Consider the following 60,948-nt stretch of genomic DNA (forward strand, 5'->3'; position numbering starts at 1 on the left):
GTCAAGCACGGCTGCGCGCCCGTCATGTCCGCGTTTGGCTTTCCGTGGCCGTCGATGTTGGACTGCGAGCGTTTCCCTCTCGACAACGACCTGTGCATACCACCTGCTGGCATCGAGAACGTCGTGCCTGTCACCAAAGAGGGTAAGGGTCCGTTAAAGTGACGCAAAGTTAACCAAAATCTTGTGCGTAAAAGTCAAAAGTTACGTATATTTTTTCCATATATCTGTTACTTCAAAAACATGCATGTATGTGCAGCCTGCTATTCGATTAGAAAACATGAATTATGGCAGATTGTGTCATGTGCACCTCTTCTAATTTCTGTTTTAGTGCCCAGAGTGTGCGATGCGTGCAAAGAAACAGACGAAAATGACAACGAAATTGTTGACAACCTGTGCAAGAATGACTTTGGTAAGTCCCTCCACCTGATTTATTAGCTGCCAAGGTGAAGCAGAGGTGTCATTCAGCAATATGAAGGGAGGTTACGTGTAATTGAAGGCACCACGAGAAGAAGTTTTATTGTTTAATGTGCTTTATTTACTAGAAACTCTACAAAATAATGTGTTTTTATCTCCTCCAGTGCGCGCATTTTTGCTCCAAACGCTTTTACGCATCTCAGGTGGTTTTCATGGATGCTGCAGCAGTGGTGCTCTCCATCTAACATTCTCTCTGTGTCTCTCACGAAGCGCTGAAAATCAAAGTGAAGGAGATCTCCTACATCAACGGCGACACCAAGATCGTGCCGGAGACCAAGAGCAAGACCATCTACATGATGAACGGCGTGACGGAGCGCGACCTGCGGAAGACGGTGCTGTGGCTGCGGGACGGACTGCAGTGCATCTGCGAGGAGATGAACGACATCAACGCCGCCTACCTGGTGATGGGCCAGAAGATGGACGGACACCTGGTGATCACCTCCCTGAAGCGCTGGCAGAAGGGGCAGCGCGAGTTTAAGAGGATTTCACGCAGCATCCGCAAGATGCAGTGTTAAGAAGGAGAGAAAAAGAAACATTTCATGTCAGTGTTGGGGAGCGAGTTTAGCTGAGCCTCTTCTTCAACTTTCACAAGTGAACTAAAGGCCTCAGAATACACAAATTTATGTTTAGGTTAATGAATAAATGTCCCAAATCTTTGAAATCTACAGATAATATGAGGAACACATAAAACCAAACCTAATTTGACTTTGTGGTGTTTTTATTCTCACATACTGGACAATAACTGGCTAAACCCTCCTTTTGTGTGCAGTTCACCCATTGACCTCCATTCATTTTGCACCCAAGCGCCCCCTTGTGGCCAGTTTTGTGCAGAGAGGTCTCTGCTGTCACCTCTTCAGTTGCAGTTAATTGCACTCAGCTGGTGTCCCATGTGTAGAGAAATAACAAATTACATGGTCAGAGTGAAAACTAGCAGAGTCTCTGAATGCAGGATTAAAAACGACTTACTCTAATAATAACAGGCAGATGTAGCCGACTGTTAAATCCTGCAGAAAGGGCGACGCTGTCAGATTTACTTTTCATTTTTCTTTTGTCTTCTGGGGGTTAATTCAATATTCAAACCTCCCATTGAAAAGCAGTTTAAATTACAAGAGTCAAATCAGTAAAAAGCACTCTGGTCGGATAGTTTGGGGAGGTTTAGGTGCAAATAATGAAATATTTACCTTTCATCTCACAGAGAGTTGGTTCTGTTATACTTCTACAGACATGAAAACTGAGTAAAGCTGTGATCCCCTGTGTGTGCCTAGTGTGAATTTCCAATTATATTTTGTGCTTTTGTATTCCCACCGTTTTCTCGAGCAAACACGAGAGATAGCTGGCTATATTCTCTCCCTGCTGGTAAACTTTTGTACGCGAGCCCACTGCATAATTTTCTACCATCATATGATTTTAAAAAAGTAATATTTTTCTACTCCCAGACTTTCATTTGTCATTCAAGCTTTTTGTTTTGATTTGCATCCTCATTCTGAATGGGTTTTTAGGTACAAACGGCGGTAATCATGTGGTTGTGTGTAAGTTTGCAATGTAAAGTTGTTTTTTTTGGGGGGGGGGGGGGGTTGGAAGCATTACAATGTAAATATCAAATACTGTCATTTATTCTTGTATAAAGTTTTCAGCAATTAAATGCTGCCAACTACATGTTTGAAGAGTCAGTCCTTTGGAGTGTGACCAATGAACTTCACAATAAGGGGAATTTTTGCAGAAAACTGTAAACTGGAGAATGAACTCTGTAAAGATTGTATTATTGGTTAAACATCTCCATCTAGTGGAGCTCAGTAGTAAAATGTCATCATTAACTGGATGCACATGAGACATTTTGTGTTGTGCTGTAATATTTGGAATGAAAAAGATAGCAAAAGCTACCAAAATTACAAAGCACTATAAAAGCAATACACACATGTGGTGAACAGATAAATAGGCATGTTGCTACTAAGAAAATTAAGAGAATAGAAAAAACAATTAAACGGATCTGTTTCTACCATTTATGTAAATGCATTGTTGCAAGATAATGATAATAATAAAAACGTACTGATTTAGATAACCCTTTAAAGTTGCAAACATTACTTTCATGTGTTGCCATAGTATTGCTGGCATCAACTTAATATTGTGTGTAATTAAAACTTGAATTTCTGTGATTTTAAACTAAGTTCAAGCTGAGATAACTTAAATTGGCTTGATGACTTATTTTTTTCTTCATTTTAAGTTCCATATTTTAACAGGCCTGGACAATTTCAGACAGTTGAGGCTGGTAAATAAAAAACAATAATATAATAACTATAGTTGAGATGCTAAATTGCATAACTCATTATAGTTTATTGGATGGACGTAATGTCAGTAGAAGTTGTCGTAACTCAAACAAAATCAGTGAAAACTGTTGCATTATTTTTACTGTTGTTGCTGCTGTTGTTGCAAGACATTTGGTGTTGTGTTGTAATATTTGGAATGAAAAAGACACCAAAATACACATTTATTTCTTTACTCATAAATGTTGTAAGAGTTTATCTCTTACTTTTGAAGCTTCAAATTAAACCTTCCTTAAAAGCTCAAAATTCCTAATTATTATATGTACAGTGCATACATACACTACCGTTCAAAAGTTTGGGGTCATCCAGACAATTTCATGTTTTCCATGAAAACTCACACTTTTGTTCATGTGCTAACATAATTGCACAAGGGTTTTCTAATCATCAGTTAGCCTTTCAACACCATTAGCTAACACAATGTAGCATTAGAACACAGGAGTGATGGTTGCTGGAAATGTTCCTCTGTAACCCTATGGAGATATTCCATTAAAAATCAGCCGTTTCCAGCTAGAATAGTCATTTACCACATTAACAATGTCTAGACTGTATTTATGATTCATTTCATCTTATCTTCATTGAAAAAAATGCATTTTTTTCTTAAAAAAAAAAAAGAACATTTCTAAGTGGACACAAACTTTTGAACGGCAGTGTGTATTTATTTTCATAATATCAAAAGACACTTTAAAGCCCAACACTATAACAGATGTTTAAAACAACAAACTTATTAATCATTTTTTATTATTTATATTTTTTAATATTATTTTTAATATTCTTCATAATTATTTCTTAGTCTTTGATTAACTGATTAATTTCTCAGTTTAAAGTGTTGTTTCATTCATAATGACAAGAGAAATGCAGAAAAGACATTAAAGAATTACTGTCATTTTACAGATTTTTCCTGCTCTATTAAATTACAGACAATATCTAGTATATTTCAGAAAAAAATCCCGGAATTTTTCAAAAATCTAAACCAGATATTTTTTTCTTTTACAATGTGTGACCATAAAATTACACTTTTACTGAATTCAAATTAGCAAAAAAAGCATTATTTTACAGATATTTGCTATTATTGGAAAAACTTATTGGAAAACTGTAATATATATATATATATATATATTATATATATATATATATATATATATATATATATATATAGCTATAGCTATTATTATTATTATTATTATTATCATTACTATCATTATTATCATTATTGTTCTTTCAGCATTATAGCTCACACTTTAAGCCCATCTATGACTAACGTTTTCATGGATAAACAGCTCTGACAGTCATTTCTCCCCTTCATACAGGTAATTTTTCTACCTGGAAACCAGATTAAGATTTTCTGCTGCTTGTTAGAGAATGTCAGACTTTCTGGGTTTGTCACACTGGCTTCTGAGAGCTCCCAGTCACATGAAATAAGGTGTGAATTAAAGTGAAACCAGACCAGAGTGGGTGTGAACGGATCAGACAAAGGCTTTGTCTAAACTATTTACACTACCTGTTCAGAATGTCCTTTATGGAAGTGATATTGATCCTCCTGTGTAACACTCACACACTTCTATTCCCACATGGTTTCTACACTTCCTACCTTGATTCATGCCTCTCTGACAGATGTCATGTGACTGCCAGGTGACCTACATGACTCACCTCCTCAGCCCTCATGTGTCATGGTGAGATTAACCCAGAAACACCTGGGACTCCCCACCGGCCAGTAGAGCCACTCGCTTCAGCTCTTGAAAGGCTTTAATTCTCCTCCTACAGTCTAGACAACAGTTTCATTTTAACCAGCCAGTCGTCAGAAGTGTCCTTTAACTGCAGTCCGGCGTAAAAACCGAAGGGACTTAGATGATTTTATTAATCCCCGGAGGGAAATTAAATTGTTACAGCAGCATGGATATTCAATAATGGGAGAAGCAATAAGACAACATAGAATATTAGGGTATAAAACAAGATAGAATAAAATAAAACAATATTAAATTAAATTACATAGGATTACATTTAATTTAATTTTAAATTAATTATTTTTAATTATTTAATTTTTAAATTAAATTCATTCAACTTAAATAAGACAAAATTAAAGTAAAATTTAATTAAATGGGATTCAATTTTATTTAATGTAATTTTAAATTAATTGTTTATTATTGAATTATTAACAAGACTTACATTTTATTAAATTACATTACATTAAAATAAATTTAGTTAATAGTAATATAGTAAAAATCAACAGAATATACAAGGTTTTTTTTCAAGAGTATACATAAATGAAGAGCCTTGTGTCAAGCAGCAGTAACAAGTTATATGTGTGAATTATTCTTCTTTGTGCATAAAGAAAACAGCTTTTGAGCTACTTTCTGCTACTTTGTTGTTCTACTGTACTATATTTCAGAAGTAAATATTACACTGCATATTATAGCTCTCTGGCTAGGATTCAAGGTTCTTTATTGTCATACATTAGAATATGTGTGCTTGTAAGCAATAGAAATAAAAAAAGAAAATTAAGGGAAATTACAAAGCACTATAAAAACAACATACACAAGTGTTTACCAGTGGTGAACAGATAAATAGGCATGTTGCTTACTAAGAAAATCAAGAGAACAGATTCTAAAAAACAATCAAACGGATCTGTTTCTACCACTTATGTAAATGAATTTTTGCATGATAATAACAAGAAAAGCATTCAGAGAGCGCAGTACTCCGCCAAGGCTGCTCAGTCGTATAATTTCCGATGGATAAGTCCCGTTAAGTCCGCAGCATTGGTCGATTTGTAGTAGGATCGCAATCATGTGATCGTCAGTAGACAGCTGACACAGCATTCACTTGTTGTCATAGTTACAGTGACGCCGTGCCACTATCTCGCAATGATACAGAAATCTTTAACAAATCCGTGGATCCAGACTATAAGCCTCACCATTGCCAAAATCTAATCATTTGGTCCTTGTGTCATTTCTGACCTTCCCTGAAAATTTCATCCAAATCCGTTAGTCCATTTTTGAGTAATGTTGCTAACAGACAGACAGACAGACAAACCAACATCGATCGTCACATAACTCCACCGCATTCCTCGGTGGCGTAAAAAACTTACTGATTTAGATAAACCTTTAAAGCTGCAAACAATAATTTCATGTGTTGCCATAACATTGTTGGCATCAACTTAATGTTGAATTTCTGTGATTTTAAACAAAATTCAAGTTGAGATAGTTTAATTAAATTGGCTTGAAGGCTTGTTTTCTTCACTTTAAGTCCTATATTTTAACAATTTCAGACAGCTGGTAATTAAAAATACCGTTAATTATAGTGGAGAAGCTAAATTGCATAACTCATTATAGTTTATTGGTTGAACATAAGGTGTCGTAACTCAGAACAAATCAATAATTGCATTACTTTTATTATTGTTGTTGCTGTTGTTGTTGAGCCCAAACATTATTTTTAAAGTGTAACTCCTAAACAAATGACTGTTAAAAAAATTATGCAATATTTCTGAAACGTAAAGCTCTAATAAATGTCAAGAAGACTGAAGCATTCTTCATACTGAGCACTAACAAATGTTCTGAAAGCAGAACTCCTTGTACTTTATTTTTAAACTGGGATATTACTATTTGTCACTGTACTGTACATGTTACGTTGCATTTTTCTTTTCATTTTTTTCAAGTTTCACAGTCCTAAATTCCACTTTTATTTTTGGCAGATTCCTCATTCTACTTTTAAAAAGTTTGCAGAGAACAGAAAAGCCACACAGTCAGTCAGTGAACGCAACTCAGGCAGCAAGAATTCATTTACATCACAGAAATAATGACACGAGCCTTCACCTTTACGATGCGTTCAAACACTGTGGGAAAACTGAACACCCAACACAGTGACTGGCGTGCATGGGGAATTTGTGATGACACTGACTGACGTGACGTTCAAGGGGAGGAATGTGTGGAAACCCTGTAAATTACCGCTGGGGAATTAATACTTTTGTTGTGTTTTTAATTGATAATGTCTGTTACTTCTTGCAATATATTATCTGGTCATTTCTGATATGTTTGGGATGGGGAAAAAACATATTTGTGAAGTTGTAAGATTTTTTTTTTAAAAACACCTAGGCTATGTGGAATATTATTATTATTATTATTATTATTATTATTATTATTATTATTATTATTATTATTATTATTATTATTATTATTATTATTATTATTATTATTATTAATATTATTATTATTATTATTATTATTATTATTATTATTATTATTATTATTATTATTATTATTATTATTATTATTATTATTATTAATAGTAATAATAATAATAATAAGCTACACGAGTGCTTCCTATTTTGATTGGTGTTTTTTTTATTTTTGTTTTTTTACTTAACTCCAAAACAGCCCTGCCCAAGAATCCATATGTGCCTAGACCAGGGGTGTCAAACATGCGGCCCGTGGGCCAAAAGTGGACCACCAGACGGTCCAGTCCAACCTGTGTGATAACTTTGTAAAGTGTAAAAATTACAGAGAAGACATTAACTGCAAACTGTAAAATTGTAAAACTGTAAATTTAAAATAATTTATGGACCTTGACAAGTTGTTTTGATCATAAAGTAAAATACTAGACTATTCGTTCTTTTGCCGTTTTGTGCCTCGTCTTCGTAATATTTTGTCTTGTTTTTTTGTCTTTTTTATGTCTGATTTTTGTCATTTGTCTCATGTTTTTGTCATTTTGTCTCTTGTTTTTGTCGTTTTGTGCTTCCTTTTTGTCTTGCTTGCGTTTTTATTATTATTATTTTTGTGTTTCGCTTTATGTCTTTTTTTGTCTCACTTGTGTTGTTTGTCCATTTTTTTGTTGCTGTGTGTATTTTTGTAATATTTTGTCTTGTTTTGGTTGGATTTAGTCTTTTTTTGTCTGACTTTTGTCATTTTGATCATAAAGTTAAATACTACATCGTTCAGTTCCACATAACTGTGACTGAATATTTTGTACCTTTGTAGATACAGTGATCTATAAGTTATAATGTATAAATGATAAACTGAGGCATAATATTGTTGAAATTACGTTTATTTTTCTTAAGTAATTTCAGATTGTTCATGATGTTTTGAAAAAAGAAAATTCCTTAAATGTGAACATTTTCAGAATGTACTTTCTTGCACTAAAACAAAGGGAAAATTTCGTTATTTATAGGTTATTATGCTCCGATTTTAGTGGTCCGACCCACTTGAGATCAAATTGGGCTGCATGTGACCGCTGAACTAAAATGAACCCTTGGCTTAGACTATCTTTTTGTGCACAAATGGGGAAAAAATCTTGCGTGTTTAACCTTTAGATGCATAAGTGGGTCAAAAATGGCCTGGTGAGGTCGTTTTCTTGCAATGTCTTTGTAATGAAAACTTTTTATCATTTCATTTTCCAGCTGTTCCTCAAAAAACTTACCACCTTTTCATGTGTAAATTCAAAGTGGAGTTTGAAACGATTTTCTACCTTCCATCAGCAGTAGAGAAGTGGTTTCAGCACTTTAACAAGAACCAGTGGTTAAAGCACCTATTGAGATATGCTGTGTTGCAATCAAACCCCTTAAGGTGGAATTTGTCGCTTATAATGTTTGTATTACTACCCCAAGCTCTTTATCATTGATAATATCATACAAGAGGTGATGCACAAACTTGGAGGGACAGGGAGCAGCAACAGTTGGAGGAAAAGAGTGGAAAAATGTCAACAAAATAGATGCTGACATTCTTCTGTTGCTGCTCTGTGTAATATTCTTTTTTTGTTATCCAAATGTTCAAAATCTGCTGTAATGTGAAAAATATACATATTTCAAACATTGTTGTGTGGACAAAAATATAAAACAAACAATAATATAAGTTATTATTCTTAACCAAAATGACATAAAAACACACTGATTGTTATACGGATCATTTTGACCCACTTCAGGAAGAGTGCAGGGCCCAATCATCTACAGTTTCAACGGGAATGCATTTTGTCTTTGGAGAGCTCCATTTTACGAGCGCCCTGAACGCATCAGCAGCAGTAGTGTTGCCTTTTCGCCCTGGCAGCTGATCAAAACTTTAAGGCTGCACTCTTAGGCTCGTGTGTTTTCTTCGTTAATCAATTACCAGTTTGCGCCAACAGCCTATAAAGCGCCTTTTTTTTCTATCAATGGGGCTCCACTGGGAACCTTTGAAAAGCAGGCAGGGCTCCGTTTTGACGAAGCTCAAAAAAGTCCGCGGGGAAGTTCCCTAGGAAATCCCCCAAGACGGTTCGGGGATATTACTCTGCACACTGATGCGCCAGAGCTCCGACTCAATTCACCTCCTCGGTGCGCTTCTGAAGACGCGCGGTCCGAAGCAGAGGCGTCAAATGCTGGATTATTAAAAGACTGATCCGTGTGTCGAAGCTCACCAAGAAGCCCTGAGATGGATAACGTCAGTCTGAGCCCGGATGGCGACGCGCTCAAGGACAAAATGCGCAGCTACAGCGTGCTGAATACTCTGTACCATGAGGCCCGGCAGGAGAACGAGCTGCTCACCAAGCAGCTGTGCGTAAAGGACAACATCATCGCGGATTTGACGTCCAGGCTGGGGAGACACGAGAGGATCCTCATGACGATGGGGGAGAAGGAGTCAGTGGTGATCGGTCCGTCCAGCTCGCTAGTGGAGAGTCTGCTCAAAGAGATCCGCAAACTCAAGCAGAAGAGGAACGACATGGAGTTCAAGGCAGCCAGACAAGCAGAGGTAAAAAGGAATAAATAAAAATCATAATAAAGGTTTTTTTTAAAAAGTGAGATGTTTCCTGATTTTGTTGACCAGAACTAACAAAAAAGTCCATATTTTGATTATTAACAATTCAACGTCACCCTTGTTGACTCTAAGCTTCATTATAGACTGTATTGACTTTATTTATTGAAAACACACTTGATCGAAAGAAAAGCAAACATTAACAACTTTAATGGGGTTATTTGAAGTTATTTTTAAAAATGATTAACAATTTTGTATCACCTTGCTTGACTCTAGGTTCATTATAGGCTGTATTAGCTTCACACGCTTTACTGAAAGCACACCTGATCTAAAGAAAAGCAAATATTATCAGCTTTAATTGGATTATTTAAAGTAAAAAAAGTGCATATTTTAATTATTAACTATTTAATGTCACCATGCTTGACTCTAAGCCGTATTATAGGCTGTATTAACTTTAAATTATTTATTGAAAACATATCTGATTGAAAGAAAAGCAAATATCAGCTTTAATGGGGTTATTTATGTAAAAAATAAAAGTCCATATTTTAATTATTAACAATCTAATGTCACCCTTCTTGACTCTAAGGTTCATTATAGACTGTATTAGCTTTACATTCTTGACTGAAAATAAACCTGATCTAAAGAAAAATAAATATAAGGAGAATAAATGGGATTATTTATTGTTAAAAAAATGCATGTTTTAATTATTAACTCTTTAATGTCACCCTGCATGACTCTAAGCCTTATTATAGGCAATATTGGCATTAAATTATTTACTAAAAGCACACCTGATCTAAAGAAAAATAAATATTATGTGGTTAAATGGGATAATTTATTGTAAAAAATAAAAAAAGAGTCCATATTTTGATTATTAACAATTTAATGTCACCCTGCATGACTCTAATCCTTATTGTATTAACTTCAAAGACACATCTGATCTAAAGGAAAGCTAATATTATCAGCTTTAAATGGGATTATTTGCAGCACATTTCATATCTAAAATGCACCAACTCTCCATCTCTTCCTGCAGGAGATCCAGAGGCTGAACGTGCAGCTCGGAGAGAAGGAGCTGGAGCTGGAGAGCATCAGGTGTCAGCCGGACCACGAGAAGGACCTGGAGATCCAGAGGCTGCGGTCGGCGCTGGAGGAGAGGGAGCGGACCGAGACCACTAGGGCCGTCCTCTGCACGTCGCTGGCCGAGGAGGCCGACCAGCTCCGCGGCCAGCTGGGGGCGACGGTGAAGGTGTGTCAGGAGCTGCTGGCCAGGATGGAGAAAGGGAAGAGGGAGGCAGGAGGAGGAGACGTAGAGGAGGCGGCCCAGCAGCACAAAGCCAAGGAGGTGTGTTTGCTTTTACATTGTCCTCACAGCTCCACAGGTTGTGTCCACATCGCTGCTGAAGTGCCGTGTTGGTACAAGTTGTCGTAACTTCTCTTTCGCAATGTTCCTTAGACGTCAGAGTCCTCAGACGTGAGCACTGCTAAGGCCCAAATCCGTCAGCTTCAAGAGGAGAACCAGCAGCTGAAGCAGCGTGTTGCATATGTGAGTTACACTCAGTGTCAGTATTGGAGTTTTTGGCAAATATAAACGTTTCTAAAAGTGCCTAAATGAAACTGAATAGTGTGATGAGGAACATGTGTAGAGATCTAACTTTCTTTTTTTTTTTTATAACGTTCCCCAGACGTCAGAGTCCTCAGATGTGAGCGCCGCTAAGGCCCAAATCCATCAGCTGCTGGAGGAGAATCAGCAGCTAAAGCAGCGTGTTGCATATGTGAGTCTCAATACAAGTATAAATTTAAATAAATGAAGATGAATAGTGTGATGAGGAACATGTTTAAAGATCTAACTTTCTGTTTTGATCGTGCCCTTTAGGTGCAGGGTCTGAACTCTCAGTGGCAGAAGTACGACTCCAGCAGGGAGGAATACATCCGAGGCTTATGCCAGAGGTTGAAGGAGAGCTCTGGGCAGGGCCTGGTGCCTGTGATGGGCTCCGTCAGCAGCACGTTGCTTCATCAAGAGATTTCCAGGCTTAACGGCTTACTGCAGGAGAAAATGAGCGAGTGTTCAAGGTTGGGTCGAGACGTGGAGGAGATCCGGAGACGAGACCAAGAGCGAATCCAGACGCTGGAGCAGCAGGTCGGTGCTTTCTCTGCACTGTGCTTCACACGGGTATTACTTAACTGTGTACGGCTACATGAGGAATAACGTTTCTTTCTTTTCCTTCTTCAGGTTCTAATCTACACCGATGACTTTAAGTCAGAGCGAGCTGACAGAGAGCGAGCTCAGGGGCAGATTGAAGACCTGAAGAAGCAGGTGTCTCAGTTAAAACAGCAGCTACACAAACAGGTGAGACAGCAGCACCTCACTGAGTTCCATCCCATTTATATCCATATATGTAGAAGCAGAGTGCTCTAACCCACACAAAATCCATCGAATCCACGACCCAAATGTAAGCATTACAGGGGCGCGTGGAATGTTTGAAATAGATATATGTGTGTGTGTGTGTGTGTGTGTGTGTGTGTGTGTGTGTGTGTGTGTGTGTGTGTGTGTGTGTGTGTGTGCGTGTGTGGCTTGTGCAGTGTTGACAGTTTATGCACCTCACCCCGACTAGTCAAGGCAGATGGCTGCCTTGCCTGAGCCTGGTCCTGTCAGAGTTTTTTTTTTCTTTTTCCTCCCTCCCATCTCAGAGTTTTTTTGGGTCCCTTCCCACCATCCCTCATAGTTGCTGGGTTTTCTGTTCTCTGTTTATAATTTGTAAGGTTCAGACATTATGAATTCTAAATATATTTGTAAAGTACAGACCTTACAAATTATAAACAGATAACAGAAACCCCCACAATCTAAAGGCATCTTGGGATTGTGGGGTTTTCTGTTCTCTGTTTATAATTCCAAAGGTCTGTACTTTACAACTGTGTTTACAAAAAAAAAAAAAAAAAAACTGAAATGGGTTCCCAACAGAACCAGGCTCAGGGAAGGCAGCCATCTGCCTTGACTGGTTGGGTTGAGGTACATAAACTGTCAACGCAGCACAAGCCACACACACACACACACACACACACACACACACACACACACACACACACACACACACACACACACACACACACACACACACACACACACACACATATATGTATATATATATATATATATATATATATATATATATATATATATATATGTATGTATGTATGTATGTATGTATGTATGTATGTATGTATATATATATATATATATATATATATATATAGAGAGAGAGAGAGAGAGAGATATTTATAGGGTTTGGAAATAGAGTGGTCTAACCCACTTCCTGTAGTTTTTGTGTTTTCAAGAATGGTCTAATATTCCAAGCACCACTGTAACACTACATTTGGGTTGCAGGTTAGACCACTGTAGACCATAAAATACTACAGAAATTCTATAAAACTCAGTTCAGATTTTCTGTAGGTTAGACCACTATGAGATGACATTTGTTGTGAATCTGCACTATATAAATACAGTTCAGCTAAATTGAACTGAACTGTCTACAGGGAGCCAGCAGAGACAGCAGAGACGTGGTTCCCATGTGTCGAGTCCACATCGGACACAGGATCACCTCAAGGCGAAATAAGGACACTTCAGAGCCTCTGTTGAGGACATCTGCTGAGAAGCAGCAGCCTGCAGCAGCTGCAGCGCCAGACTCTGCCTGGAACGAATGCACAGGTCTGTCGGAGCTTCAGTGCCCTCAGTGCCTCGCCAGGTTCAACGACACGGACGCTGCAGAGTACCTGAACCACTGCGAGGAGTGTGCTCAGCTATAAGCGGAACAACACTCATTTGGAAATAACAGTTATCTCATACTGACAGTAACTGAACACTGAAGACCGGCGCTACACTGCAGAAAATCACCCGTGGAGATTCCAATTCGCTTGACTACAACTGAAATAACTGACTTAAGTTGTTGCTTTACATAGTGAAGCAAAACTGTACGACCCAAACTTCCCCTCTGGCAAGAGAAATTAGCTCATCAAGTCTTTTAAGTCTGCATAGTCTAAAAAAAAAAAAAAAAAAGAATCCAGTGTCAGGTTCTGAGAGTTCTCCTGTAGCATTGCAGGAGGTTATTGTAGTGAGAACGAGGATGTTGATGCAATATATCAAATATCATATACCTCAGTGTGTCAAATTACAAACCTGTTGCACTTTCTTGACATTTTTGCCAAAAACTAATCGTAGGATCATACGATTGAGAGATTCATAATGCATAAGCTTCTTATTTTGGACATCTAGTCGATAATGTGGTGCTATTGTTTGTTTATAATTGAACTTCCTGTTCTGTAAAGTATATATTCTTAATAACAGATTTAAAATTATCTAACTATATTGATATTTATTCTCTCTGTATATCTACCTGGAAAAGGCAAATCATTTTAGTGCAATTTTTTGTTGCCTTTTTCTCACCAAAGCCATAAAATATACATCTGTTTTTTTGGTGAACCTTTGGGATCAAAAATGTTGAATACATTACAACTAGAGGAAAATGATAGATTCACTTTTTGAAATGGTGCCTGTAAAGATTGCATCCCAACTGACAATATGCTTATTTTTTGGAGATGTGCCATTTTTCTGGAGGTGCCATTATTTTTGTAATAAAAGTCTGCTTACCCACACGTTATCCTATGGTGATTTATACCCCCTGAAATGTGCTTCATTATTGCGTGGTATATTTTAATTCTTGAGACAGTCTGCAGCCTCGAGCTGGAACCACAGATCATAGTCTAACCACGAAAATGTTGGCGCTACTTAATCTGTGTGCATGTCTTCTCGGTGTGTCACGTGTGTGTTTGTGCGTGGTGGAAAACCCCTTCCCAGTGTTGCCTGAATGGGCACGCTGTACTGTGACAGCCAGATTCCCAGCTGTTGTGTAGCCGAAGCAAACACTGCAGGGGCGCTGAGAGGACCAGCGAAGACGACAGCTTGAGTTACGTCCAAACTCTCTGAAACATCGAGCAGTCGGCCGCCGTGAAGCATCGTTATGAAACAAACGGGCCCACAGTGCTGTTTGGTGAATCAGTTGTCATGGGTTTGGTGTACTAAGCACAGGAAGCTGGACATCCCCTGTTTGAAAAGGAAGTAGGCAGTTGCAGTGCATAGAAAAGATGTAGCCCAACAACTGTGGAATTTTTGTGTGAGTGAACACATACCTACATTGTTTTTTTTTTGTTGTTGTTTTTTTGATCAGACAAGGGCGCATTTAAAGCAAAAATAGAACTTTCAGAAGAAAACAACGGAAACTAAATCTACACTACACCACAACCCTAGTCTGGTGTGACCAGTAGTTCATTTTGGCAAATTCTGGAACAACTGCACATACTGCTGTGCAGCTATAACAGCTGACTATGACTATTTATGAGTTGTACATGCTCATTGGGAATCTTTAGATTTGGTGGGTTTTCCATGTATAATAATAAAATGAGATGAGCCTTTATTTATCCCACAGTGGAGAAATTTGCAGAGTTATAGCAGCAAAGACAGTGCAAACAATTAGGGAATGAAGTACCAAAATAAAAAGAAACCAAAATATACTAGTTGTTAAAATAACATTATTGCACATGTCAGTGGTATTGCATAGATTCTTTCATGAACTGACATAAGTATTAATATTCTACATATTTGACGCGAATATAAAAATACCTATGTAGCATATATTCTAGTATAAGTAGCATATGTTGTAGTACATGTATACCTATGTAGCATTTGGTCTAGTACATGTATACCTGTGTAGCATATGTTGTAGTATACCTGTGTAGCATATGTTGTAGTATATGTATATCTATGTACCACATGTTCTAGTATATATGTATAACTATGTAGCATTTGTTCAAGTATATGTATACCTACTTTTTTTCATGTTCGGTCTGCTGGAACCTGCGCTCAAAAAAACTTTTAGTCTAATGTTGTAGGTCTAAAAGCCTAAACTTTAACTTTTAAATGAGTATGGTAAAATGGAATACTATTTAATAATGTAATGTTGTTTAATATTTAAATTTCTCAGGTAAATATTGTAGGGACCATATTATTTAAACTCAGGTAAATTGGTAATGTTAATTTCTTATTTGCCTACTGGAAAGTCTGTTTTAAAAGTGTTGTCACTTGACTTTTGCTACATATAGGTGACCAGATAATGGCTGCTAGCCTTGCTTCAATAATAAAATAATTGTTTTCTCTGCTATCTTTCCCTCTCCCCTTCACCCTCACCCCAACCAGTAGATGCAGATGTCTGCCCTCCCTGAGCCTGGTTCTGCTGGACTTTTTTCCTGTTTTAAAGACGAGTTTTTTTCTTTCCACTGTTGCCAAAGAGCTGTTCAACAGAAATCTTTTTGAATTTATTGGATTTCCCTCTGTAATATATTTTTGTAAGGTTTTTACCTTTACTATGTGAAGTGCTTGTAGATGACTCATGTTTTGAAGTGGCACTAAATTGCTTTAAATATTTCTATGAAGGCACCATGAGCAGCCTATTAGCTTAGCTTACGTAGCCTGGCTCCTGAGGGCAAACAGGTCCATAGTACATAAAACAAACAGTCTAAATGAATGTTTTTATGGATTACCGACAGAGATGTAACTTATTATGGGCTTTAAAGGTGCTGATGTGATGATTTTGTAATCGGTGGGCACGGCCAGGCTTGCTGGTTTTAATTAGCTTACCAACTGCTAGCACTACATAGGTGGTATTCAGTTTCTTTCTGTCCTGCTGCAGTTAATTTAATCATTCTTTAAAAGGTATAATAATCCTTTTAGTATTTTTTTTGTTGTTTTTTTTCTTTTACCAATGCCAGAATTAGGCTTGTTATGCTTTATTTTTTTAAAAAGCCTAAGGTAGTATGTGATAAAAAAAAATAAAAAAAAACAAAACCAAAAAAACCTGTGAACACAATGAGGGTGAAAGTTTATACATCACCCAAGTCCCCAAGCGTTCAAATGACACCCGGCAGCATCACATGTTAACTTACTCATCAGCTAACTGGGGAAGATATCTGTGGTTGAATCAGTCCCCAGCACATTTATTTCATTTACATAACACACTGGCCTGGCTCCGGCTTATGTGCCCACAGAATGATTGGTTCAATCTTTGGCTTTAAAGGGCAAGTTCAGCATCTTGTCTATGAGCCAACCGCATGCAGACTGGTAGAACTACATATAGGCCCTAAAAAGGCCACGAGCTGCATGCTGGGGATTCTCCCCCCGCCAGCACACACCTACGCTTTACAACAGGGGCTATAAGTGACTGAAGTTCCACACACACAGAAATACTCTCAACCCACCGATCTGAGAGTGGAAAAAAATAAAAGATCACAAGTCCCCACCTGACTGCATGGGAACTTTTCTAAGAAACAAAGTGTTAATGAGATTGGTTACAGTGGTAGATCAGTTCCTGTTGGTTTCAAAGCACCAGGATGTAGTGAGATAGCTGTCGTATACTTTAACAGACAGGGAAAACTTCAGCCCGACACTTATCCAGGCAAATACAGAATGGATAGATACGACCTTTAATCTTCTGTGTATCCTAAAAGAATGGGAATTTCCCGCCATCATGAGGGAATTCCCAAAAAAGCAGACAAGTTTATTTGAAATGGAGTGTTATAGACTTGGGCAGATCATTTTAATTTCATGTTTATTTGTTCAGGTAATAATGCTGACTGCTGTTTTTAGGCTTCTCGGTGAGGAAGTCCAAGGTTTCGGCCTTCAAAAACAGCACTGTGGCAGACTGAAGCCGGTAAGGACGGGGTTGGGGGATTCCCTCCTTGGAATTGTATGTGATCCTGAAGCGCTCCAGGCAGGTAACAATGAAAAGAACAGAAGAACAGCATTCTGATTACAAACTACAAGGCAACTTCTAATAAACCTATTGAGCCCTGTCATTGTCAGACTGCTGTGACTGCACCATTTTGTTGTGCTGTTCCCACGTCTTTACAACAAAAGTCCAATTAAGGAGACATTTTCAAAGGACACAGGATGACTATTACAGAATTATAAATCTAATATTAACAGAAGGAATGCTCAAGTGGCTTATATCTTTGCACATATCACAAAACACAAACCGTCGCTATTTTCATAGGTCGTGATGTCTTATTTAGATCACGGCCTACGTTTGCGTTTCAGACATTTTTCTGGGTGTTTTTCACTCGACGACGTTTGTGTACTTTTGTGGGGCATTTGCCTAAATGTGGTAGATCCAATCTTGCGTCACCGGTGACTGAGAGCGAGCACGCACTACAAACAGCCAGACAGTCATTCATAGCGGTGATAATTAATGAGTCACATCTGGCAGCTCTCACAAAGCAAAACCTTTTGTCTTTTCTTGTACGAGGTGCTCTCATTCATCGTTCATAGTAAAATCCCTCTGTTTTAAGAGACAGTAACTCTTGGGGGAAATATAGCGGAAGCAGTCACACCGATGATCACAGCGGTAGCTCACTTCCTCTTCCACATTGTCCACTTGGCTATAAATATAATCTATGACTATTTCATACATTTACACCCAACATTTCCATATTTTACTAAATCAAGAGCTGTTTCATTGTAGTTTCCTGTTGAGGTAAGATTGAGACTGTGTAATTATTCTGCATGTTGAAATGCCGCACATCACTGTACTGTTTCACTAACAAAAGTGAACTGCGACTGTAAACTTGAGATCAGTTCCTTAAGTTTGCGTCAAACTGGTTAGAGTTACACATTAAGTAAGAAGATCTAATTTTGCACCACTTGACTCAGTGGCTCACATAAAGTTCAGAAAAGTGTCAGTATGCCTAATTATTTAAATAATAACTGGTAGAAAAATACAAGCTTTAATCAGTGTTGAACATTTTGTCCTGCCAGCAGTGTTCACTGAAAGATATGTATTCACTCATCTACATCTAGATAAGCCAAAGCGTGACCTCATTTCACGCTCGCTTTACCCTGAGGGAATGTACTTGATTTCATAACTGCCTCAAATTCATTTTCAGCACAGTTCTATGATTAACGCATGTGAAATAGATCTGCATGTAAATGCTGAAGTATAGCTGCCTTTAGTTCAACATGCTTCACAACTGAAAATGAACCTCGGGATCAACTTGACTCAGTTACAAAGTCCAGTCTAGATTGATTATGACTGTTGATTTGTGGATTTCCCAAAAGGAACTCGTATGTTAGGGTGTGACTCACCCTGCAACCTTGCATATGGCTGCAGAAGAATGGGTAAAATTCCTGCTAAAGTGCATACAGTGCACCGGTTCTTACATGGAAATGGTCATGCTAAGGTTTCTGCTGAAAATTAGTTAAGCGTTTTAAGAAATACACTTATTTTGCATACTTGCTGAGTAAGCTACCTGTTGCGAAGACTGATATCACTTTTAAACACTCAGGATTAAAGGCCATTATTATTGAAAATCCATTTTTCTTGTGTTTTCTGTGTTAAAAACTTGAAGTTGTAAGTTTATGTAGATGCTTTCTACTGCCATTCTTCTAACTGCCCTTTAATTTGCTGGAAAACTAGAGTTTTATCAGGTTTATATGTAGAAAATCAACAACAAATAGTCGCCAGGCTAAAACTTTGTATAATTCTTCCCATTCTTCCAAGTAAGAGCAGCTACTTCTCAGTCCACCAGGCTTTTTAGTCTCCAAAGCTGTTTCTGCACTAAAATGCGTTACGTGCAAAAAAAAACACCAAATATTCTTTTCCAAGAGTGAACACAATAGTTTCATGCACTCCCAACATCTGAGGCACTTTAATACCAACGAATTTACTTTTCTTTTTGATGGCAGTATCCCCAAAACAATAGGAAAATTGTTAGTGTTAGCATGTTGTATGGCTAATGTGGCTAAAGTTACCTTTGATCGCATGCTCACAGGTCAGAATTTAGTGGAAACTATAACACTGAGGGACATTCAAAGATGGTGGAAACCAATTTGAAACCAGTGAACAAGGACTGTGTGAATTACTGTGTTTTGTCGCCTGCTGTGCTCCAGTTGAACTTAAACTCAGCCAGTGTCAGCCCTTTACAAGTTTCCTTCTCTCTTTGCTCACATATACTGTATTAATAAAGCCAAATTGCCAACAAAAAAAAGCTGTTCTTCACATCATCATACACGACTTAAAAACAGCTGTGCAGTGAATTTGTCAATATCATCATGTAAAATTATCACTCAAACAGAAAGTTAGAAGCAATAGAAAGTGCCATCAACAGTTTGCTCCGCACTGTAAATCCCAGACGCAGAGAGTCTTCTTCCTGAAGGAGGTGTGTACAGCAACCATTTAGCTACATTTAAAGCTACAGACACTGAAACTGACTGCTTAGGCTAAAACCGGGGATTATAGTCATGGTGGAAGGAACCATCTTCGCAGCATTTTTTGCGGAAATATTGAAAAACACAATCTAAGGACATGTGATACTTTCATTAATTAGCTGAAAAAGGGCACAGTACAGGACCATTAACAGTTAGTTTAGCACAAAATCCGAAGACATGAGGGAAATAGCTATTTCATCACTCATGTAGCAATAAAATGTACCTACCAACACCTCAAAATATGCCTTATAACATGTTGTATTATTTAACCTGTACAAAAAAGTGTATAAAACAGAGTTTAGCGACTGTTTTATGCAGTTGCCAGGCATAGTGAAGACAGTTCCATTAAATTACTGTGCCTGATAGACAAATAGTCCACATTATTGGGCAAATTTAAGGAAAAATTAAGTAGAATAAGTTAAATTGTGGACTTTTCTTAAATTCCAGTGCTAAAATCAATTTCACTCTTATATGTGTATCGTAATCATAATGGCACGTAGCAGCCAGTAAGCTAGCTACACAGCTAATGGTTACAAAATCTTCCTCTTAGCACAACTCGCCCACTTACATTTCCTGTGCTTAATTCAACAGAAAACCAATGTGTAATCAAGGGTGCTTACATGCATGTCAAACTTGTACTAATTTTAACATCTAGCAGGCAAATTTTCTTATCGGTTTATTATCTCTAAGCTAATTGCCTGCTCATTATAGCCTTGGATTTAGTTGACAAATATGAGTAAAGTATACATTTTCTCAACTATCTTTTTGCCAGAATGTGAATAAGCATATCTCACATCAATGTTAAACAATTTCTTGAAAATGTAAGTGTAGTATTAAGCGTGTGTGTCCTTTGACAATTTCTACTGCATGTAGAAATAAGAAATAAGATTTGACACAAGACACATAATCCTGCCATACTACTGTATTCCATCTTTCAAAAAAGAAAGACAAGATTTAATATTACTTAACAATATGTTAAAAGTAGCCAGTTTGGCTTCAGTGTTAATACAATATACACTCTATAACAGACTGATAGTGTGAGTATTGTTCTTTTTCAATTTCATTCTGAAAGTATTCTGATACAAGCTGGCTACAGGTCAAAAATAAAGAAAACAAAAACTGTAACTGGTACACTTTTACTCAACAGTTTGTTAAACAGAACTTAAAAACCAAAAAAGAACATTGTCAAGTATTACGCCTTCCTCCTCTCTGTGAAACAGGGGGGTGGTGGTGATGGTGGTGGGGAGGGGGAAGAGTGGAAATCAGCTAACCAAGCCCATTCCCCTGTCAATCCTGTGGATGAGATGCCGTGCTAGGAACAGGAAACGATGGGATAGTAAGCCACAATATCTCAAATACAGCTTTTAATTCATTACATTTCTCTTTTTTTGTAGTTTCCATTGTCTCTTTTTTTGGGAGGAAACCATCCAGACATAGCAAGCATCTTTTGACTACAGGAAAGCCAATGTAAGAAAATTATTTCAGACCATGGCTTTTTCAGTCAACGCCCAACTCAGACTAAAAGCACACAAGCACGCAAGGAAAACTAATCAGATGTCAAGTAGCTTTTTGTGATTCTTTTTGTGTCATTTCATTTCATTTTGTTTTAGTTCTGCAGGTGGATCAGTCCAGATGGATCTGTGTTGGAACCACACAGTGACAAGAATAAAGCAAGGCAGCGTGGGTGTGATTTGGGCACAGCAGGAGAGAAGTTCTGGGAGGACAACAGTTGGGTGGAGGTAAATGGACAAGGGTGGAGGGTCTGGGGTGAGTTTGTATAGCTGATAAGGTACTGATTGTGTCCTGACAGTCACTCACTAACACCCTCAATGTGCAGCAAACGTGGCTTTCTTCAAACTAAAGTTTGACCAGTTGATGGAAAGCCGCTGACGGGTCTGCCGGGCAGAGTCCAGGCAAAATCTGAAAATGAAAAAAAAAAAAACCATACACAGATGTATTCTCCATGTGTTTTCTAGTGGGTAAAGTATCCTATAGGCTTAATAAACACCCAGAGTGATTTTATTTCCTCCTAAAAACATTTCCAGGCAACTCCTCAGAATATTTTTCACAAGTTAACATACACAATTGCTTTCAGCAGTGCAAATTTCTTTCCTTACATTGCTAGCCAGCTATGAATTTGGAAATAGTACTTGTATATGAGTGATTTTGTACCTTTACTCATGGTAAAACCCTACACAAACTACATCAACTGCTTGATCCAGAGAGAAATATTTGAGAAATCTGAATTTGGAAGGTACCTTTTGAAATACTCCACCTCCCTCTCCGTCTCGTCCATTTCAGTGCTATCGAGGTCGATGTCTTTGGGCAAGAATACATCATCTAATACAAAACAGAAAACATCTCATTTCAAATATACTTTCTTTGTAGGAGGCCTATGAAGGTCATGTACTGGATACCATTTCTCGACTAAGCTGCCGCAGTAAGCCTGAGCATGCATTAGGGTATTTTAAAATTTTGTTTAGAGCATATAAGCACAAGTGCATTAAACAAGTCCCCCTGATTCCTGCTCATGGTAGTCGATGTAAATGAGATCAGCAATCTGCGGAGTGCACACATTCACTAACCACGCTGAGGTTATACCACAGAATACCCAGGAGACAACGAGGAAATAGATGTTGGCCAGTCAAGCTGCCTCTGAGTAAGCTATTTAGGACACTGTTCGTATGTCCCTCACCTATTATGATGTCTGGGGAGCCAAACCAGCTACTTCAGCAGTATAAATGGCCATTGAAACCAAGATAAAAATACTGGACATGGACTGTTATATCGTTAACACACAAATAAATCTTCAAAGTATGAGTGTGAACCATAATGATACCAACCTATTGAGCTGTTCTTGTCCCCCTTCTTCTTCTTGCTCTTCTTGGTCTTGCCTTTAGGTTGTGGGGACTCTGCACTGGGAGGTTTGCCGTTCTGCTGGGTCAGCTCAGACTGGGAGGCTGGAGGGGGAGAAGGGGAAGGGTTCGACACCGGGGGACCTTTCCTGTCCTCCTTTATTTGGGTAAGAGGTTGCTGTTGCTGTTCCTGCCTTTTTCCACTAGCACTTCTGTTGGCGCTCCTTTCTTCCCTCTGTTGTTCAGTGGTCGGGAGAGAAGCTAGAGCCTCGGCCGGCCTGACTCGCATCGCTTTGGTGTCTGTTGAAGTGGTCAGGGTCAGGGCGGTACCGTTAGCTACCTTTGTAGGCACATCAGAGCTCTTGGGTGACTCAAAGGCTCTCTTTACTGCAGCCTCACAAGTGGCCATCTTTGTAGACTGCTTGGCCTTAACTTTACCGTTGATGTCGAAGGGAGATGTAGAGGTGCCATTATGGAGCGGGGCAGGAGAGTGGGGGATGTTGGTGTCAGTAGAAAACCCCTTTTCAGTGGTGCGTTTTGGGCTGTGCTGTAAGTTGGGCTGGTGTACAGGGTCGAATCTGGGTTCCTTCTGGTCGGGGAGGCGGATGAGGGTTTGAAGCAGCTGCGACTTTCCGTTGTGGAGATTATCTAGGACGTTCTGAGCTGTCTGTTTGAGGGGTTGTGGGTTGTTTTGAGGGGGGGCTGTGTTTTCCTTCGCCTTCTCTTTCTTTTTCTTCTTGGCTGCACGATGTTGCTGCAGCTCCTGCAGCCGAAGCAGCTCCTTTTGAAGTGCTGCCTCTTCCTCTTCCTGCCGCTGCCGACGCTGCTGCTCCTCCAACAACTGCTGCTCCTCCCTTTCGCGGGCCTCCGCTTCCAGGCGTGCCTTCTCCTCCATCTGAAGCACACAGAGACACACTTTCAGCGTAATGACAACTGCAATCTTAGCTATCGACAAAAAGATCCCTGTTGTATGCACAAGAAGAGTTACCGTATTTCCAAGAAGTTTTGAGAAGTAAGATAACGTAAGCTTTATCGTCCCCAAAGGGAAATTTGCCTCGATCTGTAATGCAAAATTTTACAGCCGTACAACTACAGAAATATAACAGAAGTACACAACTAGGCACAGGAGAGCCGTATATGTTCAACCATGGCGAGAATGAGCTGTTGTTTATTGAGCAGCATGGTAGAAGTGGGAAAAAATGACAGTTTCAAACAGCTGCTTTCGCTGGAATCAGTATCAGGATGATTTATAGCCAAGTAGGTTTTCATATACAAGGAATTTGACTTGGTGTTAAAGTGCATAATGACAAAACAGTAACATCCATCCATCCATCCATCATCTATAAACCGCTTACTCCTCATTAAGACTGCAGGGGGGTTGGAGCCTATCCCAGCTGACTTAGGGCACAGGTCACCAGTCTATCACAGGGGTTACATACACATATATACTTGAATTTCCCTCAGGATTAATAAAGTATCTATCTACCTATCTACATATCTACCTATCTATCTATCTATCTACAACAGCACTTCTATACAATATCATGTTGAAATATATGAAGTTTAATAGTTTTATTGTGCAGCTGTCTGTTATCAATAATCAGCTACATTGACCAGTAAAATAAGTACATTGCGCACATTTAACAGTTTTCTACCAGCATTCCTGACTTACATAATTTTCAGTCACAGCTTTTTACCATCATAAATTTTTATGTTCCTCATTGCTCTCCATTAAAACAACCTGTTCGCGATCGGTTCATTTTGTGCGGAAAACGAGTCAAACGATGCATTAAACGCTCCTGTTTGTGTCACGAATTTGCAGCAGAAAGTCTGAGTTAACAAAGAAAGTTGAAAAACATTGTACCTGTTAACTCTGACTGAGGTTTTAGTTTTTGTCGACTCACACAAAGAAAGTCTGACTATGTTAAACTGGCTTCGTAGTTCAGTCCTCAGATCTGCTAAACACCGTAAACACTACAAAGCTGCGCCGGTGTAAATACAAGCATTCTGTCAAATTTAAAATCCCCTTATAATTTTTTGATTATAGGTCCGGGTCCGTATAGCTTGAAGTCTGGGTCCAGACACAGGGAATGGTCCACCAATTAGTGACCTTGGCTCTATACAGTGGATTAAACGAAGCCTTGATTCAGAGAAGTTTGCCTCGAGGAATTTTAGTAATCAAATTACTCGAATAACTCGAGGAATCGTTTCAGCCCTAGTAAGGTTCTGCTCCTCAAGATACAGGAACAGCAGTGGTTGTAGTTGCAGGATCTGTAACGTCAACCTTAAGCCTAGATGTATCCATCTAAAATGATCAAAATCACACTGGCGGTGATTTTGATTATTTTAAAAAGGTCTCTGAATTGATCACAAGAGACAGTTACCTTCTTCTGTTTATGCCTGGCTCGTTTGGCTGCCTTAGAACTGGAAGCAGGTTTACTGTCTGCACTGTTGATGAACTGCAGCAGGTCCTCCACCCGCCTGTGGTCCTCCACTCCACCATCTCTTTCTATCACCGGCTGCTGCTCCTCACGCTTGGGCTGTTCCTCTTTGCGTTTTGTCAGACGCAAGCGCAACTTCTCCCGCATCTCTGCATAGTTTCGACTAGTAGGAGCAGCTGGAGGCTGTAAATTAAAAAAAAGAGAACGTTGAAATCAGTAAGGGTACGATGAATAAATTCTTGCATTACACTAACCTACAGTTTCTGATTTGTAAAACTGTTAATCTATCCATGGAACTTCCAAAAAATTGGATTTCATAGTTTTATTTGTTGTTTATTTTTGCATCAAGATCACATTAGACCAGGTCCAGATCAAGTCAGTGAGCTTAGATGGGTCAAATCTTGAACAGAATGTCATACAGAGGCTAAAGACTCTTTAAAGCATCATTTTTGATTTGGAAAACCATTATTTTCTGTGTCAAAATGTAAAAACAGGGACATTTTACAGCTTTTTTTTGCATTTGGACCACTTTAGACCAGGTCCAGATCAAAACCTCTATGATTGGATAGGTTGAATGTGGCGTAGATCATATTTTTGTACCAACACAGCTTTTACTGGTACAAACTCGATCCATGAAGGCCCTATCCAGCAGCCCAGTGGACTCAAAGGATCCACTGTCGATGTCCCAGGACCAGACATAACAGGACACCCATAGAGGTCCCATGTTTATGTAACAATGATCAGAGCTGTTCTGGCAGCAGGTCCAGGTGGTTTTTATGTTGTGGCTGATTGGTGTATATTCCCATGTGTTTTTGCTTTATGTTATGTACAGTAAAAACACATGAAAGAATTCCAATAAGCTCTTCTAACTTCCATCCTCATAGAAAACATACTGATTTCAGACAAACATGTTTATATCAACAGGTAATGCATGCATCTTACCCCGCCGTGGCCAAAGAATTCGCAGTAGCAGCAGTCACAGTACTTTCCTTCTTTCTGATTGGTGGAAGTGGAGGTGGAGGAGCTATGCTCGGAGCAGCTGTCCTCGTCCTGGCTCTCTTCTCCATCATATGGCTGGTGCTCGTATGCTCCATTCCCTTCGCAGCGATGACCTTCACAGTCAGGGTCACTGAAAGACATATTTGAAACCACCTCATGTGAATATCTGCCCTAACGTTAAAATATTGTGGATTTTTTTCCTGCATCTCAAAAAACAAAAGTCACCTTTTCTATCACATTAGTCTGAGTTGGTGGGCTTACCTGCAGACACTGGGTGGGGCACTGATGGGACCGTCCATTGAGGAGGCTGGAGGTTCTGCAGGTGGGAGGCACAGACCCTGGTGGGACTCCACGAAGTCTGGGACTGGAGTGGCCATCTTTGGAAAGGGCTGTGATCCCATTGTGGGGAGGTGTGTGGTGGGTGCTGGAGGTAGGGTGGGGCCCGAGAGCGGAGGAAGGGAGGTCAGTCCTGTGGAACTGTTTCTAGGGGCGGCTGAAGTGGGTTGCCTGTGGTCCTCTTTACCGAGATTATGAAATACATCGTCTAGGGGAGACAAAGGCAAAGAATTAGACTATTTACCTTTTCTTAGTCACAAAACCAACTTTGTTAAAACACATGGTCATGCACAGAGCTTCTAAAGAAAGACACAAGTAACAAGTAAGCCTTGTTGTGGGAAAGTAAATAGCCAACATTTGGGATAATTGGAAAAAAGAGAGGAAAAAATCTTGTATCAACATTAGTAGGTTACACAGGGCTATAGAGTTGCAAAGTGGAAGAAGCAATTTTGGGAAGTCCTGACTCTGAAAGTCTAAGGCTCTTTCATTCCCATAGATAGTTCTAACCAACTCATAGTTGGAATACTTCTATAGCCTGGGTCAGCAAATGGTAAAACTTGAACAATAACTGAAGAAAAAAAAAGTTTTTACTTTGTTGCACAAGTCTGTTTAAATTTAACTGACTAAACTTGCTAGGAATTTGCTTTTTTCCGGCTGTGTGAATTAGTTGTTGGTAGATATTTTTTAGTTTAGAAAGTATTTGTTCAACAGGATGCTTTGTAATTAATTCGATTTTGTTACAACAGTTAGTCATTTTTTGAACAAATTGATGCTTTTTTTTTTTTTTAAATGCTTCATAGGATGACTGAGATTTAATGATTTGGATTACAGGCAATGTCAAATCACTACATCATATATTTAACTTGGATGCTAACATTAAACTGTGTGTTCATCCTTATATATACTAACAACAGTTGTGCTGTTAAAGCAGTAAAGTTGTTCACAGCTTCCAAAAGCATGGCTGCTACGCTTAATGCTGAGAAAAACAGCATCAGGCATCCATCCTACATCCTTTCTCATTTGAATAAAAAGGACCAATTACCTAGAAACTATTGTCATAGAGAACCTGGGTGATTATTCTGCTGAACAGAAGCTAATAATGAATGAGAAGCTTAATTTTTACATTTCACTTAAAGAGCAAACCGCTTATCTTAATGGTTTAAACAATGGATGCCACACCCAAATAATAACTGTAGGTGTGATGACTGTCTAATAATGTAATCATAAATCATCAGTACAAACCTAACCACTACTCCTACTTCCTATATTACCTATAGAGTTGGGTCTTTTAGATGCTAGATGGATGGGTGGGTTATTACTTGACTGGACAGTGGTGGCAGTACAGGACACGGAGGACGTGGAGGCAGAGGTGGCCATCACCACTCGGTTGGTCTCCATGAAGGCATCCTGGAAATTGTAGAGACACTTTTTCTTGGCGCCGCTCTTCTTCTGCTCTTTGGCTTCTGAAGAGGAGCACGATGACGAGGACGATGATGATAAAGACGACGACAGTGACGAGGAAGAGGAAGGGGGCAGAGGTGTGGGCAGTGAGGGATGTTCCCCTTGGGGGCTGATAGATGACGTTGGAGGGAGGGGGACATCAGCGAGAGGCGGTCCAAGCATGTCACCTGTACAGTAACACACAGCCATCATTGTAGGAGGTTTTGCTTTGAGATTTATTTTCGTTTCAACGATCATTTATGCTCCGCCCGAGTGGCTCACCTGGCAGAGATTCAGGCAACAGCACAGACGGATTCCAGCTCTTCATCACAGCAGCATCCCACAGATTCTCAAACTTAAGCGAGAGGCACTGCAGCGAGCTATTCCAGTCACCTGCTCCACCTGCACCACCAAAGCAGTTCTGGTATACATGCTCTGGTAATGACGCGCTGAAGGCTGGCTGCTTGGCCGCTGAGTGGTTTGATGTAGGGTTTGGGGGCAGAGGCTTCAGGAAAAAAAATGCCATTAGTTGGGGAGTCATGAGATGAACAGGTCTGAGCTGGAACACAATTCAGTTTTGGATCTCTTCTGGGTTTTTTCCTAGACTGGGATCAATGTGTCCCCTTGTGGCAGACATGAAAATGACAGTGACACTAAGCGAAACTAAAACACAACTAAGCTTAGCATTGTTCCTGGAACCTTAAAAAAGTCCCCGGTGATAAGGAAATGAATAAGTTTTTCCTTAAAGAGATGTCGTAGCAATAATTTTACACACTGATTAGTAATCTGATAGAAAAGCGTACTTATGCCTCGCCTTAAGGACATACAGGCTAAAGAATTATCCTCACCTTGTTGTGTGTGAGAGGTGGACTGGGTGGGTAGAGTGTAGGGTGCAATAGGGGCCGGGAGAAGTTGTGTAAGGGCAGGTGGCCGTGGATGTGTGGGTACAGGTGGAGGGCAGGGTGGGCAGGAGGAGTCTTGCTGTCTGTAAAGAACTGGTGTCCGACAGCGGGGTGAGGCGCAGCGTGGAGTCGACTAGGGGGCAGGCATGTAGCAGGGCCCAGGGTGGAGGAGCTGGGGTCCTGGTTGCACACGTGGCACTCACAGGCATGCTGGACCTGTTCTACCTGAGGGTGGGAATATAAATTCAAAACCAAGTTGAGTTCTGTTCTGGAGAGCTTGGTCCCGTCAATAAATATAGAGATAATATACGGCTCCCAACACTTAACTTATTGATATACCCTGTGTAAATTATTGAGATGTAAGAATAGACAGTAGAAATGCAAATTATTAACCCAGAGAGGGGGGAATTCAATCACGTATGTTTCCTAACTGGACAGATCAATATCCTGTAAGTTTAGTTGAATTATTGTGATGTTTAAGTGTTCCCTTCATTTTTTGAGCATCTATTTGTACGCGGTAGAGGTGTGTTCCAATCCGCAAAGATTCTTTTCAGCTGTGTTTAGGATTTGATGTTTTTACTTTTCAATAAGTACGATGAAAAGAAATAATAATTTCCTCATTTTACTTCAAATACAGTATCAGAAATGTCTTCTGCCACACTGACAATAATAAATGTAGGCAGTGATGCATTTGGTGTTTTAAACACTTTACATGTGTTTCACGCTTCGGAACAGTTCTGTCTTCAACTGGCAGGGATTAAGGCCAGTTAAAAGTAACACTACCTTCTTCATTATGTCTCAAAAAGTCCAAAAAACCCCCAGTAAACTACACAGATCACTATCGTTTCTTCTTAGGTGTATAAAACCATTTAAAAATCACAGATTGTGTATGTACAGTAGGTTAATTTGCTGGATTCCCAAAGGTGGAAAGGTAAGTGACAATGTGGGAATACCTGTTGGTGGCTGTAAGAAGGCGGAGGACTGCTGGTCTGTCCTGGAGAAAGCTCTTCCTGCAGCCCCGGGGGCTCCCCACTAACCTCACCATTAGCTTCCTCCTCATCACCTTCTGATGAACTACTGCTGCTGGTAATGTGAGGAGACTGAGAGAGAAACACGTAGAACAAGGAAGATCGAATGAGGAAAATTGATGAAGAGCAGTAATCAAATGATTTCCCAAACTACCCACTCATAATGAATATTAGCTTCATCATGCAGAAACCTGGAAGGGAAATTCTCAACTACTCATTTTTTAAAAGTAGTGAACTCACCCCTGCCTTCAGTGCCATGTTTTCACCTTCCCCATTTAGGTCATTATGGATGCCGTTCACAGCAGCGGTTACAACGCTGTTGTCCTCATAACCGCTCATAGGGTAGATGTCCCCGAACTTACTGGACAATGGAGGCACTTCATCGTCATCACTAACACTGTAGAAAGAGAGGAAGAAAAAGTCAGGTTAGGGGAAGTGAAAGAAGGGGAAAGTGTTTTTCATAACAGGACAGACAAATTATGCTATACACCAGCAGTCTCCAACCTTTTTGCACCACGGACTGGTTTCAAGCAAGATAATTTTCTATGGGCTAGTCATTGTGCACATAAAAAAAATGATAGCTTTCTTTCATTTAAAAAAAAGTGTCTTAAACAGATAAGATTACTTTTTATTGCTAAATATGTATTTACTTTTTCTTCTGTCAGCCTCTTCATGGCCTCATTTAATGGCTGGACATGAAAACTGACAAAGTCAAGTATGGAAAACAAGTACAGATGGAAGTAACAGGAAGACGATCTAGTAATTTTTCAAAATAAAACACCCTGCAGACTCCGCTAGACATAATTATAAAACAAAATTTTTTTATTCTTTCTTTGCGACCCGGTGGTTGGGGGCCGCTGCTTTACACAATTTAACTTTATTTTAAAGGCTGAGCTGATAATATTGCGTTTTATCTCTTTGGCAGCATGTTAAACGGCTGGCTTACAAAGTGTTGGTATCCCCCTCAGGTAGAATGAGCCGTGGATGCTGCTGAACGGTGATGGGAGAACTGGAGTTGGAGCCAGATGCTGAACTGCCGGAGGAGAGGCTGGGAGGGTGCACCTCTGTTAGGTAGTCCCGGGGAGGTTCCCCTTGTAAGGGCAGCTTGATGTGAAGGTCCTCGGCAATGGGAGAGTCCATGATGCCACATGTTAGGATGTGGGAGAGACTACAGTCATCACAAGTGCACCTGTTGAGAGAAGAGCTCAACTGTGATAAAACGCAAACTGCAATAATTTTAACAGCTAAATCTCAAAACTAATATTTTATAAAAGTATTTAAAATAACATGGGAGAAGCAAAAGCCCCTCAAGACAAATGTGTTTTTTACTGTTGAAAAATAAAACAATCCCACTCTCAATTTAAGATTTTCTTTTTATAATTCTCTGATTAGGCCAGACATAGACATAATATTTAGAATAGTATCAATTCTCTGACATCTCAAAATCGAGGTACACAATCTTTCATTTGACACAAGAAAATTACAACCAGTGTTGAAAAAAAAACAACATTTTCCCAATTTTAGGCGTGTTTAAAATTTACTGCATGATCCCAGGCCAAACAATGACACATCTGTGAATCCTGGAGACTCACCTTCTTCTGTAATTGCAGTTTGGACAGTCTGGAATACTCAGACGAGATGAGAGCATTCTCATAGTGTCTGTGAAGTTATTATCTCCAGCAGAGGACTTCTTACTGTTGGGTAACTTTTAAGAGAAGAAAAAATTAAAATTGCCTGAAGCATACAAATGCAATTTTAAATCCACCATGACAGCCTCACATTCTTTTTGCATACCTGTTCCTCTATAAATCTTCTTTGCTTGAAGAACTCCCAGTCCTCCTTCAGCATTCGCTGCTTCGTCTTTAAAGTCTGGAAGCAGGCAGATAATGAAAGCAGCACAATTTTGCAAACTTAACAAATCAAAAGACAGAATGAAAAGTTGAAGAATTTTAACTGACTTACATTTTTGCTAATCAAGGACTTGTGTGGCTCTGTTCTTTGGTTGGTGGGACTCTGACCCTCCACCTTAAAAAGCAGCTGTAAAAGGTACAGATAAAGTACAGTAACAACACCATAAACCAAGTACAATCTTTATGGAAAGATACTTTTACTTTCTATTTGCAGTTTTATCTTGAATGTGTGTACCTGTTCATCTACATATTCATCGATCTTCTTCTCACATTCCTGCCATTCAGCAGCCACTGAAGCCATGTCCTGCTGCAGCTGCTGGTAGCTCTCTAACAAGGTTCTGTACATATCTTCATTGTATGAATCATGGGAGGCTGTGCCATGTCTGTAAAAACAGGATTAGGAATAAGCCCAGTACTGTGGACACTTGTTGAAAGGCACAGAAATAAATAAAGACACCTATGTCTGTTAACAAAAAGCAATAGAGCATTTGAAAGTTTAAAACCACTATGTGCTAAGGTAAACTATGAGCGGGATATATGTTAGTTAAGAAATCATAATAACGGCTGTCTATTTCATAGTTATATTTTTGTTTAAACAGAAAGAATGTCTTACTTCAGCTGTGCAATGAGAGCCGGCAAACTGCTGTGTAAGATCGGTTCAGAGAAAACTAGACTCTCAAAAAGGTGCTTGTTGTGCAGCTCCCACGTCACCTGAAATTTCTGGAGGTGCTCATTCTCCTGTAAAAGAAATAGAGAAATAAAACCAAAGGAAGTGAAAAATGGAAACCAGAAAAGGTTTGGATTACAATTAAAACATTAACAGAAACAAAGGGTGAAGAATGTCTTGATTAAGTCAAACATAATGTCTGTTTTCATACTTGAGAAGGGATAAATCACTGCTGGTCAGCCGACAGGTTATCTCTGACACAAAAGGCAAACTAACCAGGGTGAGCAGGAAGCTGCTGATGGTGCGTGCAGCTTGGCAGAGGGCGCTGTACTCCTCTAGCAGCAGGGAGATGAACTGGTGGGCTTGAGGAGGACCCTGGGCTGCAGCCACCGTCCCTGATGGTCCTGTAGTCTTGGAGCCTGCAGAAAGGTGCTTCAGTAGCCGCACCTTCATTTCCAAGACGTATTCTCGAGCCTGCTGCTCCAGCCGTTGGTAGAGCTGATAGGGGTCCTTCTCACAGAGTCTAGACAAGAAGAATAAAATTTCCAACAATGGAACTTTAGAAATCGCCATCTGTTGTCATAAATACACAATAAATCTGGATTTCTTTCCTTAATCTTCTTTGGTTTACAATGACTCCTGAATTAGTCACGTCATGGTTCAACGTATTGTTTCAACAGGTAAACATCCCATTAACAAAGTAAATATGCTCTTTTATGGGCCTTTTAACCTGTCTGACTACTCTAAAAGAGGAAGCAGGTTCAGATTGTTGACATCATAGCTTTCAAAGGCTCTCACGCCTCTGATTGTTTTTGGAGAAGCTTGTTTCCTGCATCAACAAAGGCTTTTACAACTCAATAGAGACCTCTAGTGGAAAACAGACCATAAAGGATTATAGAAAGAAATAAGATGGCGCTGTTCTTGGTAATACCTGTCCACCAGCTCCTTCATTCCCTCCTTGTCTCTCTCGAGTGGCTGGTCATGGTCATCTGCAAGTGGAGTTCCTGTCTGTCGGTAGATGTACCGCACCAAATAGCGAACTTCTGACCAGTGGTTCTGCAGCTGCTGCGACTCCCTCTCTGACTCAGCAGAGATCTCCCTGCATTTTCCATAAATTCATGAAGATTTCATTAAAACGCACAAAGAATAAACTCACTAAGCAGAAATGTAAAATGTAAATGTACTCTGGAGTAAATCGATCTGTACTGACCGCCTCTCATTGCAGGCTTCACAGCTGCATACTGTATCAGCAGGCATCGGTGCAGTGAGGTCCGGGGCAGGGAGCATGGGTAGTGTAGGCGCAGCAGTGGTCAGTCTGTCCCCCGTGGCCGCCTCCTGGCCCAGGTTTCCATTACCCACAGGCATGTGCAAAAGAAAGTCCTGACTCTGTGGACAATATGACAAACATCACTTGAAGACGCATCGTGTTCGGAGTATTAAAGAAACTTAAAAATGTTGGTGTTGTTTGGTAAATCAGAGACACTGAAGATGATAATGTGTATCACAATTTGATTTCTAAAGTCTAAAAGACAAAACATGTGAGCAACACACACTGAAATGTTTAGCAGGTTTAAAATAGGGCAAATAATGTGAATCTCAATCTACTCTCTGTAATTAAGGCTACTTTTTGTGATTTCACTGATTCTCTCTCACTATGGCTCATTGAGAAAGATTATCTTTATAAAGCGGGTCGGTTGGTCAAAGAGGTCTGGAAATTGCTAGACATCAGAATTCCTTTCTACTGTGCTACAAGGCCAATAAAGTAGACATACTATGAGCTGACAAATGAAGGTTTATGGTTATGTGAGTGTCCTTCACCATATGATGTCCAGAAACAACAAGCAGGATGGTCATATAAAAGTCACAATATACATTTCAACAAATTAATAAACAAAGCATTTTTAAATATTATTTTTTATATATCTCCATGACAGAAATGTCCTATTATGATGGATGGAACCAGCCAATTCAAGGAACAAGCCTTGTGCCTCTGTCAGAATAGGTTTATGTGAGCATAATACCAACTATGTATCTATATAATTTACGACTCACACAACTTTAGCAAACATCTTTCATTTTACCCTTTGTTCCACTGCAAATTCAAAAATGGTTCACAGGCACAAATCCTCCTAAATTTGTCAGAAGTTTCAGTTAGCAGAGACAAACAGCACTATGTCTGCTGATATCAGTGACTACGACTATTAGACCTCCGCCGTAAATATGTCAAGTCAAGTCAGTTCATTTACAGAGCATGTGTAGAAACAACAAATGTTGACCACAGAGACATTAAAAGCATCCTTTCTACAGCTGCTTCGTCATTAAAGTTTTCCAGTTACTTGGTCTTCTTGACAACAGGATATGATGCTATGAGTCAGCATAGTACAGCCCTCCGGTTACATTCAACTGAACAATACATTCATGAGGAAACCAAACCTAAACCCAACATCCAAGGCCAAAGCACCAACATTTACAATGGAGCCAGTTCTACAAAGACACTGGGACTACTACAATGTAATTTTGAGTTAAAATACAACAATCACGCTTAATACTGGTCAGCTTAAGTCTACATTTGGATATAAGACTTTTTTTAAAATATATATATATATATATATATATATATATATATATATATATATAATTATAATATATATATATATATATATATATATATATAAACGTACAGTCAAATATGCCACAAATAAATCCTGTTTAAAAAATGGGATTAGCAGAGATGAGTAAACATTCCCTCTGACTGGTAAAAATGTTTATTTGAGGATAAAGTCATAACCCCAAAATGTACCTTAATGCTCAGTATCAATAAATGACAGCACGAATATAGAAGCTGCGACAACAGTATCTTGCATTAGGTAGTTCTTGAATACAGTGAATATCTCTTAGGTTTTTTTTTTTTTGCAAATCAAATCAGCCTGTAAAACAACTGTTTGCAAAAGAGATAATAAAGGTGGTTCACTTCCTTTTTAAGTTTAGACTCTGTTCAGGACTCGTTAATACCCAACAGCTTTAGTAATTACAACCAATAATTACACCCTTATAAATGCAGCCCAAAAGAAGAAATGCGACTTTATATTTCAGTGGAAAAACATGTTGAATCACAAGATTTTTCCACAGTGACATTCGTGTTGTTCTTACAAAGACTCAAGCTGAGCACACATCATGGGCAGTCCAACATAAAGAAGCTCTTTATATGAAGCAGTTAGAGCCTTCACACGCATCATGTTGTCGATACAACATAACCCTGAGAAGACATTTACAGTAACACTCTGATGTGTGAAGGAATCCACCAACTGCAAACTAGAAACCATCTAAAAGAAAGGAATATACTTGAGAGTAGGCCTGCAAACTCAGTCATCTTCAAGATCAGTTATTCTACCAGCTACTTTTTTGATTAATCACTTCAGTTTTCTGACAATAAATAATCACCGAATGCTGCACTTGAGACAAACTGAAAAGGTTTAATGAAATAACCATGTATGCATTCATTGTGTGCTGTATTGACCCACAACAACATTGTTTGTTCAAGGAACGTGACAAATTGCAAATGTGAAGAGGAAGCAGCTAGACGCAGTTATCTAGTTGGCTAAATCACAGCAAAGCCATAAATTAAGTTATTGTATTTTCACCATTATATTGTCTTTGCAGCAACAGCTGCTGTTCATGATTGCTGCATCTGTTTGGGCCATTTTGGCAAAGAACCAGAAGTTAAGAGCTGCATCATCCACTGAAAGACAGCTGGGAGAGTCTAACTGCAGATATGTGGCACTGGTGCAGAGATAGATACTGTTAGAACTGTGGAAACTGGAGGATTTGAGACACAGCCCTTTCAGTACAGCCACAAACTTATGTTAATGTTAAAATCTCTTCAGCGTCTTACCCCCAACGAGTGCTCCAGAGCAGTGTGTCTGTCCTCCTTCTCCACTGTGCGCCTGCAGTCAGAGCACACCCACAGAGGCAGCTGCAGGGCACTGGGTGTTTTGGCGGGCTGTGCTGTACCGTTCTGGCCTGAGATGCCTGTCTCTGAAGGCACGACACTGTCTTTACGCTCACATCGGCATAGGAGGCAGCGATCACCAGCTGTGTAGGGCGCTCGCTGGTTCAGGCCAAACGTGAATGGGGTCTGTGGTGGGTACATTTGGAGGAAGAAAGTGAGAGAGAAAAAAAATACAGTGAGGTACACACACACTTTAGCATTTGCATTAAGTTGCTGTATGATTGCTTTTCAAAATAGCAAGCTAAATCAAAAGAAGAAACTGTGAGTACTTGTAAATACTCACATTTTACTTTCTATTTCACAGAAAAATATGAATATCTAACTATGTTACCCGGTGAAGATTGTCAAATGAAACCCTATCTCTAAAAATAATGCGCCACATTTTAATTTTTAAGGAAAATTTAAGTTTGCCAACACCGATTCCTACATTGGAAACAATCCAGTATATATTAACTCAGGTCAGACGCTAATCTTTTGTGACCCACTTGACTCCAGGTACACCAGCTGTCTAAACAGGCCCATTGCACTCCATTAAATCACTGAAACCTTTTCTTCATGTGCAGCCCCGTCAGTCAGTGAAGCACAAAGGAGCACAAACACATAATTAGCAGCCAGAAGCTTTAATTAATGATATCCACATTGATGGTATTTATCAAAGAGTAAGACGGCTTTGGGATTTTTGAAAAATGATTGCTTTGAATCCATTTCAATTACATTTTATAGGTGTATCAGTTGATCCCACGAGATTCTGAATCTGTGGGTGCTGTGGGTTACTCAGCTTCACCCACTCCTGCAGCAGTGGTATATTCTGACTGAATAAGTGAAGCACCGAAAAGCAGAGCAGTAAGTCCAACTGCTGGTCAATCCCCCCCGACAACAATGTTCACAAGCGTATGTAGATATATTGCAAAGATCAAACTAGACAACAACCGAAGTAGTTCATGGATTGATTCAATACAATAAGTTTCTGCTTACAATTTATTACAACAATGAACTTTCAAAAATTATCATAATGTGAGTGCTGCCTGTCCCGGGGTAATTTCTTATCACCTGAACAAAAGCAGTGTTTATAACATAACAAAAAAAAAACCAACCAGGTGTGGTGACAAAAACATAAGGTAGTTCAGGCCAGCAGCCACATGACATATTTTCGACAAACTTGGAGCGTATTATTTTGTGTGCTGAATAAAATGCTTTTTTGAACGATACACAAACACAAAATCAGACTTACAGCCCTATTCAGTGTTCACGACTCTGCATGTAAATGTGGCATCATATTTGGACAAACTTAGCGATGCACATGGTAATATCTTTTGTATAAACTCTCAAACAGACTGATGTAACTGCCTCATGTAACTTTACCTATGACAGAAATTTGTATATACGCAAGCACAGCTCATTATTCACAGCAGTAAGACATACTTTTTTATAAAGTTCATGTTGTATGCTTTTTTCTACCTCTTGTGCAAATGTTTTGATAACAGTTACTAAAAATATGGCACAATGAAACTAAAAGCTGCTTCAGAATTATCAGCACTAAATCCTACTACTCCTAAAAGAAAGGCTGCCATTGTGCTTCAGATGTGCAGATCGAATACAAATGTTCAAGCATCTTGATGGGCTGCTGTTGCTGAAAGAATAACTGTATTTGGAGCAAGTCCCATAAGAACCGAATATGCTTGAGATTTGTGATGACTGTGTAACCCCAGACACTGAATGTTTTAAATACATTAAAAATCCAAGAAATTAGCAAATCAGATCAAATCTGGGAGCGTACTTCCTCATCTACTGAACCTACATTTCTGCCATCAGGTGTAAATTCGTTGGCAAATGGGAAAGGATTTTGTGAGAAAAATCTTTAAGTGCTGTTCGATGAACTTCTGTAAAACCTGATGTAAATTTACCTGAAGGACTCCGGAGAAGTCAGCGTTCACTGGTCCTTCTGTAAACTGTGGTGTAACACTGTTGTTCACTTTGACCTGAGGGACAGAAACAACTCGGTGTTTACAGTGGACTGACCATTTGTCACTTATTTGGCTGAATAATTGGAGCCTGTAAAACTTGCAATAAGAAGGAGTTAAAAGTGAACCACCTGTCAGTATTGCTGATTTTGTTCTGGACCTATGGTGAACTCATTATGTGTGGCCATGTGAGCATGTACTTCGGCTAGACCAGCCTTGGGATGCAGATAGACTGCAATATCAACATAATTTGTCCATAAATTAAGTCTGGATATTCAGGAGTGAGCACATGCAAATTCCAATAAAACATATTCCTCACTTTACCTAAAATGTCTACAGTATGTAGCCATGCTGACAGTTTGCATAAAATGACAGATTTTAAACTGATAACTGAGACCCAAGAATTAAATTCAACTTAACAGTAGATAGATGGCTATGGCAATATCATATAAACAATACTACAGCATTTTCCTGCGATGAAACCTTATTAGACAAACCACTGTAGGCATACAAACACGTGTGTAGTTACTACTGTGAGCAAAACAAACGCACTGTGTGTATCTCCATCATATGCACATGTGCTATGTGGAAGTCTTTGATTACCTAAATGGTGACAAGAGTGCATTAAATATGCACTAAAGCACAGAGAGCACACTTCCATGCAGAACAACTAAGTAACTGAGGGCTACATTTGCGATTTTGTGTGACCAAGAAGGCTAACAACATCTAGGAGCTCATCTATTTAACATAAATCTGCTACAAACAAAACAACATCCTTTGGTATCAGTGTAAGTTGTTTAAATGCCAACTGTAAAGTTAACTTCGACAACTGAAGTTAGTTTGGTGGATTAGGTCCGCCTTGAGCAAATACAACCCAGTTAAACTTAAAGCTTTATAATCCAGAAACCTCAAAAGGTGACTTAGTGAACACACTGAGACTCGACAGAGATGAAGTTGCTAGTGTTCTTAACTGTTAGCATTAGCTAGCATTGATGTTTATCTGTGTAATAACAGCCTGTGAGAAGATTGTGTTGAACTTAGTAGTACTCTAGAACAATCTTGGCTTGGCTAATTTAATCTCCACCTTCGTGGAGTGTATTAGTTCACAAATAAAGCTTCGCAGCGTCCATGTTGATGTGGATAAAGCTACGATCTCGGAACTTAAGCTAACGATGGAGTCACAGCATTCGACCAGGACTTAAGCAAGTTAGCCTAATGTTTATGCTAGTTCGCAACAACACAATAAGGCTAGTTTAATAGCTCGGTTATATCGCTTGCTGGCTGGCACGGCACTCTACAGAGCACAACAACCACCACTAGCTGTAATTAAGCCGGTTAATTACAGGCTACGTTGCACTTTTAGTTAGCTAGCTGCCTCACTCGCATCATTCTCGGGCCCGAATCAGATGTGTCGATGATAACGCTGCTAGCTAGTCGCCCCCGTTTTGACATCCACCGGTTAACATTGTGTGACAACTTACCTCTCCGTTTAAGCCCGTGATGGACCCCATATTCCCGTTGCCTGTACTCCCAGGTGCTAAAAAATTGACGACAGATGCCGGTGTTGCTGTTCCCGCACAGCCCAGGGCCGAAGCAACCCCGGCCTTGCCACCGCTGGTATTGCAGACAGCACTGCAGCTACTGCCACCGCCCCGCTTGTTCTTCCTGCGTTTAGCCCCCCGTTTAGCATCGGTTGGACTCATTTTTTTCCACGGAAGAGGCGAGACAACTTGCCGTCCAGACTTGGCAGAGTCTCAAGCGGAATGCCTGGCTCGATCACTCGGGTGAGAAACCGGGATAACGATTTAGAGACCCCCAAAACGACAGACACTCAGTCCCATCAAAGTGTAAGCCGACTTCATAGATTCCAATATGGCCTCTGTCTGGACTGCCTCAACCAAGCTTCAGCTTGCGTAGTACGCAACTGCGCGTTCCCCGCCCAGGCGCTTCTGGGAAATTGAGTTTTTTTTGTAAGATCACATTGTAGAAACCTAGAAGAAGAAAGTTTGTTAAAATAAACATTTACGGTAAAATAAATAAATAAACAACCCTCATAATTAGTCTACTTGCTTTCGATTGTTTACTCAAAATTTGTGTAAATATATTTACTCAGTTATAAAATAAATAAATAAACAGAACTGCAAACAGCACATTTTAACAGCAGAGGGAGCGCGCATTCAGCAAATGATGCGGTTGGCCTCAGATGACAGCCGAGGCCCCGCAGTGTGGATCGGGCTTTCCGGGGTTCAAGCAGCAAGCCTGGCGTGCTAGTGGAGAGCCAAGGAGCACCGATGATAAATTGTTAGTATATTTATGCAGCATTTGCGTTAAACAACCGGCACGGTGCCTTTCCGGAAAGCGTCCAGAGCGGCACGGCGCTAAGGATTTCAGTCAACTAAAACGACGGCTAACAGTTCACAGCTAAAATAGTTAGCCGCAGCCGGAGACAGGTAATGTAAACTGAAACTTTTGATTATCGCCATTCGCTTGTGGTGCTGGGTTGCGTGTGTCGCGAAATAGTCAGCTGTTTTTAGCCATTTAAAGTGAATTTATTTAGGTATTCCGTCGGCTCGTTCTCAGTGTTACCTGTTGTTTAGCTAATGTTAGCTAACTACACGTCAACGGCTCTCATACATTCACTGAAAGTAGTGAGCAGCTTCATGCTAACTGACCTCGCTACGGAAGAGGTTTGTTGACTGCTTACTCTCCAAATATATCGAAAAGCAACTGCCTTTTACAAAGTGTGTGGCATTAAAAGTATTTTTAGCACTTTTGGATGCCCTCACAAATCACGTGACTGTACCGCAACAGGTAATTTACCTAACCTGGACAAAGAGCCAGTTCTGTGTGTGATGCTGCAGCAGGGACAAGGATCAGACACTGCGACATAATCTGTGGTATTTCACACTTAAATGTGCAAGTATCAGCATCCACATTAAACCTAGCACAGATATAATTGCGTGCAGATAGCTTAAAAACCCGTGTATGGCTTCACCAACAGTTAGCTAACACCTGTTTATCTGTTTCCGAGGGAGCTGCTCCAGTATTTCAAGTGACTTCTTATATTTACATTCCTTTTTATGGGTTGAAAAGAGATCAACATCAAATGCAGCTAACCTAACGTTTTTTTTCAGAACACTGGAGAAAATCAGACTGCTTTACTGAGTATTAAAACAATGTGCCAGTATGTCAGTGGTATGAATCTTAGCATACCTGCTCAAACACATTTGTGATTTCAAGATTTTCAATATTGCTATGGACTTACAATCGCCTCTCAGCCACTTTACTGTTTTACAAGTGCGTTGGTTTATATAGCCTCAGTTTTTGCCACTTGTGTACATTTAAGTCACAAAAGTTAAATGTCTGAGTTTCTGGACTAATCCAAACAAAGCAAGGGAATGGAAAATATATATATATATATATATATATATATATATATATATATATAGAGAGAGAGAGAGAGAGAGAGAGAGAGAGAGAGAGAGAGAGAGAGAGAGAGATAGATAGATAGATAGATAGATAGATAAATAGATGGATCTGTAAAGCAACATCAAACTATTTATGTGTGTCTAATAATGTGTAATACTTACTAGATGTGTCTGGGGTTATCTTAGCAACACCTACTGGGAAAAATGTCAGTTGCATTTCTTTATATCAATGTAACTTACAGTTATTGATGTTTTTATACACATTATCACACTTTTACTTTTCTTGGTTTTTGTTTTTTTTTTACAAAAAGAGCAACAAGATGTGAAAATTTCCAGATATCATCTTTGGAATAGAGTTAGACCTTGCGGAAGCAAGATTTTTGAAATACCTGCTAAACAGCAGTAAACAGGGATTTACCTTTCAGAAATAAACTGAAGCTTAATTCTGTGACTTGAGTACAATAATAACTCATTAAAGTACACAGACAAAAACCGAAGATAGGTTAATAATACTGCTGTATTGTGCTATCGTAGTGCACAATCAGCAGTCAGCCAACTTCGCAGGACCTTTTCATACCTTCCTGTCTGTCTGTTTTCAGGTATGTCTGAAGTTAGTCTTGAGGCTGAGTCGGGGAAGACCTCAGCCGAGGACCCTCAGATGGATTGTGAGGAGGCAGACAAAGCAGAGGAGAGCTTGAGTGAGGAATTAAAGGAGGAGAGTGTAGACAGTAGTGGGGGAGGAGATGACAAAGCTGATGTGCTGTATGACGTTGATATTGACAGTGATGAAGAAAATGCAGAAGTCAGTGATAAGGATGCTAAGGAGGAGGACGGGGGCATTCAGAGTGAGAATGGGGTGTCCGACAGTGTAGACAATGGGGAAGACGAGACAGAACACCACGTTGAAAGAGCTGAAACACCAGAGGAAAGTGAAGACTCTCACACTGAAACAAAGGTGATGTTTATCTTCGCTTCGAACAATCAACCTGCTATAGCTCTTCCTCACTGTGCTCCTGCTCATGCTGTTCTGACTGTGATTTGCTGTGGTGGTGGCAGTCTCCTTCCTATATAATCAATTTATTATAAGGTTCAGTTTTGTTGTGGAGCTTTTATCTGCTATAATCAACATCATAAACCTGGGTTAAAGTGATTGTGTTTCTCTCTTTGTGTTTGTGTTAGTTGGTAATTGTGTTTCAGATTCAGCTTGCTTTGATGCAGTTTTTCAGAGAGCTCGCTGGTGTAGCTGTTGCTCAGTGCTGATGGTGCACTTGGTGGCTTTCTTAATAATAACTCATATGCTGCTCCTATGTGTTTACGGATGATCAAGGCTTCATACATTTTTCTCTTATTTGTATTCATGCTGGCTTCTCTCAAAGTGATTGCTGAGAATAATTTTTATTTTTGACTTTGGAAGATATATGTGAATTGTTATAACGCAGATGGTTTATTTGCTGCTGTTATCCCTGTTCTCAGTAAGTATACACCTCTCTGTGGTTTTGCCTTCTTGGGCTTGACGCAGACTCTGTAAGTGAAAGTTTGCATGGTGTGCAAATGATAGAATTTCCTCCTATTTGTAAGGGGATTGTGCATACAGCTCTTTAGTTCTGCATGCGTTGGTCACATGACCGGGTAAGTGAGACAGATTTGGACTCCTGACTGAACATTCCAAGTCAGTCCCACATTTTCTTGTACTGCTGGAATGTGTGACTCCTCAGGCTGTTGATTCATGTTCTGGTTCAGGCTCAGTGCCAGTATTAAAGATTCAGGAGGTTAATTGTCACATGTACAGAAACTAGGCAGTTATACTGTACAATTAAATTCTTATTTTGCTGACCCTCTTGAACCAAATTCTAAAAAACTAAAGCAATTAGTAAATAAATAAGCAGACTTAAACTGACAGCAGCAGTGGTCATAAAGTGCACGGTGCATTTGTAAACTTCGGTTTGTATAAAGTGAGTATTGCAGTGGTGAAGTTCAAAACGCTTCATTTTTTTTGGACCCATTTTTATTTAGCAACCCTAAATGCAACTCAGAGCAGTCATTGCGAGTTTTTATGTTTTGCTCTGAGCCAGATTTTCCAGCCTTACTGCAGTTTGAGCCAGACTTTTCATCATGATTGTGCCACGTCCTCGCATAGTTTGAGAAGTAAGACGTGATTCTTTCCTCTTAGGCTGACATGGCTAATTGGACATTAAGCCTATTGTTATTATCCATCCCTGCCTCTCACATAATGTTAGCTCGTAGCCAGGATACCGATCTGTAGGGAATGGCAGACTGTGACATGCCATACCTTGTCCCTGCATAGCCTGATAATTCACAGCAGATTAACTATTCCATGTGCTTCAGTAGTTTGACATTATAAGAGAGCTTTGCTGCAGAATGTTTGCAGGTGGTGGGTGTGATCATTGTGATCATCTGTGAATGAATTAGTCCCATTACCATCAGGGCTTCCGATACACAAAGACTGTCAAATCATGATATGTGGATAGTAGAACTGCAGCAGCAACAGTGGTGCTAGTCAGCAAATATGGCTACAATCTGTTTTCATTTACACCTTTTTTTTTTAAATGCTTGAAATCAGATGTTCTTTTTCCAGACAATCTGTTGTCACCCGATGTCACAGTGAACTATCAGGCAGGAGTCTGGCTTATCTGCAGTAGGTGGTTAGACAAGTAGAGCAGTGCGTATCTGTGCTGTTGGCCGACCTGCATGCGGGTGTCTTATGGCCTTTAAGTATTTATATGCCTGTCACATGATGCAGCCATTAAAGTAAAGTCTTTGTCGTACATGGCAACATGAAATCATTTTGAAATACTTTGGGGTTTTTCAAATTGTTATATTCTGGTTGAGAACATCAGAAATCGTAAACAACTGAGTTCTGACTCTCTGGGACACAAACACAGCAAATTCTTTACAGAGAAGACTACATTTCACCCTTTGTGAACATCAAATGACAAACTGCAATCAAAGCAAAATGCACAATCCGTTATCAATTTCAGAATTTTATTGTCTTATTTCAGATACATTAATATTTTAACTTAATGGAATTTGTCCAGTTAATTTATGTCTTTTCATCCCTGCAGGGAGTTGTTCACTACAGATATAGTTTATTAAATGAAGCAAACATGCAAGGTTTTATGTATTATGTTATTTATATAAATCCATGAATTAAACTGTTTTGTTCGCATTGTTAAACCACTCACACGGTTTAGACAACACCTGGATCCTGTTACCTGGTGATCTGGTCGCTACTTGCATTGTTTAGGCAGTGGTCAAGATCCATAAGTGAAGGATCTTGCTGAAAAGTACACATTTTTTATTTATTGGTTATTAAGATAATTCAGTGGTTCCTCTTTTTGAGACAGCTTTACCTTGCCGGGCCCCATGACGCTTGCATGCAGAGTGTTTGAAATGGTTAGGTCAATGTCCCAGTTACCAAGTCCTCAGTGAGTGGGCCATAAAAACGTACTGAAAGTAGCACAGCTGTATCTTGATCCTGCCCCTCCCCAAAGCCACGTTATTATAGCCTAAACAAAGCTGATGTGGCCACAAACTGTTGTCTCCACCCTGTGGCTTGCTGTGAGCCAACATGTAAATGTGAAGCTAAACAGGCCAATGCGTCACTGCATCATGATAACAGGAAGCCACGATTTATATGTTGTTTTTATAAAGACTTTTCACATAATTGTTGATACGATTCGAGGGTAAGGAGACTTTAGTTCCTGCATGTTCTCCAGCACAAATTTTTCTCAGTGAAAAGTTGCTGCCCTCACACTGTATAACATTAATCTTTGTAATTGCGAGGATACGGATGTGGATGTGGTACAAAAAGATGGCATATTGTGTGTTTAAAGTGTCGCTAGGGAGGTCAGGACACTGTTTTGTGCATAATTTGTGTAGAACACAGGTGGGGGTGAACATTCATTGCACACAGAAGACATGTCTGTATGTGTAACAGCTCATCGGTATAACATATTCCACTCTGCTGCGTTTTGTAATTAAAAAGACGCAGTGTTGTAAAATAGGGGGGTGTTGCAAAGTGATGTCAGTTGTTGCACAAGAACTTCATATCCTGGTTCACGCTGAAATTGTCACTGAGCTCTCCACGCAGTCTCATCAGCAGTAGGAGGGATTCTCCAGTAATTTACAGGGATTAAACAAGATATCAAAGATGGCATTGAACAACCTGACAAGATCTAAATCTTGAGGTTTCTAAATCTAATACAGCTTCTTGATGTGTAAATACTTGCTTGGCCTGGTCAGAGAACTGCTTTAACTTTTATTATCAGTGGGTTTTCCTGCTTGCAGACTTTGTCCTTGAAAAGCTGACAGCTATATTCTTTTTATGGAGCCTTGGAGCTGCCACAGTGTTATAAAAGGTGGTCAGGCGAGGAAAATGTATCGTATGATTTTAAATAAATTTATAACTATTTGTGAGCTTCATGAGGCCAATAATTCCATACTAACCTGCAATATGTTAATGATAAAAAAGTCCTCAGTCTGTCAATGAAATCCATGTTGTCTACCTCACTGAGGTGGAAGAAGTCAGCGTGGAGGAAAAACTACACTACATCGACATAAGATGATATTGCAAATGTGTCTTGCACAGGAACTCAATATTCTGGTTAACAGTGAAATTGTCCAAAGTAAGTGTCTTAAAGCTCACTGAACTCTTGGAAATCAACAGCAGGAGGACAGATTAACCAGTAGTTTACAGGGATTGGACAACTCTGATGGAACCAGCGACAGGATGATTCATGTTTAATCTAAATCCTGTAACTACAGTTTGGTTTAGGTGTTGCAATGTTAAATAATCAAATTGTTCAGTGCATTATAGTGTGTTGTTGTCTTCAATGTGAATTAAATCTGTCTTTTTGTCGAATTGTTCTTGATTTATACTGTAATCTAGTTTAAAATGTTCAGGATATAGATTGTTCTAATCATTTTACAGTGGAAGCTCTCAATGATTCTACTGAACAGGTTACACCCAGTCCTGGCCCAAGCCCATTTTTTTTCCATTGTCCACAAGATGGCAGTCCACAATTGTTGAGTCCCAAAAGTGCACTTCTCTTTTCTTTGAGCACTAACCTGCTTCATCTCCCCCTCCTCGCTGCAGGACAGCACAATGGCTGAGGACTCCCATAGAAGCTCAGCTGCTGAGATCCCAGTCACCAGCAATGGAGACCTGGATCAGAGTCCTGAGACAGTGTTTCAGAGGGTAAGGGCTTGTTTAGAAACTTTCGAGAACAGCTCTCAACTGTCTTAAAATGATCTAAAAGTCGAGTCTACTTGCTTCCTGAACTTCCCTCCAAGTCCTTTGGTTGAAAGACCTGAGGATTTCTTTACAATTTGCATTTCATCGGTCAATTATAATATATTTCTCTAGATTAGCTCAGTATATGAGCTCTTAACATCTCGACTCCTGGAGGGCAAATTAAGAAGTATGCAAAGTTGGAAGGGCAATAATAATGCCCGTTACTTCCTTGATTGATCAGTAAAAAGGTTTTGTCTATCAAGTGTCAGAAAACAGTGAAATTAAGATAAATTCCATTTGTTTTGGGTTGTTTCTTTTTCAGCAGTAAAAATCGCAAAGGTATTCACTTTGCTGCCATGTATGGTGACAAAAAGCATTAGATCTGCACGTGAGAGAAACTGGAACCAGCAAATATTTGCTTACATTGAATAATTCACATCGTTGTAGCTCTACAAAATAGATTTAATCCTGTGAAGCTGTGATGCAACTACAGCCAAGAAGAGCTTCTTCTGCGGGGAAGTCATTTTGATGGAGACCTCAGGGTGCTCTGTCTTTCTCATCAGTCTGACTGTGAACTGGCAGTGCTTCTCGATAGTTTACTCCTAATAGCTCACAGTCATACTGTCAGTCTGTCTGTCAAACATAAGCATGTATGGAATTTAATAATATTTAATATTAATATTTAGTCTTGTGAAAAATTTGTTCAGCCAGGCAGGAATTGATAAGTTGCCCAGGTGACTTTCAGTATGTTGCCTTGTTTTGGCCTTGTGAAAATATGGATCCATCCATACATATACATTTACAGGAACTTTCTGGGGACACACCACCACCCTCATTTGAAAATTTTACATTTTTTTTCTATCTCCTAATAAAACCTTTCCAACACAACTAAAGAATTTTTCAAAATCAATCAAAACGCCTTTTAAATGACTTTTATATTTCCCAAAAATGACTCAAAATGTCCACATGGACCCATGTTGGCATTTCATATGTCAAAATAGGAAAAACTGGAACCTTGTCTTGTCAAAGTCACCACACATCAAATCCTACTGATGTTGCCACCTCAAAAGTTGGTGAAATGTCGACTATAGACTGTTAACTTATTCTGCCTTATATTGTTTTTTGTGTCAGTTTTTATGACTTGAATCTTAATATGTCAGATGACACAAATATTCTGAAATGTTATTTTTTTTCTGTACATTCATTCTCTGTCAGCCATCAGTTTAACTTTTTTTGATGTTTCTTAATAAAAACCTTTTAGAAAAAATATATCTTTGTAGATTCTCAGTCATCCATGTTGTGATAATGGTAGGAGCTTCAGTAGTAATCAACTGGACTTCTCTTGTAGGATCTTGAAGACGTTTCACCTTCATCCAAGAGGCTTCCTCAGTTTTAACTGACAAATGAGAAGTTACAGAATTTATAGTCACTACAGCTCACATGGCTAATGGCCCATTAACGAATCAGGACTCACAACCTCAATGTATAAATTATTGTTATACCAGGTGGCCCACCAACAATCTCCCCATTAATCAGAACTGAAGAAGCCTCTTGGATGAAGATGAAATGTCTTCAAGACCGTACAAGAAAAGTCCAGTTGATTTCTACTAAAGCTCAGAAAAAAACATAGCTTTTATTTTAAACAAGTAAGATGGTTTGACTTTTAGTCATTGGAGCAATCTAGCTTATTTAATTAGGTTTATTAACAGTAAAAGTTGGTCAAAATCTACCTTTAGTTCATTCTGATCTATCACTTTTACACAGGTGAATTACTAGTTAGTTGTAGGGCAGTGTGTGTCTAGATTAAAGCTCCTTCCCTGCTCTACTTGACTGTTGGGTCCAGTTAGAGCTAACTGTTGTTTTTTCCTCATAGGACTCTTACCCTGGCGGCCCTGGGTCCTTGAACCTTTCAGAGTCTTGTGTCTCCTCCAGTAACTTTGCCTCAACAACAGAGGGCATCATTGAATCAGGACCATACAAAGGTGAGCACTTACCTCCCCATTTGTACTGTTCTCATTATTTTTACCGTTTCCTGACTTTTCAGTTATTTGTTCAGCAGCAGCTAAGCAGAATCTTATCAAGCTTTGACAGCTTGTTGCAGTATTTGATTTATTTCTGATGTTTACAAACCACCTCTCTCTCCCAGTGCTCCACTTTGGGTTTGCAGTCTCTGTGAAATATGAAAGGTAGACATTTGAATTTGAAAAGGTTGGCGTCCAATTGAATTCGATGAGTTTGCTCTGATCTCCAGGTTGTAAACCCTCCTCTCCGTTTCATCATTATGGGTCTTGTTACAAATGCAAATAAGGTATCTCCCCATAGAGCCAAGAGCTGCTGTAGCCTGTTCACCGCAATGTTGCCATGGCTATTTTCCATGTTGTTTACACGGGCTGAGGTCGGCTTTTGTTTATCAGCACATTCATCCTACAACATGGAGAGAGAGAGGACAGTAATGGGAAAAAGAAAAACACAGGAAATCATCAATGAGGAAGTCCTCCCTTACCTTTGTCTGGCAGGAGGTTTGAAAACTAATGAATCATAACTCTGAATATCTCCCAGGGTCAGCAAGCCTGCCCACGTCTCCCATGGCACCTGTAGCTCCCAGCTCGGCTGTTGCTAGCCGCCTGGCACGCTCCAACAGCGATAGTCAGGCTGAGAAAGGTACCCTGGAGCAATGGAATGTGGATCAGATGGCACTGAATCACCACCATTCGTACACTAACTAAAACTACCTTACCTTTTCTTGGATTTATCAGTTTCTTACCTGCTCCTTGTTCCCACAGGCTGTGCTCCATTCAGAATCAAACCTCTCTTCTTCCCGTTTGTTTCTCCAAACTTCGCCTTTGCATAAGTCTGGGCTAGCTGAAGTAGTTTTTATGCTTCGCGGGGGCTGCTGATGAGCTTTTACGTATTCTTTAGACTCATTTCTACTAAGATCTAAATCTGAAGATTTCTAGATCTAATGCAACTTCCTGATATGTAAATATTTGCTTGGCCTGCTAAGAGAACTGCTTTAACATTTGTTGTCTGTAGGGTTTCCTGCTTGCAGTCTTTGTCCTTGCAAAAGTTGACACATATAATCTCTTTATGAAGCCTTGGAACTGTCACAGTGGTGGAAAAGGTGGTCAGCTGAGGAAAATGTATACAAATAAATAAAAAATGAGTACGAAAACCTACATTTTATACTTGTGAGCTTCACAAAGCCTGTCGATGTATAGTTCTATAATAGGGATCATTCTGTGTCAACTCAGCGAAGGTGGTTGCCGGAATCCATCTCAGAATCTGTTGAAACTTTGTAGGAATGATCTCTGGCATCTGCCCATTTTAAGCTAAAATTCCAACATTTTTATAATTTTTCACCCAATGGAAATTTTCATAAAATCTCTCATGAGTTGGAAACTGAACAAGATCCCACTTTCAGATGTCCACATCTCTTGAAGTATACATCCTAGAGTCTTCACATTTTCAGGAGGTGTCCAGAAGTTTCTGGTGAATGGAGAGAATGCAACAGTTTCTGGCAAACAGTCCTCAGATGACAACATGGAAGGATGTTGAAGCTTTGCACACAAGTAGATGATGCCTCCATTTCTCCATTTCTTGGTATCCCAAATTCCGTCATTCCTACCAGTCTCAGAGGTCTGAAGCACGAAACTAAGGCTTGTTTGCCAGAATTTGCTGCATTCTCTCCACCAGAAACTTATAAACATCTCCAAATGTGAAGACTCTAGGACGTATACTTCAAGAGCTGTGGACGTCTGAAAGTGGTTTCTCATTCAATTTCCAACTGGTGAATGCTTTGTTGAAAATTTCCATTGGGTATAAAATACTGAAAATGGTGGAATTTCAGCTTTAAAAAAATGGACAGATGTCAGTTTCAGATGACAAAGATCCTTCCTACAAAGTTTCAAAAGATTCTGAGGCAAGCAACCACTGTTGCTGAGTTGACACTGATCTTGAAAAAAGTTGTGTATGCTACGTTGACATAAGCCGATATGACAAATTCATCTCTAAGCAGTTGCTTATTTACATATCCTGCAATTTATTTGCACAGCAATAATATCATTAATAATTGTGTATAATACTCATTCTGTCTTCACTCTGTTTTTAGTTTCTACCAACCCCTGTGATTAAATATCCATCTGCTAAGTAGTTTATGCTCAGCAGCCAGTCATTAACTGTGTCTGTCTGCCGTTTGGGGCTGAGCAGGTGGAGTACAGTGGGCTTTTTAGAGCTCCTCATGAGAGCAGTGAGAGTAAACGATAGTGGTGGCAGCTAAACAACAGAGTCATTATCACTATAAAGCTCCATAAAAACCCACTTGCTGAAGTCTTCCCAACATCGTCTCAACCAAATTTCAGTAGTAACTTCTTTAAGTGACCGTATTTTTTAGATGTCTGATAGCCTTTTCCTACATTTTGCCAGTTTTGGAGCTCCATATCTTGCAGCATTTCCCCTCTACATCCAAACACAGTGAAGCTCTTTATGTCGCTTTTACTGCAACTGTTATACAACTTTAATGCTCATTTGATTTGAATATTCATAGATGTCACCCTCTAGTGTCTTTCATTTTGAATTATACCGAATTGCACTGAAGCTTTAGACAATCTTGTGAAACTGGTTTATAATTACACCTGCCTAATTTCTCACCGCAGCTTCCTAGTCTGCAAATCTAATAACTCAATCGCTCACTAAGTGAATGACTTTTAATTGTCCAGGCGGCATGAAAGCTCAGCTGCAGAGTGGAGCGGTGGTCCTTTCAGATGACTTAAAGAACCCAGCCATGGAAAAACTGGACCTAGTGAGAAAGTGGAGCATCAACACATACAAAGTAAACCTCTTTGTCCTTGATTTATTTTTATTTTTATCCTTCTACTCTGCTTGTTCTCTCAGCTTCTTTATCTTCTCTCAGTTAATTAGGATGTTGGCTGAAAAGTTATCTTTACCTCTAACTGACAACCAAAGATGATCGATATCCCCTCTCTTGTTTTTTTTATTATTTTGGCTCCACTCTGTGCCCCAGACTTCCTCTTTCACAATCTCTCTGCTGTTTTTCTCATGCTTGAGTGCTGTAGAAACTCCCAGGAGTCATTGTTAGTATTTTTAAATTGGCTTAATTTCTTCATCAAGCTGTTTGTGTTAATAATAAGCCTACTGTCCTCTGCAGTGTACCAGGCAAATCCTGTCGGAGAAGCTGGGTCGGGGCTCGAGGACCGTGGACCTGGAGCTGGAGGCCCAAATCGAAGTGCTCCGTGACAACAAGAGAAAGTACCAGAATGTGATCAAGCTGGCCCAGACGCTGGCCAGTCAGCTGTCCCAGATTATGCAGACGCAGAGGCAGCTGGGCGACGCCTTCGCTGACCTCAGCCTGAAGTCACCAGAACTCCATGTGAGTCTAAATGTTTAGATATGTTGAAATCGGCCAGACTGGGTGGTATACACAGGGCTCCAGACAGACTTTCTCATCTGGTAGCACCTCCCACCTCGTCACAGGCGAAACGCATCACTTGCTGAAAATTTTCTTATCGATAGACACTAAAATTTACCCATGTTCCCTAAACTCCCCACATTGCAGGCTGTGGTAGCTGTGGGCTCAAACAAGTGTGTGACTAAACATAGAAAAAAAATTTTCTATATGCACTCTTTTCTATGAGTGGAAAAAACAGTGCATGGAGGTGCATTTCACAAGCATTTTTAAGTGTAAGTACATTGAAATTATAAAAGTACTGTTTTCCACCACTGTGGTTAACACAGTAGCTGTCAGTGCCGGTTAGGGCAACACAATAATGATCATCGTGACCTTGCACACTGCGACCAGCTGAAATTTTAACTCACACACTATCAAAAAAAGTCACAAATGCAACCATTTTGGTCATATACTGTAAAGAGGAGTCTAAAAATACACAGAATGTGTTGATTTGTAAGCCACCTGCTGGTCAATATGTGTTTTCCCCTGAGATTAGTGTCTAGTGCTGCTGTCTTATGTTTTTGTTCATTAAGTTTTTGGAGCATCAGACTGCAGTGCACAGAAATCACAAAACCCACTAGCAGGTTTGAAAAGCATGTTATATTTCAAACAACTGCCAAAATTACGCCATTTCCCAGAGCCAGAAACTGCAAAAACAGAGAGTCTTGAAATATATATATTTGTGATCTTTTGTTCTGTTGGAAAAATTCATAGGAGCTACTAGGTAACTTGAATTTCCCCAACAGGATAAAATACATCTAGTTAAAATATGCTTATTCTATATGTCTAATTTGAAAATTTACCAAAATAAATTTGCACTATAATAACAATAATAATAATACATTTTATTTGTTATGCACTTTTCATTTAGGCAAAATCTGAAAGTGCTAGATTGAAGATATAAAACAGACTAATCAGAAAATGGAATAAAAATCCAAATTCTGTTCTCCTTGGCACAACTGAGAAGCCACTGTCAGATAATTTCGGGAGTTTTCAGTTGAACTGGGCTGAACTGCAGGCTGTGTTGACACAGAGCAGATAGAAGACAAGTACTACAATATGTATAGTATGTAGAGCCACCATTTTTTCTAGTATTGGTGACACCTGTGGAAAACGTTATACATGTTGATTCCATATTTTTTCCAGTTTGTTTTTAGGAATTCGTCTTTATTTATTTATTTTTTTTAATGATTTATGGAGTTATAATTGTGTCATACAACACAAAATATTTTTTTTGTTCTTGCTACTTCTAGCCATAGTAGTTCTGTTTCCATAGAGGTGCAGGACTTTATATTGTAGTGAAAAATGAGCCCACAGTGATTATATGAATTAATATAGTATGCTAAATAATGAATGTACTAATTTGTACACTGAGTTGCCAGTTTATTAGGTGAACTTTACTAAAACTAATTAAATCTATAACAGCCCTAATTACATTTTTTTGAGGTGTTCATACAGTCATTTTGAAGGCTGCAGCTTTTGGTCCTTGTGGTTTTACAGGCTAATATTTAGTCCACCTCATTTATATATGAGAGCGTAGGGTAAATAACAAAAACAGATATATTTATTGTGATATGTACTCTTTTTCCTACAGATTTATGGTATTAATTGAGCTTTTGTTATGTGTTAACTGGACTTTTTTCAGAGTGAATAAGAATGTAGGTTGGTTAAACTTGTGGACATTCTGGCCTCATCACAGCATGTTTACTTCAATAAATAATCAGCAACATTCGTTGTTTGCTCTCACAGTTTTTGTAAGCACTAATACTTGTCCACACCTGCTGGACTGTGTTCTTTAGGAGGAGTTTAGCTACAATGCCGACACCCAAAAGCTTTTGTCCAAAAATGGGGAGACGCTGCTGGGTGCCATCAACTTCTTCATCTCTAGTGTGAACACGCTTGTGGACAAAACAATCGAAGACACCATGATAAATATCAAGCAGTATGAAGTCGCCAGGTAATGTTTGCATGCGTCTTTGTGTTTTTCACAAAGTTTATTCAACTGCAGCAAATGTTTATTGGCTTTATCTTTGCCTTTTGAACTAAGAATAAATTGCTGTCATTTTTATTTATTTGGCTGCAAAAAAAAGTATTTTTTCATTGTCATTTAAAATGTAAATTATTGTCTGTTGTATATACAGTGGTCTCTTGTCTATTGTGGGGGGTTAGGTTCCAGAACCCCCCGGACAGATAAAAATCCACGACGTAGTGACCTTATATTTATTTTATTATTTATATATATTTTAGGGCTTTATAAACCCTCCCCACACTCTTATAAACACATCCTATACTCTTAAACAAATCCATTAAATTTTTTACGAAAATTTCACATGCTCAGGAGTTACTCTGGATGTAAAATTTCTAAAAATCGTTGCATGTGCTGCTGTGAATAGAATAGAATAGCCACTTTATTGTCATTCATAACATACACTAGTTAGTGCACAGTCAAATGAAATTTCAGTGCATTTGCTCACCAATGAACTGGTAAAAAATATATGTTTAATATATCACACAGTTTATGATATAGATAACAGTTTTTTTTCAGCATGTTTGTTCCTACGTGAGATAATGCAACACACATTTCACATATTTCCGGTGTGGTTTCTAAATATTGAACATTTGTAGGGTGGAGTACGATGCGTACCGTACAGATCTGGAGGAGCTGAATCTGGGGCCACGTGACGCCAACACCATGCCGAAGATCGAACAGTCCCAGCAGCAGTTCCAAATCCACCGTGAGAAGTATGAGAGGATGCGAAACGACCTTTCTGTCAAGCTGAAGTTCTTGGAAGAGAACAAGGTTGGTCAAATACTAGTTCGACTCGCCAACAACATGGCTTTCAATTCAGTGCCTTCATCTCGGTCCTTTTTTTTTTCCTTCTCCTACACTGGTCCTCAAATCAATACACTGGCTTCCTGTTAGTCAAAGGATAGGGTCCAAAATCTTACTCCTGGTCTAGAAAGCTCTGAATGGTCTTGAACCAAAATACATCCTTGACTTATTAGGCCCATATGAAGCATCCAGAGCCCTCAGGCCATCAGGGGCAGGTTTACTGTGAGTTCCCAGAACGAGAACCAAGAATAGTGAAGCAGCATTCAGCTATTATTCTGCTCATCTGTGGAACAAACTTCCTGAACACCTGAGGTCTGCTCAAACTGTCAGCTCTTTTAAATCAGGAAAACAATATTGCGTACTACAGCTTTCTCTTAGATCAGGCATGCCCAAAGTCGGCCCAGGGGCCAAATGCGTCCCGCGTTCAAATTTCCACTGGCCTGCAGCCTCTTTCTTAAAATCAATAAGATGCCACCCACCAGCGCTGTTGATCACAGTATAATGTTTTTCTTTTTTCGTGATGATCAAAACCACAGTTTTGAATATGCACTGAGTCTTTTCAATCCATATATCATTTGTTCTTTCGTTTTTCAATTGGCAAATAAACCGGGGCTCATTAACCCGACAAATCTTAAATCCAAATTTGTTTCTTCAGTTCAGTTCGTTTTTCCATTTCATATTTTTGAACCGAGTCTAAAATTGAAATAAGAAAACCACGACCTTTTTCATTTTTTGATTTTGCTGAAAAAACGAGTGATTCACGGATTCATATGACCCACAATGTTTTGTGCTTCTGAATAAGCAACTGTTAATGTTATTTTCCTGTTTACATGTTTTCAATTTGGAAGTTTACAGCCAGCATTTAATAGACTAATATATAATGTTTCAAATGAACCTAAATATGTTTAGTCTTCCCGAAAGTTTTTTTTCCAGTCAGGCTTTTTCTTCATTTTATATGGTCTTCAGTTAGGAAAGGCAGAGTGATTTTGGTAAAGACTTGTTAGATTTAATTGCGTTTTATGTGACGAAATGAAAAGTATGCCATTTGCAGTAAAAAATCACTGAATAGTTCATTTGCATTTAATGTTAATGATTCAAAGAATATCAGGCTGAATGGTCAGTTCTGTGCTGAATGTATTTCTTTGCCATTGTAAAGCACCTTGAATTGCTTTGTGTATGAACTGTTCTATATATACAAATAAACCTGCCTTGCCTTGCTTTCCAGGTGAAGGTATTGCATAACCAGCTCATCCTGTTCCACAACGCCATAGCGGCGTACTACGCTGGAAACCAACAGCAGCTGGAAGAGACACTCAAGCAGTTCCACATCAAGTTGAAAATGCCGGGCGGCGACAGTCCATCCTGGCTGGAAGAGCACTAATCACTCCCCAAATCTTGTTCCATGGAAACTACAGGAAACTTCCCCCTCCCTCCTCTTTAACTCTACTGTCACCACTTTTCAAACTTTCAGAACTGTCAGTCTTTTAACAAAAATGCACAAAAGAAAGGAAAAAAACAAAACAAACTCCAACATTCCGTTTTACTTTTGGTGTTGTATCATTTTGTTTCTTTTGTGTAGTTATTTCAAATCATGGCAAACGCACTTTCAGACTGTTCAACGGGTCTGTTGAACAGGAATTGCTGCAGTAAATACATCTGGAAACTCTAAATGGCCTTTTGTATTCCAGCGTATGAATGTTGCATCCCAGCACGGTGGACATGTTGGCTTTCTGAGGGCAGCTATGGGATCCAAACGACTGCCATTTTTACTCAAATTGTTTATCAGGTGACTGGGATGAAATCTTTATAGAAGTCGAATCAGGAAGCTTCTTTTTCAACATAAATTCTTCTGTAATTTGATATGATATCCATGTGATAAATGGTGCAAAGTTGCAGTTACACTTGTGGCTTTTTTTTTTCTTTTTTCTTTTTTTTACCAGCAAACTCTTGATTAAGATTGCAGTTTGACATTTTGGGAAATAGACTTTCTTATTCACTTTCTTACTGAGATTTAAATGAGATGATCTGTACTCCTCTGTCTGTGCAGTCTGTTTAAGCTTAGCTTAGCATAAAGACTGAAAACAGGAGGAAAGAGGTAACCTGACTCTGTCCACCGGTTAAAGTATCTGCCTAAAGCTCAATAATACAAAAGCCAAAGTGTAAGAAATCTAGTTGTGGTTTTCCGGAGAGTTTACGTGCCTTTGGGCAGAGCCAGACCAGCGTCTTCCTCCTGATTCCTGACTACTGTGACCACCTAACAGAAACCGCATGAGCATCCATCTTCTCTATTAAGCCTTGCAAAACCAAAGTGTTTTCCCCCAAAAAAGCTAAAACCCCACTCCTTTAAAAAACAAAAACAAAAATGCTCTCACGTTTTTTGGCTCTTCATGACAAGCCCTCCATGTTGTGATGCATTTATGTTGATGCTACTTCCAATCAGCGTTACGCTTCCCTGTTTCGTTGCCATCCATTCATGGTGTATGACAGAAAAGAATCTCTTAAATTCCAGAGAAGATGAAGGACCAGCCTTATGTGACTAAATGTGCCTTGATTTCTTGAATTTGCCCTTCTTGTCTCCTCCACGCTTTCTCATGTTATTGAAAACTTGCGCTCTAGATACCAGATTTCAGTTCTGCGTCTTGATGAAAGAGACACAAATGCACAAACACACCGCGGAATGAATTACACATAGACCTTGTACAACTTTACATGTTAAAACACAACACAAAATAATAGCTGCATTTTAAAAGCCTACTCGAGAAAGTCTATTTGATTCTATTCTGCTGTTCTCGAAGATATTTATCCATATTGCACATATGCACATTTGAGGCTAATTACAAAAAACCTTTGTATGATGTGTAAGGTGTAAACCAAAATACAATTAACTTGTCTTTTGTAAATTTGAAAGACAAGTTTCCATCATTAGGCTTATATAAAATTATGTTTTTCAAAGGGGACTTGTGTACGCTGGTATCGATAATCAGCTGTCGTGTCCTCACTTTATGGATTTGTACTTTTCCTAAGGCTCATTATATCAGTTTGAGAGTGAATCTTATACAACAATCTATTGTTTCCTTGAAATAGATGGATATATATATTTGTAATCTCTATTTTATCTTTTAGTACGACCAATGCTGCCATTCGGCTTCGTTTTCCTGAAGACCCACAGAATGATGCGGCAGCGTACTAGCGGGTGTCTGCCTTTATAATAAATGAAACATTAACAAATGTTGAGTTAAAAAAGATTCTGAATGTTGTGTAACCTCTTTGGGAAAATAAAAAAACTTATTTTCCATATGTGTGTCCAGAGTTTATTTATAAATCAGGGTCTTGTATTAAAAGTAGCCAACAAAGAAATACGAAGCAAATTAAAGACACTAATGTGATGCACAGAAAACTAGGCTTCAGCAAAAAAAAAAAAAAAAAAAAAAGATGCTTTTGATTTGCCTTGTGAGCATTTACAAGAAGAAGAATTGTTTTTTGAAGTAACCTGTCATGCCCCATCCTGTGTTTTGTCAGTTTGTTCCTTTGGGTTTATTGAACTGACTGTTGACAGATGGATTCAAACTGCTGTAGTTGACACGATGGGTCATGAGTTTACTCCAGGTGCTCTCAGATTCCCCTTTTCAAAAACACAACCCCACCACACCCTCAGGTATAGAGGCAGGATGTGGATAATCCTCAGGAAAACTTCTGAGGATGGTGATGACAGCTTCGGTGGCGTGTTTTATCTGTCCATCAAGTGAATCGCTGAATAAAAACTTTTTCAGTGGAAATGAATGAACACAGTGCCCAGATTTACAAGAAATAGGTAATAATGATTAAGACAGTGGAAAAATGCACATGACAGGAAGTACAATGCAATGTTGTCTAGTGGAAATATCTTACAAACTGTTTTATTATTACGAAATACATCCAATAGTTGAATAATTAGTAGATTAACTTAAAAGGCAGTCTGTCTCTAGCACATTTAACACAGCGCTCTTTAATCTATATTGTATGTCGAACACTGTTTAATCCAAATCAAGAGTTCTGATAAAGACACTGCAATATTTGTGTTCTTATTATGTGATGATCCTAATTGTTAATTTATTACAACCTTTAGTGATCACGAAACATGATTATTTATCACATGGTGGGAGAAATCTTTTAATCCAAAAGAGGCAACAGAAAATCAGATTTATTTTTTTTTTAACAATTTAAGAGTACTTGAAGCAAAAAGCAAACAAAAAGCAGAATGAAGGGAAGCAATTATAAGATTAATAAACCTCTCATGATGTGTAAAATCCTTTATATCATCAAGGTTGTTTTTTGTAAAGAAATTGACATATTTTGGGACGACAGTAGCAGTTCAATACTGTCCTCAGTGATCCAAAGGTGTAAAAGTCTAAATTAGCTTAAAATGGATTGAGCATTTTGGCATCCCAGTGTTGGGAAAAGTAGAAGTCCTCAGCATCATAAATTAAATTTATTTTAAATTAAGAGTATTACTAACACATCACAACCTTACTTTGTTACAAGCAATGGACCTGAATTCAAAATTTAACTGAAGTTAACTTTTAGTAAAGGTACAGAAACTATGACTTACAATCAGGTCCATAAATATTTGGACATTTGGGCTCTGTCCACCACCACAATGGATTTGAAATGAAACAATCAAGATGTGCTCTAAGTGCAGACTTTCAGGGTTTTTTTTTTTTTTTTTTTTTTGCTCCCTTAACCCTCTGTTATGTTCATTTCAATCTGACCTGGGTCATATTAAATTATCCAAAAGTGTCAGAAATCAAAAATTCCCAATAAAAATTGCTTATATAATCATTATTAATTCCATTACTAACCATTTCTATCAATATTTAGTGCAGTTGTGTTCTTTACCTCTCACAGATCATGGTTCATGATGATAATTCACTCATTTTTCATTAAAAAATGCACTTTTTTGAAAATTTTAAAATGTACATTGGAAAGACCCACATATAAAATACCATAGCTTTACATGACATTTATTATTATTATTATTATTATTATTATTATTATTATTATTATTATTATTATTATTATTATTATTATTATTATTATTATTATTATTATTATTATTATTATTATTATTATTTTACATTTTGAATCTTTTTCTATTTATGGAGTGATGTCGATAAATTAATCATCTCTTCTGTTCAAGGTGGGTTTGCAAATATGTGAAATGAACCATTTATATGTTGTTTACACCTATTAAGCCAAGAAGAAGAAGTTTCATACCCAAAAAATACTTTTAACAATTTTTTTAGATAGTTTTTTAGATTTTTTTTTTTACATTAAAATGGGTCAATTTTACCTGCAACATAGCAGCATATAGAATACAATAGTTTTACATGACATAGATTTTTTTTTTTTTTTAAATTACATTTACATTTTTTTCTATTTATGCAGTGATGCTGATAAATTAACATGAGACACCTCTTCTATTCAGGGTCAAATTGACTTAAAATCAAGAAAAAGTCATGAGGATTTGTGTTGAAAGTAAACTTTATTTAAGCCCCAGAAATGTACAAAACAACAAAACAAAATAAGACATTAGCAATATGAAAATGATGCATAAGCATATGTGTGTCTGCAGTG

The 60,948-nt window shown here is 38.9% G+C and overlaps 4 protein-coding genes across 7 annotated transcripts in view; 3 read left to right on the top strand and 1 right to left on the bottom strand.

Moving 5' to 3' along the window:
* Positions 1-2,535, top strand: part of sfrp2 (secreted frizzled-related protein 2) — a 3,038-nt gene extending 503 nt beyond the window's left edge. The window contains exons 1-3 of the mRNA XM_023293543.3: positions 1-142; positions 329-409; positions 685-2,535. The exon at positions 1-142 is cut by the window's left edge and continues 503 nt beyond it. Coding sequence (XP_023149311.1) covers positions 1-142; positions 329-409; positions 685-989 — 528 coding nt within the window. The 3' untranslated portion in view covers positions 990-2,535. The remainder of the gene's footprint in view (positions 143-328; positions 410-684) is intronic.
* A 6,273-nt stretch (positions 2,536-8,808) lies between these two features.
* tnip2 (TNFAIP3 interacting protein 2) lies at positions 8,809-14,154 on the top strand. Its single transcript, XM_023293548.3, has 7 exons — positions 8,809-9,502; positions 10,536-10,844; positions 10,956-11,045; positions 11,185-11,274; positions 11,376-11,639; positions 11,733-11,849; positions 13,034-14,154. The coding sequence occupies exons 1-7, from the start codon at positions 9,185-9,187 to the stop codon at positions 13,301-13,303; spliced, it is 1,458 nt and encodes a 485-aa protein (XP_023149316.1). The 5' UTR covers positions 8,809-9,184; the 3' UTR covers positions 13,304-14,154.
* A 6,561-nt stretch (positions 14,155-20,715) lies between these two features.
* Positions 20,716-40,236, bottom strand: fam193a (family with sequence similarity 193 member A). Of its 2 annotated transcripts, none has more exons than XM_023293541.3 (23): positions 39,838-40,236; positions 38,300-38,374; positions 36,279-36,521; positions 33,597-33,772; positions 33,318-33,485; positions 32,663-32,909; positions 32,333-32,457; positions 31,955-32,102; positions 31,772-31,846; positions 31,604-31,678; positions 31,402-31,514; positions 30,756-30,998; positions 30,050-30,206; positions 29,735-29,881; positions 28,728-29,006; positions 28,162-28,384; positions 27,759-28,067; positions 26,365-26,647; positions 26,047-26,233; positions 25,048-25,287; positions 22,652-23,558; positions 22,067-22,148; positions 20,716-21,728 (listed from the first exon to the last, which is right to left on the bottom strand). In XM_023293541.3, the coding sequence occupies exons 1-23, from the start codon at positions 40,057-40,059 to the stop codon at positions 21,635-21,637; spliced, it is 4,818 nt and encodes a 1,605-aa protein (XP_023149309.2). In that variant the 5' UTR covers positions 40,060-40,236; the 3' UTR covers positions 20,716-21,634. The 2 variants fall into 2 exon arrangements, with proteins under 2 accessions (XP_023149309.2, XP_023149308.2); XM_023293540.3 differs by having other exon boundaries at positions 27,711-28,067.
* Positions 40,237-40,549: 313 nt separating this feature from the next.
* arfip1 (ADP-ribosylation factor interacting protein 1 (arfaptin 1)) lies at positions 40,550-58,630 on the top strand. Of its 3 annotated transcripts, XM_023293544.3 has the most exons (10): positions 40,550-40,806; positions 42,384-42,739; positions 46,901-47,002; positions 48,912-49,020; positions 49,598-49,699; positions 51,754-51,866; positions 52,203-52,424; positions 54,302-54,459; positions 55,128-55,302; positions 56,561-58,630. In XM_023293544.3, exons 2-10 carry the CDS (start codon positions 42,386-42,388, stop codon positions 56,714-56,716), a joined length of 1,491 nt encoding a protein of 496 aa, XP_023149312.2. In that variant the 5' UTR covers positions 40,550-40,806; positions 42,384-42,385; the 3' UTR covers positions 56,717-58,630. The 3 variants fall into 3 exon arrangements, with proteins under 3 accessions (XP_023149312.2, XP_054865737.1, XP_023149314.1); XM_055009762.1 differs by lacking the exon at positions 49,598-49,699; XM_023293546.3 differs by lacking the exon at positions 42,384-42,739 and having other exon boundaries at positions 40,552-40,806.
* The last annotated feature ends 2,318 nt before the right edge of the window (positions 58,631-60,948 follow it).

The sequence above is a fragment of the Amphiprion ocellaris genome, chromosome 4 (genome assembly GCF_022539595.1).
Source record: "Amphiprion ocellaris isolate individual 3 ecotype Okinawa chromosome 4, ASM2253959v1, whole genome shotgun sequence".
Classification (NCBI taxonomy): domain Eukaryota; kingdom Metazoa; phylum Chordata; class Actinopteri; family Pomacentridae; genus Amphiprion; species Amphiprion ocellaris.

What these genes read in the sequence shown, in the direction of transcription:
- tnip2 (XM_023293548.3), top strand. Translation starts at nt 9,185, where the DNA reads ATGGATAACGTCAGTCTGAGCCCGGATGGCGACGCGCTCAAGGACAAA. An exon ending in AGGCAGCCAGACAAGCAGAG is followed by an intron (nt 9,503 to 10,535) that starts GTAAAAAGGAAT and finishes CTCTTCCTGCAG; the next exon opens with GAGATCCAGAGGCTGAACGT. An exon ending in TGAAGCAGCGTGTTGCATAT is followed by an intron (nt 11,046 to 11,184) that starts GTGAGTTACACT and finishes AACGTTCCCCAG; the next exon opens with ACGTCAGAGTCCTCAGATGT.
- fam193a (XM_023293540.3), bottom strand. Translation starts at nt 40,059, where the DNA reads ATGAGTCCAACCGATGCTAAACGGGGGGCTAAACGCAGGAAGAACAAG. An exon ending in CTCTGGAGCACTCGTTGGGG is followed by an intron (nt 33,773 to 36,278) that starts GTAAGACGCTGA and finishes TATTGTCCACAG; the next exon opens with AGTCAGGACTTTCTTTTGCA. An exon ending in GAAGCCTGCAATGAGAGGCG is followed by an intron (nt 33,486 to 33,596) that starts GTCAGTACAGAT and finishes TGGAAAATGCAG; the next exon opens with GGAGATCTCTGCTGAGTCAG.
- arfip1 (XM_023293544.3), top strand. Translation starts at nt 42,386, where the DNA reads ATGTCTGAAGTTAGTCTTGAGGCTGAGTCGGGGAAGACCTCAGCCGAG. An exon ending in CGATAGTCAGGCTGAGAAAG is followed by an intron (nt 49,700 to 51,753) that starts GTACCCTGGAGC and finishes TTAATTGTCCAG; the next exon opens with GCGGCATGAAAGCTCAGCTG. An exon ending in AGTTCTTGGAAGAGAACAAG is followed by an intron (nt 55,303 to 56,560) that starts GTTGGTCAAATA and finishes CTTGCTTTCCAG; the next exon opens with GTGAAGGTATTGCATAACCA.